Below are 72,089 nucleotides of genomic sequence, written 5' to 3'. Positions count from 1 at the left end.
TTAGCAGGAGTTCGCTTTTGTTCTGCTCTTCATTTTAATAGTTCCATAGAATTTCAGGAGGTGGTCTGTCTCATGTACTTTTGTTTAATAGGATTTAAGGTTTTTGTGGCATTCTTGTGTCTGACTAGGTAATAATCATTGTGTAACACTCTTTTTCTGGTCTCCTCACACTACACAGACCTCATAGATTTATGGAATGAGAGAACAGCATGGGTGGCCTCTGCATTTACAAATTTGCTGCTTTTCCTTTCAGCTGGTCACACCGGCTTGAACACATTTGTGTTAATGTTCTTACCTGAATGATAGCAACACCCCAAGAAGGTGCCCCATGAATCAGCAGAGAGACTACTCCTATACTCTCTAGTCTGTATGCATACTGAAAAAGTAAAATTTGTGCAAAGTCTTTGTGGCAATGTGGATTTTGTTTTTAAAAAAGAACATTTCTTGACCAGCAATCCATCTTTCCACTGCAGGAAATAATTTGGAGATTAATTACAACGGTATGGGTGTTTGCAACATTAACTAATATTTATTAGCTGCTGGTTTTCTTAAAAATAGAGGAATTAAGAAATGAATGTTCTTTTATCGCAAAAATATTACTCTTTACCAGGGCTGTGGAGTCAGTATGCCAAACCTTCGACTCCTCCTCCTCTATTTTTCTACTGTCCGACTCTGACTCCAACTCCAACTGCACCCAAAATTGCTTCCAACTCCATGACTCCAACTCCGACTCCACAGCCCTGGAAAGGGCTGTAAATGTCTTTTTAAATTGGAAGCTCTCATAGGAGCATTTTTATCACTGCCTGAATATGCGCTGATTTTGGCATCACAGCATTTGTCTTCATCTGGGTCCTGTGTCATACACTGACACACAAAATGTTTTCCATCCTGAGTTATGGTGAAATGCTCAAATATAGCTGACTTCATGGGAAGCTTCTTTGACATTGTGAATTTATATTTAAAAAAATTTGTCAATCAAAATTTATTTTGAAGTCGGAGTCGGTACATTTCTACCAACTCTGACTCCGACTCCATCCAAAATTGCTTCCGACTCTGACTGCACAACTCTGACTCCACAGCCCTGTTCTTTACCATAAAAAGATTGACTGACCGTTAACTGATCTTCTGGAGTTAGTTGCAACCCTTCAGAAATGATAAGCTTTTAATAATCCAAGCCAAAATCCCTTTGAATTTTAGCAAAGCCCATAAATAGCCTTGATCTCATTCTGAGCTGGCCCACTCTTCCTTTTCTCTTCCCTGATGCCTACCTTCCAGCAGCAAGGCAGGGGCCATGAAGGGATGGACTGCTCTTCAGGACTGAAAATCCTATCAAAAGGACATCCTCAGTGCAAAGATCCCTGGGAATTGTAGTTTCACAGCACTTACAGGCCTTTAGCAAGGCCTTGAAGCCCCAACAAAATTAACTCACAGGGGCCTCTGCCCTAGAAACTTCTCCTAGATAAGACTGTTGAGCTAATGAAGGCCATAGAGCAGCCTTCCTACCCTGCCCCCATTATCCCTTTGCCCCACCCCTTGGACAGGTGAATCAGAGTGGGGGGTTGTTATGGATAGGAGATGGGGAAACAACTGCAGGAAAGGCTGGGGCCCTGACAGGGAAGCGTTTGTGATAGGCCAGGCCTTTATGGGATTTTGGAGAGCTCTCGGGGGGGAAAACCCACAAGCTTGTCACATGAATTCACTTTAAACCTTGGAAAGATTTAGTTCATTTCAAATTTTATTTTGGGGTATTTGCACATCTCCAATTGGATGGTGCTTGGTGATGGTGTTGTTTTTAGGCTCCTAGAATACAGTTTGGTTTCTCTGGGTCTCACAGATGAGCCACATTCCAATGAACATGGATTATGACAAGAATGTAGACTGGGTCTCTGCTCAGGTGAGATAATGTCTACTTCCACCTAGAACAGCCTTCCCCAACCTGGAACCCTTGAGATGAAACTATAGCCCTCATCATTCCTGACCACTGGCCATATTGGGTGAGGATGGCTGAGGGGAGTTGCAGTTCAAAATATCTGGAGGGCATCAGTAGTTTTAAGTAGGTGTCCCATCAGCGCAAGGATTTCTCTCCTCCACCAGTGTCCTCCCAATATGTTTCAGGGGCTCCCCTAAGCCTCTGAAACAGATTTGGGGAGGGTGCAGGGCACACATGGGGTGAGAAAGTTAAGAATAACTAAGAATAACAAGATTACTTATAGATTTCATTGACAAGCATATCGTTTCATATATGTTTCTCTTATGTTCCTAATTCCTGCTATTTGCCTCAGAACTCCCAATCTAATCTCTCAACAGCCACCTCTTACTCTCCACATCAACCTCCCTGTCCACAACCACCCTGTCCAACACCCACCATCCAACAACCCTCCCACGACTCAACTGTCATCCTCTCATTTATACCTTCAGCCATGCAAACACACAGCCAATCATCATCCAGCATTCTATAGCCCATGTACTCCCCCTTCTCACTACACTTACCATGTTTCCTATAATAAACCTGCACTTACCATATTTACATTATATTCACATACAGGAACATCACAGAGAGCCCTGCCACAGGGAATACTGGTGAAATCAGAGAAGACTGATGGGATGAAACAGTGGTCCCATAATCATTACACATAGAGCAAAGCTAACATGGCCACATAGTTCCAGGGCATATGCAGAAGTGAGATTCTTGGTAACAGGGAGTCCTGGAGGACAGGTATCACAACTGAAAAAGCCCTGCTCCTTATGGTGGCAAGCCTAACCCTTGAGGGCCATTCAAGATGGAGAATGGAGGGAGGTAGTGGGCTCTCCAGCACTGGAGCCATTCAAGAAACAGCTGGACAGCAACCTGTTGGGCATGCTTTAAGCTGAGCAGGGATTGGACTCGATGGCTTTAAAGGCCACTTCCAACTCTACCGTTCTATAATTCCTACAAGGCCCTCAATGACCACCTTGACTTCCCACCCACCTTTCCCTGCCTTCCTGCAACAGATGAAGGGGATGTCAGCCTCTATACAACGTATCATCTCCCCTTTTCTCATGTACAGAGGCTATTCAATACTGACCAAACTTTGTATGCAACATCTTCACTCCACAGTATCCCACCCTTATCTCTGGGTGATCCTGGATACCCCAAACCCACTGTGGATATAGTTATTGCTAGGTTGTATCTGAGGCAATCCTTTCCTTCAAGGGATACCGTTATGGTATAATGCTGCCACTGGTTTCAGAATGCAACACCTTAAATTATTTACCAAGAGACTGGAGATTGCGTGTATTAGTTTCAGTACCATTTGTTATTATACCACCTCTCTGACTGATATTTGCTAGTCAGTAACCAAGCTTAGGCGTGAGTATGGAACAAGAAAAACAAAATGATACTCTATTATTTACATATGAGTATTTTAAGACATTAAATATGGTTTTAAGCTCTGTATATAATATATCAGTACCCTACCCTATCTAACTAAATCTCTATTTCCCTCAGACGAGTCTCCACCCTCTACCCTAATTTCTCATCTAACTATATATCTAAACCCCAGAATAAAACCAACTGACCTTCTCCACGCCCCATTTATTTAAAAGATTCCTCACTCATTCCCTCCACCCAACCTGAGAATCCATTATCCAAACAGAAACATTCATGCCAAACGCTCCCTCACATTGCATTTTATACCTCCCTTCTCTATTTACCTAATAAGTACATATATTAACAAATAAACATCAGCAGAACCTGTGTAACATATCTACATTTTGATTTTTACGTTGTTTTATTTTTATGCTGTAATTTGTTGTAGTATGCTGTAATTTGTATTTCGATATGTATTTTATTTTTGTTGTACGTCGCCTAGAGTGACAGGTTTCACCTGCCAGATAGGCGTCTAATAAATTTTAGATAATAATAATAATAATAATAATACATAGACTTGTGACATCGCAAGGATCACTTTCACCTTGGGTGTCTTTCCCTTAATATTGCACTTGATTAGCCCTTTTCAGAACATTTGTAAGATTCTTCTCAGAGATATTATTTGCATGCTAGCAATAATAATGTTTAGGATAGTTTAAATCTGCGAAGTGTTTTTCCGATCATAACCCTATCGTAATGCTCAAAATACCTCTGTTCATCATTACTCCTGTTTCACAACCTTGGGGAAGCTATAGCTAGTACAGGAAGCAATTATTTTCTGTAATGAATTATCCTATGTACCCCTAGAAGAAGACAAAGAAATTTCTTCACCAGAGTTTGTATTCCTATGACTTTTTGGCTGCATATACTCTACATTTAAAACACATTATTTTCCCTCAAAGAATCATGAGAACTGTAGTTTGTAAAGGGCACTGGCAAATGTAGCTCTGGGAGGGGTAAACTACAGTTCCCAGGATTCTTTGGGGGAAATAATATACTTTAAATGTATGGTGTGCACACAGCCTTTGTTGGAAAGATGTATCAGATGTTTATTTTGCACTCATCATATACTTTCAAAATCTCTTACATCAGCAACTACAGGACCCAGTCACATCAAACATCAATAACCAGCATACATCTCCCTGGTCATTTCAAATCACACCCTCCTCTGAAGTTGATTCTTCCATCAGTTTTAAAAAAGCATGCATTCAAATGTCCATGTTTTTTATACCATTTATTTAAATCATTTATATACAACGTTTCTACTTTGGAAGGCCTTCAAGATATCAATTTACAACAAAACTTAATAAAGCAATAATAAAACACAACAAACAATAGCACCAACATTAAAAGAGTAACAGGAATTGTATCACGGCTTGCCAAAAGCATAAGAAAATAACAATTTTGATGTGGCACCTGAAAGATTTTTAACAATAGGTGCCAGATTGATATTTCAAGAGGGGGGTGTAGTCAGGATTACATCACTGAAAAGCCACTATCTTCATTTGCCACCATCTAGCCTTTGAAGGCAAGGCCAGTCAGAACAGGGTCTTAGCCAATTATTTTAATGAACAGGCAACTTCTTCACCAGAGTTTGGATTCCTGTGCCTTTTTGGCTGCATGCTTACAGTACATTTAAAACATTTTCCCCAAAGGATCATGGGAACTGTAGTTTGTAAAGGGTGCTGGCAATTGTAGCTCTATGAGCGGTAAACTACAGTTCCCAGGATTGTTTGGGGAAAACAATATACTTTAAATGTATGGTGTGCACACCATACACCATACCTGAGTGAGCTTTGTGTGTTTGAGTCCTTGCTAAATATTACACCTTCCCTGGAATTAGTCACGCTGAGACTTTAAGCTTCAAAACAAGAAAAAAACCTACTTTATTCTGGAAGTACATACTTGGTAGGAAAGAGTTCTACATCTAGCTGACTAGCTAAGTTGGAGATGCAAATATTAAGCCTAGTGTTTGCCCTCATGCTGTGAGGAGAGAGAGAGGTAAAGAGAAGGTGTCTTCTCTGTCTCTCAAGAGAATGAAGAAGCTGGAAGTGTGGTCAGCATCCTAAGAATAACAGTTTACACAGGAAGGAAGAGTTAGCAGGAGATCAAAGGACAGGTATAGCCTAGGAATCAGGAGGTGTCCTCTCTATCTACCCTTTTTAACCCCATGCAGACCCAACCCACCAGTTAGAGGTAACCACATATTCCAACACTTCATCTGGGCAAATGTCACTGCTAACCTTAACTACATCATCATTAGGACTATAGTTCAGAATAGGTAGGAACAAAAAGGGAACAAGCACCAAACAAAGATCAGAAAGAAGAGAGACAGGCTCTGGTGCTAAGTGTAGATTTATTGTAATGCTCTATGCTTTTCGGAAATACTTTCCTTCCTCAGGAGCTAAAAACATTCAAACAAATTCAAATTAGTGTCATGGAGACAACACTGTGGTCATAAACATAAGCAAAACATTTTTAAAGACCACATTCAATATGAATCATTTAAAAAACATTTAAATTTCCCCTCAATAATTCACAATGATACATCCCTGATCACTAATGCTAGACTGACTGACATATAAAACCATAATATATAGCTTAAATTAAACAGAACCTTATAATTGCCATTACAAAGCAGCTTAAAAAACTCCCCCCCCCCGAAAAACAAACAAACATTGCCCTGTACTAACCTGTGGAGCATTTTCTTGGCTCTATCAAAGCAATAAAAATTCTTTACCAAAGCCCCACACTGAATATGAATTGAATTCAAAGGCTGCTAGTGTTCATACTATTTAGGTTAGCTCAGCTGTATATCACTGCATTTGTGAATTTTACTGATCCAGCTAGTACTTACAGTGAATAACACGCATATACAGTTGTCACAGACAGTAAACCAATTTTCATATAGAAACCTTGTTTCTTATTTTATTTAAACTCAGAAAAATCCTTTAACTCTAGAGGTCCCAAGCTTTTTAGAGAGATTATCCAAAACAACTCTCTCTTGCTAAGTAATCTATCATTACCCACAAATCTTTCAATGGCCCAGAATGTAATACTATTTGGCTTATGTTGCATCTCAACAAAGTGCCTGACCAACAGTGCACCCATTCTTTGGTGTCTTAGATTACAGATATGACCCCCAATTCTAAGATTTAATGGTCTCAATGTCTTTCCAGTGTAGATCCAATTACAGGGAGAGGAGATCAGATAAATCACTTCTGCAGAGTTACAGGTGAAGAAATCCTGGATTTGAATATGCTTTCCAGTGTTAGGACTGACAAAGAATTTTTTCTTTTGAGTAACCTTGCAATATGTGCAGTGGCCACATGGATGATGTCCTATTGGCTTAGATGTATTACAAATCATTGATTGACTATTGTTATTGTCGCTGCTTGCATGTTCTGTATGGATCAACCAATCCTTGAGAATTTTTGTTCTTTTAAATGCTACCATGGGTCGTATTGTTAGGCCTGGCAAGTGCTGGACCAAATGCCAATTGGAGCGAATATGTGTTTGGAGTCTCTTAGTGATCGGATTGAATGGAAGAATGCCAGCTATGCGGTTCTCCACTGTTCTTTTCTTAGGACATCACAGAGTGTCATGTTTGCAGACATTGGCTCTATTCATAGCTGTTCTCACCAGCTTAACAGGATATCCTCTGTCACAGAAACGTTGTGCTAAAGATTGGGATTCCTGGATGTAATCTAGATTTCTTGAACAATTCTGCTTTATTCTTAAGAATTGGCTGTATGATAAATTATTCTTGAGATGAGCAGGATGGTAACTGTCATACTTGAGGAAAGTGTTTCTATCAGTTGGTTTGTTATAAATGGTGGTTATTAAACTCTTTGTGGATTTTTTAACTACAATATCCAAAATATTGATCTGTTCAATATTAGAAGTTGGCTCAAAACTGAGATTAGAATCTTGAACATTAATCCATTGAAAAAAATCCCTCAACTCATCATTTGTGCCTCTCCAAATGATGAATATATCATCTATATATCGTAGAGATCATATTTCTACCATGTGGATTGTTGGCAAAAATAAACTGTTCGAAATGTTGCATGTATAGATTAGCAACCTCTGGAGCCATAGGGCATCCCATGGCCACCCCTTGGTCTGCCAAAATAACTCTTTATTAAATGAAAAATAATTTCTCCATAAAGCTATATCAGCCAAGGAGGTCAGAAAATGAGTTGGATTCTGTACTTCTCATTTCTGCAAAATATCAAAAATGATTTCCAATGCCTGGTCTTGTGGAATACTAGTATATAAAGATTTAACATCCATGGTAACCAAAATGTCTTAACTGTATCTTAATAGAACCTATTTTTTGCAAGAAATGTGTAGAATCCCGCACATATGATCTCATAGAAGGAATGGTTTTAAAAAATAATCAACGGACTGAGATAATGGTTCTAATATTGAATCATTGCCTGAAACTATAAGATGACCTGGGGGAGGATTAACACCCTTATGAATCTTGACAGCACATAAAATAAAGGGACCCTTGGATTTTTCTTAGACAGAAATTCAGACTCAGATGTCCTGATCCAACCCATAATATGGTGCTCCTCCAGAATATCTTTAATATGTGCACTTATTTCTTTGGGGGGTTCAAATGAAATAGGCGCATACGAAATCTGGTCCTGTAGTTGGCGAAGGACCTCAGCCTCATAGTTCTTACAATTTTGGATGACAATTCAAAAAAAATTCTGCTTCTTTGATGACTATATCAGCATTCTTTGACAGTTTTTGTAACTCATATATTTCTATTTTGGTTATATTGTACCATGGTGTATGTTCAGTTGCTTCTAAAACCTTGAGTTGTTGAAGAATTCGTCATTCATATATCTGGATGGCTGGATCTATTGGTCCAGGTGGCATAAATGTGGAAGAAATTCTAAAGTTTGGTTGTGGATCCTGACATACAGTACCTTGTCTTTGGAAATAATATTTCAATTTCAAGTTTTGAAAAAATTGAAATAAATCAAACCGTGTCTGTACTAGGTCGTGTTTTGGCATGGGAACAAATGATAACCCTTTTTCCAGTACTCTCATTTCTATTTCTGATAAATATTTATCCGATAAATTGACAACTATGGTTTCCTTAGCTGTCTGGGAGAATGGTTTTCCAAGTGTCTTTTTTGGCCCCTTCACCATATGTCTAAATGTTCTGGTCTCCTGGGGGGATCCTGAAAAGAATGATGCTGTACAGAACTTGTTGAAATATCACTGTTTTCTCCCATTGAAGACTCCCAATCTGTATATTCTGAGGATGAATCATATTGTCATGCAAAAGTGACTCTCTTTTTGGACCTCTGTAGCCACAAATATACACAATCATTATTATAGTCTTCTTTATCGCTATTAAATTTCTTGTGTTTGAATTCTTTGAGTTCTTCATGAAACTTTTAAAGATCTTGATCCATAGAGGCCAATTTGTGATCAAAATCTTTGGAACTGTATGATGTTTTAAGAGCATTGACTTCCTCATCTATGCTGGGCTGTATTGGCTCATTCATCTTAAAAGAAGTTTCTATTAATAAAATCATTAAATCCTGCAAGCATTTATTAAGTACAGCACACCATTTTAAAATGAAATCTTAGTTTTCTCAAAACATGCCTGATTCCTCCTGAATTCTGAGACCCCTTTGAATTTGCTGATGCCTGCAATGCTCTATGAGGGTTGAAGCATGAAGTTCATTTTTTTATTTTATTCTTGTGCAGCTTGAATAAATTATTCCATGAGGATTGTTCTGGGAAAGCTGTCTGTTCAAAAATGGAGGGTCCGGAGAGAAGTTTGTCCAGATGCTCTTTAGAAAAACTGAGTGTGTTGTCCCACTCCATTCCCAGGGGAAAGTAGCAGACACAAAAAGGGAACAAGCACCAAATGAAGATCAATAGAAGAAAAGATCAAAGATCACTGATAATCATGCACAGATTCCTTTAAGATTCAACTTGGATGACTGAGTGCTTCTCAGTTTGGAAGCCACCCAAAAATAAGGGAGTGTTTCAACACCCTATAGAGATAAGGGAGTGTTTCAACACATTATAGAGATAAGAACAATTGAGTAATTCATCCCATTATCTGGAGAGAGAACTTCCATGTTCACACTGAATACCAAAAGCAGGACCGACTGTCTTTGCTGCTTTGTGCCAAAGCAACGTGGTGCTCCCAATCGTCACTATGCTACAATCCTGGATTTCTCCATTGTTTTCTATGGCAGCTCCCACTTTTAGGGTGGGGTGGGGTATCTAAAGAAAGTTCAGCAACATGTTTATCTGTTTAGTCTATGGATGGAAACAGTTAACACACAAAATACTAGAGTATTGCTGGATGAGAAAAATGGGAAGGGGGGAATGGGAAAGATATTGGCCTGTTCAGGCCCCTAACATTTTATAGGGGGCATCCTAGAGAGGGATGGTTAGGGTTGGGGAGATATAAGCCAAGTAAGCAGAGCAGTTAATTGAAAAACAGTACAGGATGTTTCTGCAGGCCTGGCACAAGACACACTGCCCAAAGCGAGCCGCCACTGTCTCTTTTCCTTCCTGCCTCCTGTTTTCTCCTCCTCCACACTTACTTTAAAATGTTTTGCTGGACGCAATGTGGTGAGTGAGGAGAACAAATGTCCATCCTTTTCCACTGCTGGAACTGCCATGGCTAAAGCTGACTTCAGGGGATAGCCTTCAAGGTCGCTGCCAACACCAGCCAGTCCACCTTAGCTGCCATCGCAGCCACCCATATGGCCTGCGCTGCAACCAGCATCTAGGGTGCAGTCAGGGTTGGCCCCAGACATGCTGGGGCCCTTGGGCACAAGCCTGCCCTGGGCCCTGGAGCTCCCCTTCCACAATTCATGTCAGGATCACTGCCGTGGATTGCACGGCGAGAGCTTCAGAGCCCCCACCATTCCCTTGCTCAACCTATCTTTCTCGGCTGTGTTGTGCAGTTGTTGAGAAAATATCGATATTTTGTCAAAATATTAGTATTGATATTTGGATGAAATATCAATATTGATACTTGTCATGGCCCCGTCAGAGGACTCCTCAGATGAGGATGACTCGGGAGTAACAGCAGCAGACCCAGGAGCAGCAGCAGACCCAGGAGCAGCAGCAGACCCAGGAGCAGCAGCAGACCCAGGAGCAGCAGCAGACCCAGGAGCAGCAGCAGACCCAGGAGCAGCAGCAGACCCAGGAGCAGCAGCAGACACGGAGGAGCCTCCTGAGAATCCAACTCCTCCTGCCCCTCATCTGCAGAGCACCCCAGGGACAGCAGAGGCCCTGCAGCCAGACACAGACAGTGAACAGGATACTCCCCCCTCACCTGCAGAACGTAGACAGCAGAAGGTCAGGCAGAAGAGAGGCAGGCCTGTCTCCTTAAGGCCCAAACGCTGAGGGCTCACACCTGCTGTCCATCCTGCTCTTTATAAGGCACACCTTGGCTGCAGCTTGTTGCTGACTGCAACGTCAGGTGTGGCTTTGTGTAGACCTAGTTTCCCTGCAGCATGTCTTTGACTGACCTCCTTGGCAATTGATCCCAGACCTCCACTGACCTCGCTTCTGGACTTCTGACTCGGCAAGTACGCTTCGGATAGGCCTGGCAGATTTACAACCTGACTGCTGGCTAAGGACTTTCCTTCCCTGCCAAAGACCCAGGAATTTCCAGCCCCCCCGACACTGCTGATGCAGTGTAGAGCTGACAGTTTGCAGTCAGCCCAAACAAAGCAGGCAACAAAGGAGTGGGGGAAGTGCTGACCATGGAGCAACTCCAGCAGGAAAACTTGCTCCTGCGCTCACAAGTAGACCAGCTGCTGTTGGCCGTCCAAGGCTTGCAAACCCAGCTAGCAGCAGCCCCACCCCCTCTCCCTACAGGGAGAGCCAAGTGCCCTGTGACTCTCCCAGAGAAATTTACTGGGGCTTCCGACCAGCTCTCAGCCTTCTTGGCCCAGGCCCAGCTCTTCATGGAGTTACGCCCAGAGGCCTTCCCAGATGATAAGACCCGGGTGGGATTCTTGATTAACCTCTGCACCGGGGCGGCAGCTAGATGGGCCACGCCCCTGCTCCTCGCGCGGAGCCCCGTGCTCAACGACCTAGCCGCCTTCACCAGAGAACTGAAGGCTATGTTTGAGGACCCAGTCCAATCTGCCACAGCCAACCGCCGGATACGCAGGCTGCGGCAAGGCCGATGCCCCTTGGGGGAATATGTAACAGACTTTCATCTATTGCAACAAACCCTGGGCTGGAACGAAGCCGCTCTCATGGACCAGTTTCAGGAGGGCCTGTCGGATGAGCTCCTGGATGAGCTAGCTAGGGTGGAGCGCCCTGGAACCCTGCAAGCCCTCATACGCCTGTGTTTCCAGATTGACGGGAACCGACCCCGGCCAGTCTACAGAGCATCAGCCCCAGTGGCTGGGCCCTTGGAGCCTGTCGGCAAGGACCCTACACCCCCGGCAGAACCGATGCAGCTGGGAGGGGCTCGGCCACGTCTCTCTGCGGCCGAAAAGCTGCGACGCCGGCAACAGGGCCTCTGCCTGTATTGCGGGGCCCCGGGACATTTTGCAGCCCAGTGTTCTGCGAAACGACCCACAGCCCCTGCCTCGGGAAACGCCCATGCCCCGGCCTTCACAGGCCCCTGAGCCGGGGCACCCTCATGGTTCAAGGGGCCTGCCACCTCAGTTCCTCACCGCCCAAGCATCTGACCGTGTTGATCGCACTGACAGTCCCCGGAAGGGGGACCCTACAAGTACCCGCCATGCTGGACTCAGGATCCAACAGCAATTTTATGGACGTGTCCTTTGCCAAGCTCCACCGGGTTCCTAGTCAACCCATTCACCGCCCCCTCCTGGTGGAGACTATTGATGGCCGGCTTCTCGCCTCGGGCCCTGTAGTACAGGAGACAGTGCTGCTCGACATGGCCCTGGGGGAGCACGAGGAAAGCCTCCAGTTCTACCTGGCTGCCGCACCCCACTTTCTGGTCGTGCTGGGCCTGGCATGGCTCCAGCAGCATGACCCCATCATCCAGTGGTCCACGGGCCGACTGACCCTCGGATCCCCCTATTGCCAAGCCAACTGCTGGAGGCCGAAGGAGCGCATCCTGATGACCCAGGAGGCAAGCTCCGTGCCCGAGGCCTTACCGGAACAGTACCGGGAGTTCGCGGATGTGTTTGGGAAACAAGAGGCAGACCAGTTGCTGCCCCATCGTCCTTACGACTGTCCCATTGCCCTGCTCCCCGGAGCCAAGATTCCCGTGGGCCGGCTTTATTCCCTGTCAGAACCCGAACTGGCAGCCCTCAGAGAGTTCCTCGACAAGAACCTGCGCCGAGGGTTCATTCGCCCTTCCACGTCCCCTGCAGCCGCCCCGTCCTCTTTGTCAAAAAGAAATGTGGGGAACTCCGGCTGTGCAATGACTACCGCGCCCTCAACCAGATTACAGTTCGGAATCGCTACCCTCTGCCCCTGATCCAAGAACTGTTAGAGCGGCTGCGGGGCGCTCGCATTTTCACCAAACTAGACCTGAGAGGGGCCTACAACCTGGTGCGTATGCGGGAGGGCGATGAGTGGAAGACGGCCTTCCACACCCATTATGGGCACTTTGAGTACACCGTGATGCCGTTTGGCTTGTGCAACGCCCCGGCCGTCTTCCAGCACTTCATGAACAACATCTTCCGGGACGTCCTAGACTGCTTCCTGGTGATCTACTTGGATGACATCCTGATCTACTCGCGGAACCCCTCGGAACATAAGGAGCACGTTTGAGCGGTGCTGCAGCGCCTGCAGGAGCACCGCCTTTTCGCCAAGCTCGAAAAATGCGCCTTTGACCTCACGACCGTGGATTTCCTAGGCCATCGGATCTCGCCCTTGGGTATCCAGATGGACCCCGCCAAAATTGACACCATCCTCCACTGGGCAGCTCCGTGAAGCCCCAAAGATGTGCAGCGCTTCTTGGGCTTCGCCAACTATTACCGCCGGTTCATCTCCCACTTCTCCGAACTCACCATGCCCATATCAGACCTGCTTCGAGGCAAAGAGAAGTTTGTTTGGACCGAGGCCGCTCAACAGGCCTTCCGGCGCCTCCAACACGCCTTTACATTTGAACCCATCCTCCAGCAACCCGACCCTACCCGACCTTACATAGTGGAGGCCGATGCATCGGATAAGGCAGTGGCAGCGGTCCTACTTCAGCCGGTGGGGAGCAAGCAGTCCCTGCTCCCCTGTGCGTTCCACTCCCGGAAACTCAATGCTTCGGAACAGAACTACACCATTTGGAAGAAGGAGTTACTGGCCATCAAAGTAGCCTTCGAGACCTGGCGTCATCTCCTGGAAGGGGCACGTCATCCGGTCCAGGTACGAACAGACCACCGAAACCTGGAGCACCTGCAAAGCGCCCGACGGCTGAACCAACGCCAGATCCGGCGGTCCCTGTTTTTCTCCCGGTTCCAGTTCACAGTCACCTACCACCCTGGCCGCCGAAACACCCTAGCAGACGTGCTCTCTCGCAAGCCAGAATACCGAGCCGAGCAGGTCGATCGCCCCTTTCGCCCAATTCTTCGCCCAGAGAACTTCGCCGCTACCCACCAGCCACAACCCCTCCTGGACCGGGTGCAGGAACAGCAGCAAAAGGACCCCTACGCCCTGGCCCAGCAGCGAGAGCTCCAGTCAGGGATGCCCGCCCGGGACAGCCCCTTTTCCTTGCAGCAGGGCCTCTTGTATCACCGGAACCGGTTGTACGTTCCCCCGGGAGCTCTGCGGGGAGAGGTGCTCCACCTCTGCCATGACAGCCAGCCGGCAGGGCATTTTGGAACGTATAAAACCCTCCACCTGGTCCTACGGGATTTCTGGTGGCCCCGGGTCCAAGCGGACGTCAAGGACTATGTAGCGGCCTGTGATACCTGCCAGCGAGCCAAGAGCCACCCCGGCAAGCCCCCGGGGCTCCTGCTCCCACTGCCTACCCCCCCGGGCCCTGGCGCTCGGTCTCCCTGGATTTTATCACAGACTTACCGGCCTCCCGGGGAATGACCACCATCCTCGTAGTCGTAGACCTGTTCACCAAGATGGCCCATTTCCTCCCCTGTGCCGGCCTACCCTCTGCCCCAGAAACTGCGCAACTGTTCTTGACCCAGGTTTTCCGGTTACACGGCCTCCCCGACCACCTGATCTCTGACCGAGGAGCCCAGTTCACCGCTCGGTTCTGGCAGGCCCTGTTTCGGGCCCTGAACGTCCAGATCCACTTGTCCTCCGCCCACCACCCTCAATCAGATGGACAAACAGAACGTACCAACGCCACCGTCGAACAATACCTGCGGTGTTACACCTGCTTCCAACAGGACAATTGGGTGGATCTGTTACCGCTGGCGGAGTTCGCGTATAATAACTCCGTGCATGCCTCCACGCGCCAGACCCCGTTCTTTGCCTCTTACGGCTACCACCCCCGATTCTTCCCCTCAGTGCGACCCCCGTCGCCGGTCCCCGCTGCGGATGTCATGCTGCAGGAGTTGCAAGCCCTGCAGGCAGTCCTGAAGGAGCAGCTGGAGCAGGCCAAGGACGCGTATAAGCGCTTTGCTGACCGCCACCGCCAACCAGGCCCGCCGCTGAAGGTAGGCGACCGGGTATGGCTCTCAACCAAATTCCTGTGTTTGCAACGGCCGTCTCACAAGCTGGAGGCTCGGAATGCAGGTCCCTTCCAGATCACCCAGCAAATTAACCCGGTGGTGTTCCGGCTCCAACTCCCTGCCTCCTTCCGCATTCACCCTGTCTTCCATAGATCACTGCTGACTCCTGCTCTCCCGCCTCACCCCTTGGGTAGTCAACCATGGCCCCCACCACCGATACAAGTCAACGGGGAAGAGGAATTCGAAGTGGCGCAGATCCTGGACTCCCGGAGGCATCGTGGCTGCCTCCAGTACCTCATAGACTGGCAGGGGTACGGCCCTGAGGAACGCTCATGGGAAGATGTGGCGCAGGTGCATGCCCCTCGTCGGGTCCGGCGCTTCCACCAGTGCTACCCGGATAAGCCGGGCCCCGGCAGGTGGCGGAGGGTTGGTCGTGGGGTGGGGGATAGTGTCATGGCCCCGTCAGAGGACTCCTCAGATGAGGACGACTCGGGAGTAACAGCAGCAGACCCAGGAGCAGCAGCAGACACGGAGGAGCCTCCTGAGAATCCAGCTCCTTCTGCCCCTTAGCTGCAGAGCACCCCAGGGACAGCAGAGGCCCTGCAGCCAGACACAGACAGTGAACAGGATACTCCCCCCTCACCTGCAGAACGTAGACAGCAGAAGGTCAGGCAGAAGAGAGGCAGGCCTGTCTCCTTAAGGCCCAAACGCTGAGGGCTCACACCTGCTGTCCATCCTGCTCTTTATAAGGCACACCTTGGCTGCAGCTTGTTGCTGACTGCAATGTCAGGTGTGGCTTTGTGTAGACCTAGTTTCCCTGCAGCATGTCTTTGACTGACCTCCTTGGCAATTGATCCCAGACCTCCACTGACCTCGCTTCTGGACTTCTGACTCGGCAAGTACGCTTCGGATAGGCCTGGCAGATTTACAACCTGACTGCTGGCTAAGGACTTTCCTTCCCTGCCAAAGACCCAGGAATTTCCAGCCCCCCCGACACTGGTGATGCAGTGTAGAGCTGACAATACTGATATTTTCTTCAAAATATTAATATTATCTATATTTTTAGGTGATTTCTTTTTAAAAAATCCACTTAGATTTTTTAGGGGGGGAAATTGGGAACCAGGCATGGAGAGATGTTACTTCAAAATTCTCTCCACAAACATTGAGAATATGAGAAAGAATGATAAAATCCAATGGCAATTCCCATGGCTTGTTACAAGGAGTAAAGGACGTTTCGTTGGGGAGAAAGGGAGAAAAGAAGGGAGGGCTGTAGTAAACTGTGAAAGGGGGAGAACAGAGCAGTTGGAAGTTGCTAGATAAACCACAGGAAACAAAATGGAATTCATGGGAGAGTTAGCGGGTGGACAAAGGGGAAGAGCTGAAAGTGAAGATTCATCCACCCACTAAAACCTATCGAAGTGAACCATCTGCAAAGACGTGTAGGACGGAGTGGAGCCATATTGTTCTAAACTTTTTATATTATCAACGGATTGGGTTAGTTCGGATTTACAGGGAAAAAACTGTGTGATAGCTTGTATTTGCCAGTAACATCATGTGAACCATGCGGATTAAAAAGAGATGTGAGTAGCACCAAGAACTAAATCACCGTGTAGATGAGCTCCATAAGAAGGAAGCCTCTTTTGTTCCTTTTCATTCCCTAGTATGAATAGAAAGTGGTGAGTCTCCAGAGAAGCTGCGCTTTTCAACACTGAACATCTTTCTAGTTCTTTCTCTACCTCTCTCTAGTTCAGCTCTAGCTCTGCCTCACATTCCTAAAGCCCAGGTATTAGTAACTCAAGATGCCTGTGCAAGAAAAGGAGAAACAGTGGCTCGGAGTTCATCATTAGGATTGTCCTTTCCCTAACTTCATGGTTACGCTCATCCTTTCCCATCAAATCCACTTGTGCTTGGTGTGAAGCGATTTCTTCCCAAAGTCCTTACTCTTCTTACACATGGAGATAAGCATCCAGCCAGTGCTCCCCTGACTCCTTCAGTGTGCTGCGAAAAAGAAAAGGGCAGTACATTTTCACAATGGTTGTCTCTTCCATTCATTGTTAACAGGGCCGGCACCAGACTGCAGACGGCCCTTGAGCACCAGATTGCAGTGGGCCCTTGCAGGTGGCCTTAAATAGGCCTGGCTGTCCTTCTCCTGCCATCTTGGATGATGGTAAGCATGAGTGTGCAGTGTGTTGATGTGGCAGTGTGGTGATGTGGGAAGTGGCATGGCCAGCCTGCAGTGCTGGCGGGGTATGTGTGTTGCCTGGGAAGATGGCTCCTGTTTTGCGACCCACACCAGCATCGGGTCGCAGGGCATACACTCCGCAGCTAGCTCGAATCACAGAGTGGGAGCTACACCAACTCAGCCACAGGGGCCTTCGGCCAGTGCTCAGCCTGGCTGCCCACTGGTGCCCAGTCTAACTGTTGCTTGATACTTACTGCAATATGTCTGCAAAGGCCGTGAGCAGGGACTTGCATTGGTACTTAACGCCATGCTTAGCACAGAGAGATTTCACCAGAGGAGCCACCTTCCAATAATTGTGTCGAGGCATTGTTGGGAAAAGACTGTAGAAAGGGAACAAAAATGGTGTCAAGTGGAGACAGCAGTGAGGTGTGGTGGTTAGAGACTTGGACTAGAGCCTGGGATACCAAGGTCCAAATCCCCACTCAGCTATGCACCTCACTTGGGTGAGATAGACCAGTCTCAGTCCTTCAGCGTAACTATGTCACAGGTACACCACCTTGAGCTCCTTGGCAGAAAGGTGGGATATAAATGTAATCAGTCAGTCAGTCAGTCAGTTAATCAATCATTCACAGAGCCTTCAATGAGCCAGAATCATCCCATGACTGTGGAAGGTCCCTGACCCTTTACCACCCAATCTGAGTGTGGCCTGTCATTTCGATGAAGACTTGACCAAGACACATTCATACTGTAAACAATATTCTGTCCCACCTTCTCCCTCCACGTATCTCATACTCACTGATGCTCAATCTGGAAGTTCAGGTGCCCTGTGAACCAGTCATTGAACAGGGACTGATCCACATCACAAGTTGCGGCAAGCTAAGTGAGAAAGAGAAATATGCTGAATTTCAGTCATTTCCTTCCCTGCCATCATGCTGTATTTCCTACAGCATTATTTTTAAGCTTGAATGAATGAACAAATAAATGAATTTATTAGATGAAAGGAAATTATTGCTTCTTGGCAGAAGTAGATGTTAATTTACCTGAGCAGACACCCAGTCCAAATTCTTATCATAATCAATATTCATTGGAATGTGGCTCATCTGCGAGGTCCAGAGAAACCAATTGCTTTCTAGGAACCTAGGTAAACAAAACACAATAATAGTCACCATCCAATCAGAGATGGGCAGATACCCCCTAACACAATATGAAAAGGGTTAATTCTTTTAAGGCAAGTGTTTGGACTTCTCCCATTCCCTTTCTGCTACTCTTCTAGTAGGAATTAAGGGGGTGGGGGAGTAAGAGGAAGGGCTGCTCCATGTTCTATTATTAAGCTCAACAACCTTACCTATGGGACATTTCCAATGCCGAGATCTCTGGGAGTTGTAGTTTTACCAAGGCTATGGGCCTGGAAGCCCTGTGACACTACAATTCCCAGGGATATTTGCACTGCAAATTCCTTTTATTTAGGTTTTCAGTCTCAAGGAAGCGCAGCGGATCCCTTCATGCCTTCTGTCATTGCTGATGAAAGGGGAGGTGTTAGGGAAAGGAAAAGGAAAAGCTGGACATCTCAGAATGGGGTCAAGGTTATTTATGAGCCTTGCCAACATTCAAAGAGATTTTGGCTGAGATCATAACAACAGCTGAGCTGTCAGTCCCTGAGGAAACCGTGGAGCCAGTGAAGTGGGAAGTTTCCTTCTTGGAGGGTTTGGTAACAGTGCCTAAGGCTTCTGTATGTGTAAATAGTTGCTACTTTTCTGTTTTATCTACTCATTTTTAATTGACCTCTTATCTGTGAAAGATTCAACATCCTCCCGTTTCATGCAAAAATCAATTAAGCATAGAGATATTGAATGAAGGCAGTCATTAGCTGACAAATGCATTAAGGCTGTCAGACAGATATAATGAGGTCACAGGACGCCCTGTGAGGCATGTACCTTCCTCAGGTACCTTGAGGAAGGCTTTCCATTGTATCTTGTGCTTCTTGAAAAATGGAAATGGACTGCCTTCAAGTCGATTCCGACTTATGGCGACCCTATGAATAGGGTTTTTGTGGTAAGCAGTATTCAGAGGGGTTTACCATTGCCTTCCTCTGAGGCTGAGAGGCCCAAGGTCACCCAGTAAGCTTCATGGCTGTGTGGGGATTCGAACCCTGATCTCGCAGGTTGTAGTCCAACACTCTAACCACTACGCCACACTGGCTCTTTTGTGCCTCTAAAAATTTGTAATGCCATAAGGCAGAATGTCTGCATTCAATGCACAAAAAGGTTCTGCAGTTCCGCTGGCAATTAAGTGTAGAAATCATATTAATATTTAAAATATACATAGCAGACGTACACCTGATCACTGATTACCTATCAGTTTCCGTCTTCGCTGACTTATCCTGTATGGCTGATTTTGGCAAAGGGTTTCAAAATATGTCGAGGTCCTAATTCCTGATAACAGTTTAGAAGCCACTAGATGAAAAGCAATTTAGACTAATCCATAGGCAAATCTCAGAAAAGGCCCTGAGGAATTTCTTGTTGAACACTGAATATATGGAAGTTAGGGCTATGAACACACTAGTTGCCAGAACAAAGCATTTCTGTTAGCCACACCTGGAGGGGGAACAGGTTGATTTGCCAATCAGTTGCAAAATCTCTTTGAAGCTGAATTTTTAAAAAATGCACTCAAGCTGCTCCCACCAGGTTTTACAGTAAAAAAGGGCAGATTTGACTAGTGTCATGTGCCCCCGTTTTCAGAAGAGACAGGTGGAGATGCACTGGAACCGGCAGAGCAGTGAGTGTGTTTCTACCATATTAGATAGCTTTTAAACACCATCCTCATCCCTTCGTCTTCTGGCTGTCCCCAATTCTTTGTGTGATCCCTCTTCCCTATCACTACCTACATTTCTCTGGTTCCATTGGCAAGCCTTGGTATGTCAGTCCCCGTCAACTCAGGGCTGCATCAGGGTAAAACAGGATAGATAATAGCAGAGGCATGGTTACTCTCTTTTGCTCAGTCTGCAGTTCTGACACCTTTACTATGACTGTTTTATTTTACCCCTCCCTCCCAACCATTCCTCTTTTCTTTGGCCTATGCCCTGGGATTACCTTTGGTTTACCATTCCCTTCTATGCTACCTCTTCATCTCCCCCACCCGCTGCCACCGCTCCTCCATGTGATGTCCATTACATTGCTTAGGTATTGATGTTCTCCCTTCTTATAGGCTGAAGAATCCCCTCTGCCATTCAAAAGCTCATGTTGTCTCTTGACAAGTTACTCCAGGAAACATGCCAACCAAAATTAGGGAATATCCAATGTTGTGTAAGTGGACTTCCCTTTTCCCTATCTGCTGTGTGCCCCCAAAACTGCTGTGGAATGACCCCCAACACTCCAGAACAGACTTGGGGCTGGATATGAGTGAGGTGGCAGCTGGGAGGGGGAATTCATTCCACAAATGGTGTCTGTTCTGCTGGCGAAGGGACATTGTTGGATAACACTCATGTATTTTGGACTGCTGACTCCAGAGGGTTCTGTTAGTAGTAAAGAAGCCCTTTATGTCAGGAAACAATTTTTTTGTTTCTTATTATATATGGATACTTAATTTTTGAGACTTTTAAGAAAAGCACCAGTTGATAAATATTAGTTAATTTGGACACTGCTGTAATTCATCTCCATTTTTCATTCTTGCACTATCTAAATACAGACTAAAAAATGAAGGAACAGTCTCTCTTGTTGTGATTCATGGGGAACCTTCTTGGGCTGTTTCTCTAGACCAGGTGAGATCACCATCAGGATGAAATTGCTCAGGTTGGTGTGATCATCTGAGATGTAAAGAAGCCACTTTGTGCATGCAGAGTGCCCCCCCCAATCTTTAAGCAGCTCTGAAGAGACATTTGCACAACAACTATTACCTGGCCAGCCAGTAGTATGCCATGAAACTCTTAAATCCCATTAAAGGAACATACATGAGACAGACACGGATGTTGTAGATCACAGTAAGAGTGAGTTCCTGCCAAAGAAAACTGTGTTAGGGCAATAAAAAGAATGGGAATCTGCTGCCTTTGTTAGTTTCAAATGAACAAATCTGCTCTCTGGAGCAATTAGGATGACTACAATGGCCACAATGCCATATGACCCAGAACAATGTTTGTATGCATGGAAACTCACAGAAAACTGTATCATGCCAAGAAGAACAGTTTGCATCTGTTGTTTCTAAGTCCTGTTATGAGGTTTCCTCCTCTTATGGCAAAAGATCTAAACATGGAGGTGTGCCCAAGAATTGGTTGTGGGAGGTGGGTAGGAGAATAGGGTAAGCTAGAATTTATACAGGTTTTTTTCCCCCAAAACGCTGTTATGCCAATCCATAAATGTTCACTGCACTTGGTAACAACAGGGATAGTACATAGTAACCCAATGCAAGAGCTTCTCCATTTTGCATTATGTGACATAGGAGTAACAGAATATTACATTTCTGTAATGCAACTCTAGTGACTAGCTGTGGGCTAGATGATACAGGAAAAATCTGCACTTCACCCTTACATGCTTATCCACGGGGAAACATTGCAACTACATATTCACAGATTACTCACCAACCATTTTTTCCTCGTAAGTGCAAAGCGTATTATAATCAGCTGCACAAAAACAACGAAAGTAATCGGTGCTAAGACTGGATGAGAAAGGAAAGCAAACATACAACAAAGATGAGTATTTTCCTTCAGTTGTAATAACCAACGAAATTCAAATCAAGTTACTCAGATATCTCTGAAGTTTCCCCTCATCTCCCAAATAAATCTTGCAAAAGCCTTCATACTGATACGGGATTGAGGTTGGGCAAACCAGGGCCTTATGTTAAGTAGATAACCTGGCACAGAAAGGGCCTTGCATAACGAAATAGTTGGCCTAGTTCAGGTGATTTTTTTGCTATAGGAGTAATAGCTAATCTGAAAGATGATCACAAGGGCGCATGTCTTCCTTCCTCCCCTGGCTGGAGATGATGTCATCAAAGAGTGTGTGAGAAAGAGAACAAAAAAGTTTTTGATCTGGAGCTGGAAAGAACCAGAAAGGTTTGACTTGCTCTGTGGAGTTGGTGATCCCCCTAGAAACCTAATGTCTGTTGGAGTGTTAATGCTGTGGGTCACCCATTTTACACTAAGCCTGCATAATATATAAATAAACCTTGTATCACAGAAATGCCACCAGCCTCCATTGACTTTCATTCTGAGGAAAGCAAACCCAAGGTATGAGCTGAGACTAGGGATTGGGGGAGAAATTTGATTCAGTTCACATTTAAAGCTGAATTTATCACATTTGCGTTTTCCAAAATAACAGGAGAACCGAAACAGCCATCCTTCAAAATTCACACTAATCCGATTTTGCGATGCAGTTCTCCAGCCAAGCAATGTTTATAAAAATGCATATCTTATGGGAAAGTATGCACAAAATGAATATATTAGTGAAAATAAGATACAAAAATTCATTGTGGTAGGAGAAACAGCTTACAAAAATGTGTTAAGAGAAATTCGCACCGGAATGCTGAAGAATTTTCATGAGTTTTTTTTTTTAAATCTACAAATGGCTGCAGAAACCTGGAGAACTGAATTTCAGATGGAAAAATGAGAAACTGAGAGAACTGAAACCGCTAGATTGTTCTATCCCTACCGGGGACCCCTTGAAATATCTCACTTTTCAGAAACGGGGGTCCATGTAACACTACTATAGATAGCATTACATCTGACCATCCATCTGTCCATCCCGTATTTTTTTATCAAGACTGTTGAACCATTGATCCCTCCTGCTATTGTCCTAATCTCCTAAGAGGCATGGCCTTAGAGATGGTGGCAAACAACAGCTAGACTGAAGTTCCTGTGCAAAACAGGCAGAGAGACTTACAGATGAAGTATTTGTGCTGGTGCTGGTAAGGCATGTATTTCTTTTTCTTCTTCCCAAGCTGCAAACAGAAAGCAGAAGCCCAATGGTTAAACTTAGGGCTAATAAGTACTAGCTTCGCTGTCTTTTTCTTAATGGACACATTTTCCTTAAAGAATTCGGTTTTGGGAAGGAGCCTATGACATATGTTAGTAACAGGAATACAGCATCAATCGTTGCATTTGCATATAGGTTAAAACCAAACCTTGGGTTAATGGAAACACACAGACCTCCAGGGAGAAGACTGCAACTTCTTTACTCCTCCCCTGGTCCATTAAGCTCAATGGAGTAGCTAAGCCATGGTTTGGCTGAGTGTGTCATCTGAACTCAGCTTGTGGTCAGGCTCTCTCCTCCATAACTGAGCTGTAGCCAAAAATAAGCTTTGGCTTAGCTACTTTGCCACACTGAGCTGAAAGGACCAGGGAGGACCAAACTGAGTGTGAGCTCTAGTACAGAAATTGGCATGGTCCTAGTAAGCCATTGTTTGGCTTACTGATGTGCAAACCAGGCCATTATCTCAGGCACCAGTAAATATGTTAGTTACGTTATTGTTAGCAGGGTGAAGGCTCACCTTTTCAGTCACGGCTCTTCTCCACTACCAGCCTGACTGTGTTAGAGCAGGCAGACATATGTGTGCTTGTCCAGCTACTCATGATCAGGAAAGGCACAAGTAAGAATTAAGAACCAATCAATAACCAGTCTATCAGCAGCAAGCCTTGCAGTAAATGAAGTAGGAAAGCTATATCGTAAAGAGTAGGGCTGTGCACAGCCCCCTCCCCATCCTGTATCTCACATCTGGGGAGCATCAGGTCAACCTGCCCTGGGTTGATCTCGACCTCCATCTTGCCCTTCCCTGGATCTGGACTCAAATAAATTCCAGGGTGGGACTAATGTTTAATTAAGGTCTTAAAACACTAATTAAACATGTAGCTGGGAGAGGGGCAGGCGAGGCATCACAGTACCCTGCAGAATTGACCCCCCCTGTTCAACATCTGTTGAACTTAGGGATCAAACTGGTGTGGCTGATTCTCTGTGTGGGTGATTCCTAAAGGAAAGCTGCTTGTGGAGCATCACTAGCACCCGGTGGAATTGACCCCTCTGTTGAATAGCTGTTGAACAGTGGGGAGGGAGGTGTCAGGCAGGCGGGAAGCTTCTTCCAGAATATGCAGCTGCCAGTTATTTGTGGGGTTTTCCTGGCCTGCCTGTCTCTCCCCCTTTCTGATGCCACACTCCCTGACTGCCATGGATTGCTCTGGGAGATCCAATCCAAGGTGTAGCGATCCATGGCTGTCTGAATCTGGCTTGGCCAATGGCCGAGTCCCTCTGAGTAGACCCAATTTGGCTTGGGCCTCAGGCCTTAGCTGAATCTGGGGCATAGCCCTAGTAAAGAGAATACCTAGGTTGCTCTCCCTCGCACTTTTGCAGGTTGTTCACTGGGGGTATATGGAGTCCTTTTACATACAGTGTCAGTTATTTATGACATGAGTCTTCATAGACTTCACATGCACTCACCTCTTCAGAGAGGTTCTTCCCCAGGCTGAACAAGAGTGGGTGCATGTTGAGATCTGGGTCCTTGCGGAAGCAGTTGGGTTTGGCATGATGTTGATTATGCATGTGCTTCCACCAACTTGGTGGTCCTCCCTGCATGTATAATAAAAAGACCCCCCCCATAGTCTTCATTATTCATGGCAAAAACTACATCATGTGCTTATTCCTGACATACAAATTGACAAAAATGTCCAAAATGATAACGGTGAGAAACCAGTAGGAAACCCTGTCAGTCTCACAGGACACTCTGCTGCTCACCTGAGAGCCACAATTATTCAACGAAGTATTCAGTGAGAGATTCCAGCATGAAGATGCTGAACAAGAATTTATCAGGATGTTTGATTCTACTGCTTTAGGGCTTTATCAAGACCAACAATTTTGTCTTATATATAGGTGTTAAATTAATATAGGAAGGTAGAGGAGTTTGTGCTGCCACCAAGTACTGCTGTGGAGATCTGTCACTATGATTATATTGAATACATTTGATTGTTGCATGCATATAGATGTCAGAGGTGATACCTCACAGGATTTTGTTGTTATGTGCCTTCAAGTCAATTATGACTTACAGCGACCCTATGAATCAGTGACCTCCAATAGCATCTGTTATAAACCACCCTGTTCAGATCTTGTAAGTTCAGGTCTATGGTTTCCTTTATGGAATCAATCCATCTCTTGTTTGGTCTTCCTCTTTTTCTAATCCCTTCTGTTTTTCCCACCATTATTGTCTTTTCTAGTGAATCATGTCTCGTCATTATGTGTCCAAAGTATGATAACCTCAGTTTCATCATTTTAGCTGCTAATGATAGTTCTGGTTTAATTTGTTCCAACACTCAATTATTTGTCTTTTTTGCAGTCCATGTTATCTGCAAGTCTCTCCTCCAACATCACATTTCAAATGAGCTGATTTTTCTCTTATCCGCTTTTGTCACTGTCCAGCTTTCACATCCATACATGGAGATGGGGAATACCATGGTCTGAATGATCCTGACTTTAGTTCAGTGATACATCTTTGCATCTGAGGTCTTTTTCTAGTTCTCTCATAGCTGCCCTCCCCAGTCCCAGCCTTCTTCTGATTTCTTGACTATTGTCTCAATTTTGGTTGACGACTGTACCAAGGTATTGATAATCCTTGACCAGTTCAATGTCCTTGTTGTCAACTTTAAAGTTACATAAATCTTCTGTTGTCATTACTTAGTCTTCTTGATGTTCAGCTGTAGTCCTGCTTTTGTGTGTTTTTCTTTAACTTTCATCAGCATTCATTTCAAATCATTACTGGTTTCTGCTAGTAGTATGGTATCATCTGCATATCTTAAATTATTGATATTTCTCCCTCCAATTTTCACACCTCCATCTTGGTCCAATTCCGCTTTCCATATGATATGTTCTGCGTATAGATTAAACAAGTAGAATGATAAAATACACCCCTGTCTCACACCCTTTCCGATTGGGAACCAGTCAGTTTCTCCATATTCTGTCCTTACAGTAGCCTCTTGTCCAGAGTATAGGTTGTGCATCAAGACAATCAGATGCTGTGGCATCCCCATTTCTTTTAAAGCATTCCATAGTTTTTCATGATCTACAGAATCAAAGGCTTTGCTGTAAGGTATAAACACATATATACACATATGCCAATTGAAGATAACACTGCATGCACATGCCACATCAGATTGGGTTAATCTTTAAGGTGCCACTATCCTCTTTGTTAGTTTCATTCCTGCATGTATAAATGTGTTTCTGACCAGGAACCTGGAAGGTGTTTTAAGGTGGGAGGGCTGAAGGCAATCTAATATTAAAATGAATATGAAGTTCAAAAAGAATTCCAACTGTACCGAAGACATACCTTGTGAATATTATGGAACAGTTTTCGGGGTATAGTTTGACCCCAATGAGATTTCCATTGCTAAGGTGGAGTTATTTTTCATCTCCAGAAACCATTTTGTTTGGTGGGTGTCAGCACAAGTGCGCTTGACAATACCCAAACGTTCAGAGTCAGAAAACACTTATTTAGAGGAGGCAGAATTTTTCTGAGCAGCAAATGCTTTTTTGTGTTTTTTTGTTTCTAGAAGGGAAATGTAAGTGGTAAAGCTAAAATTCCAGGATGTTGTAAGGCTGACAGTTTGTGACAATGACCTATAAGGACTACCCTGTAGGTCTACATTTGTGCAAATTGCAGAACAAAAAGTGCACCTGGATGGGGAATTGACCCCAAGAATCAAGATGGTGGTTAAATTAAATAAACAGAATAGTCCCACAACCTTTGCAAGTCCTGCTACACCACTACTTAAGTACTGCTGCTGCTATTTAATTTTTAGCAGCAGCAGCAGCAGCACACTATCCATGCCCCGGAGATCATCCTTGCACCAAGAGATTGCAAAGAGGACAGTGCTGTAGGAAAGTCATCCTCAGCATCCCCATTTTATTTGTGCATTTCTATCTATTGTTTAACACAAGGTCGTGCATATAAAGATTCCAAGCCATCTCCCATTGAGGCTCTGACAAGATCCAGACCCGCTTAGTTTCAAAAAGGTTGCTACATTTAACTGGGAAAACAACAACCAGTACCTATCTCAATACTGGACTCTTACCTTAAGTACTCCTGCCACAAAGAGGTGAGATAATCTATTCCACTTGGGCTTCTGAAAGACTGAAACATGCCCAAGATCATGCTGAAGAAATCCATACTGGATCTGGAAGGCAAAAAGCAACATGACAATTTGATATGATATTTTCTACAGATGGGTTAATGAGAACTTGTGGCTCACTCTATGAACTGTTTCAGCAGAATTTGGGAAAAGCAACATTAGCAATCCTACGCACAGCCTTACTGTCTGGTTCCTGAAATGTTTGCAGACAAAGTTGTAAAGAATCACGGGTGCCTTCATCGAAAAAATGTCCAATTCCGATGAAGCTAGTAATATATGGAGGAATGCTATGTCTTTCTGTGTGGCCATGTCCTCCCTATGAGGCACCATAATAAAAAGGTTTGCCTCATGAATACTATTTATAAAAGTTCTAACACAACAGATCAATGAAATGGAAGCTTTTAAACATGACAGTAGCATCGAGGAAGCCACGTTCCATGGATCATCTCACAGGGATGGTGTAAACTTCAAAGGCCCACAACTATGAAGACAGGACCGGTGAAACAGATCATCACCATCACTTCCTATGCTACCCAGGCATCATCTTTATGACAAGGACCCATACAAATGGCTCTACCACATGTCACTGGCTGTTAAATGTTAACAGCAGTGCCGCAGAATGAATTCATAGAAAAGCCACTTGCACAGCACTACCATAACATTAAAGTGTGCCATCCTTGCACCAACAGATTGCAAAGAGGACAGTGCTATAGGAAAGTCTTCTTCAGCATCCCTTTCCAGTGAAGCAGTCTGATATTTCTCTGTTAACATTTGACTTCCTTGCCTATGGTTAGCTGAGGGTCAAATGAAGAAGAGGCTGATAAGGACCCTGATGGGAAGAACCATTTCGCACTCTGTTATATATGGGTTTCAAATAATGTCAAAGAATATGAATCATCTGAAGGAGTTGATGCACTGCCCAGCGTGTGTGCATAGTCTCTAAATGCTGCAACCATAAGGAAGCTGTCAATTTGTGAACATTCTTCATGCCAACATGGAAATGTGAACAATCACTCATATTTATTCACATCCTTTTGTCAGCTCCCATTAACTACATGTCTGATATGCTCTTTGTTCACATTCATTTGAGAAAGCATGGCTGAAGATGATGGCTAAAACAATTAGGGAAGGATGGGTGGCGTGGAAATGGGAAAAGGCTTGTTTTTCTGCTCCTTCTGCTGGAAATGTGTGTAAATTCTGTGTGGTCTGTAGAGTTATCCTAACAAGATTGATTTTCTCATGTGAATTTCCTTCCTGACATGGATCCCCTTGGAACGGATGTAACATTAATTTGTATGCAGAAGTCTCCAGGTTTAATCCCTGGCATTTCCAGATAAGAAAGATCTCATGTAGAAGGGATGTGAAAGTTCCTGTAGACAGACTTAGATAGATAGGCAGCAACATGTGTTGAAAGAGGCTGGGATTCCAGTAACTACACAGAATGCTTAGGGAGAATATGGCAAAGCAGTGAAGCAGTTAACAGGTCTAGAAGAGTCTAGATTGAATCCTGTTGCTTCCAATGATGTAGACACATTACCTGTGCAATGGTGAAAAATGCTACACTGACAAGGAAGGACATCCAGGATTTTCCAAAATACCAGATAAGAAGCCAGGATCCAATATCTGTCAGGAAAGCATGCAGAAACATGAAGGTGAAGAAGGGATAACTGGGCTTCAGTAGTCCCGTCCTCTTCACTGTCTTGTGCAGCTCACGAAAATCATGCACCAGCATTTCCTGTGAGAAGTCACAACAGTTAAGCTCCTTCTTCTCTGGGTACCTGTATATGATTCAAACTGACTCAGGAATTGCTGTCCGTTCTCTTTCCAGGGAGATCCCCATGATAATAAAGAGGCCTAGCCAGCTGGCTGGTTCTGCTTCAACAGGGTGACTTTGAGACATGAGGAACATGATTACCAGGGACATGTGAAAACTTCTCCCCAGCATCTGCAATGGGGCTGTTTTCCCCCTCTATTTTAATTAACTCCCCTCTAACTCTAGAGCAGATATTAACCCTTGGTATGAGGCAGTAGGGTAGCAGTGGAAAACCTCCACCCCACAAGCTGAATTAGGCCTGGCAGGGGTCCTAATGTAGCCCACAATGCCATTTCTCCCAAACCACCTGCCCTATACCTGGCATCATATATGATGCCAGGTGTGGGGCAGATAAAGACATGGCTCCCTATCGAAAGTGTGCATTGCAGGTGCTGCTGATCAGTTGACCTGCAAACCCCAGTGCTTTTACCTATGTAGTTTGATTTCAAAACCGCATGGGCAAAGTAAATGGGGTTTGCTGATGCATCCTGTTACTTTGCAGTTTGATTTCAAACCGCTCAGGTAAAGGAAAACGCTTCACTTGACATCATGGTGACATCAGATGATTGATAGATGGGTGGTTCTGCCTGTCTGCCAAAATGGTCTGCAGTTCTTAGGGGAAGTCTAGATCTGGCCTACCAGGTGGATCCAATTCCCCAGTCCTGCAGTAGAGCATTTCATCTTGGATCACATGAGCAGTTGCTCCCCACTCATGGCTCCTCCTGGCCCACACATCCAGTGATGTGCAGCCAGAGGAAGGCCTACCACAGTAACCATCTCCTGGGCTTCATGGGTGAGTGTGTCAGGCAGCTCCAAGAGAGCTCCTGTCCCTCGAGCCTCATGGCCTTGGGGAGCAAGTCTGAGTAAGCCCCCCTTTACCATCTTAATGATACTTCAGGGTGTTCCCCAAACTCAAGTCATTTTCTTTTCCCCTCACCCATGAATCTATTTAACAACTAGGGTTGCCAGGTCTCCGGTTTTCTGCCGGAGTCTCCAGCAAAAGGGGGCCGTCTCCGGCCTCCGGCCATAGTTCCTTTAAAAAGGCTAATCTCCGGCTTTTGAGCATGCCGCTCAGCCACGCATGCGTGATTGACACACGCATGCGTGAAGGCTGTGGCTGGCCGCCTTCCCGCCCCACCCTTTGTAATTGAGGGAGGGACTGCAGAGAGAGAGGAGGAGGAGTTGAGTTACCGCCGCGGCCCCCCCCTGTGCAGCAGAGCCTGGACGCTCCCGCCGGCCACAGAAGTGAGGGTGGTGAGTGGAGGCCGTAGCCGCGTGGCGCCGATGGGTGGGAGCGGCCGCGATGGGGCTGAGGAGTCTGTGCGTGCGGTCGTTCCGAATCCGGTTGGGGGAAGAAGGCCGCTGGTGGAAGGAGCCGGTTTGAGGCCGGGTCGTTTGTAGGCCGTCGCGCAGAGGGAGAGAGAGGGGGGGAGAGAGATTTGTCTTGAGTCTGCTATATTTAGTGAAGCTTGAGTCTCCTGTATTTAGTGAGCGGCCTGCCAGCCTCAGCCGGTTCCCCTACTCCAGAAAGGAGCAGCGTGGTGCCGATGGGCGGGAGCGGCTGCGATGGGGCTGAGGAGTCTGTGCGTGCGGTCATTCCAAATCCGGTTGGGGGAAGAAGGCCGCGGCGCTGGTGGAAGGAGCCGGTTTGAGGCCGGGTCGTTTGTAGGCCGTTGCGCAAAGGGAGAGAGGGGGAGAGAGAGAGAGATTTGTCTTGAGTCTGCTGTATTTAGTGAAGCTTGAGTCTGCTGTATTTAGTGAAGCGGCCGGCCATCCTTTCCGGAGCAGGGGAACTAGCTGAGGCTGGCAGGCCGCTCACTAAATACAGCAGACTCAAGACAAATCTCTCTCTGCCTCTCTCTCTCTCTCCCTCTGCGCGACAGCCTACAAACGACCCGGCCTCAAACCACCGGCTCCTTCTACCAGCGGCCTTCTTCCCGCAACCGGATTTGGAACGACCGCACACACAGACACCTCAGCCCCATCGCGGCCGCTCCCGCCCATCGACGCCACGCTGCTCCTTTCCGGAGCAGGGGAACCGGCTGAGGCTGGCAGGCCGCTCACTAAATACAGGAGACTCAAGCTTCACTAAGTATAGCAGACTCAAGACAAATCTCTCTCCCCCCCCCTCTCTCCCTCTGCGCGACGGCCTACAAACAACCTGGCCTCAAACCGGCTCCTTCCACCAGCGGCCTTCTTCCCGCAACCGGATTCAGAACGACTGCACGCACAGACTCCTCAGCCCCATCGCGGCTGCTCCCGCCCATCGGCGCCACGCTGCTCATTTCCGGAGCAGGGGAACCGGCTGAGGTTAGCAACCGCTGCCGAGACGGCGCCCATGCGGCATGGCAGCCTCAGAGCCAGTTCCCCTGCTGTGATAAATGAAGGTAAAAACAAATTGGACATTGTACTGATTTTAACTTAATAAAGATTAGCATTTTTTAAAAAATGGATGCTCATTCCCAGGTTCATAAGACATGGGTTTATGAAGTCTCAAATGACTGTTCAAACTGACCTACTGCAACATCTATTCCTGGGTTCAGAATTCTAAGTTTTAAAAAGCTACACTGTAAATTCACAATATTACTACGAAATGACAAGGTGAAGCAAGTGGTGACCAGAGAGGGTGCCTTCTTAGTTGTGACACCCTCTTTATAGATCTTCCTCTCCAGATAAGTTTGCTTGGTAGCCAATATTACATTTTCTTATTTTCCCAGGCCTTTTAATGTATAATGTTGTATTTTTTTAATATGATGATGACTGGTTCTTGTATTTTACTTTGTTTTTGTAATGCACTCATCTCCATTCTTAAAATTTGTTCAACCTTGGCAGGCAGAAATTCCATTTGGTAACAGCAAGCTTTTAAACCTCGCTGGGTTTCACAAAGCAAAAATCAAAATGGAAAGGTACAGTCAAGTAGCTTAACCAAATTTAAGAAATGTAGATATTAGATAATGGCTCCCTGTAAGCCTTTCCCATATTAAAATTCTTCGTAATATTTTAACCAGCAGGTTCCTTGCTGTTTGCTAAAACTGCTCATTAGGCCACAGCTGCTTTGAGAAGCTTTTACATTTAAGGCCCTGTCAACTAGAAGAGTGTTCATCAGTGCACAGATAAGCCTGGCCACAGTAGGAGATGACAGTTTTTTTCATGCCCCTCGAAATCTCTTAATTCCTGTCATTTTTTCTCCCCTCCTACAAAATCTCATTCTTGCAGGGGAAAAGACTTCATGCTGTAACTTGCTTAGCAAGTTCAGTTAATATCCATGACACTAAGAGAGTATTTGGATTAAAGGACTACAGCATACAGACGTTAGCAGAATTTTCCCACAGACTTAGGCTTTTAAATACCCCTTCCATCTCAGTATCTGTCCAAATTGATTAGGCTGTGGATTGAATCGTGGTATAGAATGAATGAATTTTTTTTGTAGTCTGTGGATCTTAATGCAAGATTCGGAGCTTACATTAGAAGATCTAATGATCTTCTGAAATGCAGATTACAAGCGAGAACACCCACCTGCCTGCTAAACAGCTAAAGGGATTATTGGAGACACCAATATGGGGAGCAGTAACATGGGTGCAGCAGTGTGCAGTCCTGGTGTTGTAACTCTGCTGCATTATTTGTTTGTAGTAACTTAATGCTACTGTAAAATTGGCACATTGATGCCTTTTGTGTAGGCATCTGCCACTCAACAATAGCAATGAGCAACCTATTAATATAGTTGTCCCCTCCCAAGGCTGGAACTGATCTGGAATGTAGTGGGGGCACTTTCTAAGGTGGAGGCCTCCTGGACTATAGTGCTTTCATGGGAGTCTCTTATGGGCTAGCAGATTAAAGCATGTATGTAGCAGCAGACATGGTTTGAATTGTGCCTTTTATTTGGGATAGTTGGTGCCATAAAACAGCTCTCTCATCCCTACAAACGTTACTTTTAGATAGTGCAGGCAAGAAGGCGTTATGTGCCTTCAAGTCGATTACGACTTTTGGCGACCCTATGAATCAGCAACCTCCAAGAGCATCTGTCATGAACCAACCTGTTCAGATCTTGTAAGTTCAGGTCTGTGGCTTCCTTTACGGAATCAATCCGTCTCTTGTTTGGTCTTCCTCTTTTTCTACTCCCTTCTGTTTTTCCCAGCATTGTTGTCTTTTCTAGTGAATCACGTCTTCTCATTATGTGCCCAAAGTATGATAACCTCAGTTTCATCATTTTAGCTTCTAGTGATAGTTCTGGTTTAATTTGTTTAACATCGCTGCAACCATATCTACTCAGAAGTAAGTCCTATTGAGTTCTATGGGGCTTAGTTCCTTAATAAGCATGTTGACAGTTGCTGCCTTCAGGGGCATCCATCTGTGCTCCCATCTAACATCTCTGCAACACTAAACTCCTTTCTTCCAATAATGGCCTGGCCTGAGGGCACGTAAAACCTTCTTGCCAGAAGCAAGTAAGCTAGATTAAATGTTCCCTAAAGGTGTTGAACTGTGACCTGGGAGACCAGGGTTTGAATCCCCACACAGCCATGAAGCTCACTGGGTGACCTTGGGCCAGTCACTGCCTCTCAGACTCAGAGGAAGGCAATAGTAAACCACCTCTGTCTGAATACTGCTTACCATGAAGACCCTATCTGGGATCAACTTGAAGGCAGTCCATTTCCATTTTGCATCACCCTAAGCTTGTGAGAAAGAATGACCTTGTCACTTCAGATGGACCTAGGAACACCCTATTTTAGGTAAGATTTCTATTTTAATCTCCGATCAGATATTTTTTTTTTGAATGGTATGCTCCAAGCAACTGCGGTTGATACAATGTATCATGTTTAATGATGTCACCAGGGCCCGCCCCGTGACGTCACTAGGGCCCGCCCCGTGACGTCACCAGGGCCCGCCCCGTGACGTCACCAGGGCCCGCCCCGTGACGTCACCAGGGCCCGCCCCGTGACGTCACCAGGGCCTGCCCCGTGATGTCACTAGGGCCCGCCCCCATTTTCTCAGGTTTTTGGATGGCTCCGACCTGGCAACCCTATTAACAACGGAGTGACTTTTGTTAGTGTCTCACCCACCCAGGGGTACATCTCCAAACCTGGCATTTTGTAGGGTGTGTGGGGACAAAATCCAGGGGCTGTAGGGCAATTTGAGTCTTCAAGGGGGGGGGAAATCCCACTCAGGCCCACGAGGGATCAAGACAGAGAGATCTCTAGCTTTACATAGCCAACCAGATCCCTCCACCCCTTACCACCCCTTACTGGCTGCCTACATCTTTTGTTACATCCTTCATGGTGGCTGGGCATAAAGCCATTCCTCTCCTCTCCTCTACCATGGCTAGGCAGAAGAGCACATTGGCCCTTGGATTATGCCTGACACAACAGTTGCGATTTTGTAAATTGCTTGCAATATTGACATTTTACAGCATTGTGGAGCTTAAGTGCTTAAATACTGAGATTAAATGCTCTTAAGGCCAACAAGGGGAATTCTTCAGCCTTGTTCTTCAGCATCTGCAATGTACCTTGGCTCCATTACGGCATGTTCCAATGGATTTACACACACACTACATCAAGGTAATTCTGGAGCAAACTCACATTTTTTGTCGGTTCACAGCTAGGTTGATCAGAAGCCAGCTCCCCAATTTGCAGCGAGCTCAAGTATTTCTTCACTAGATCCTCATCCTTGTGGAAAGCTGCGAAGGCATCCTAAGAAACACACAAAGAAATGGGATGAGAAAGGGAGATGCCCACAGTGCTGAAGTGGAACAAGAAATCAGGTCACTATGCTTTGGAAAGCAACAGATGAAACATTTGTGATTGGTCCAGGTTTAATTTCAAATGCAATGTGGCTAACCTGCAACCTACTGCCAGATTCAGCTCACCAGCCCATACAGCTTCATCTCAGAACCTCAGCACTATGGTGCTCAGTGCTGAGAGCAGGAGACAGAGTGCTGTGACTGCTCTTTAGAGAGTGAATGCTAGACAGCCGATAGAACTCTTTTATCTCTTGATCTCAGGGTTGCGTTGTGCAGTTCAAGCTGTGACTAGGAGATATAATCCATCTACTTGTTCTTTAGAGATCACTCTCTAAAGCACAGGCAGAGGTTTTTGTTAATTAAACAAAACTCCCAGTCTCAGCGCTGGGGATGGAAGGACCTGTCAATTTTGATTCTCTCAGTTTCTCATTTTTCCAATCTTAAGTTATCCACATTTCTGCAGCTATTTGTGCTTTTTTTTTTTAAAGTCATCCTGAAAATTCTTTAGCATTTTATTGCAAATTTCTCATCACACACACATTTTATGCAGTTTTGACTTTGTTGTTGTTGTTATGTGCCTTCAAGTCAACTACTACATATGGCGACCCTATGAATCAGTGACCTCCAAGAGCATCTGCCGTGAACCACCCTGTTCAGATCTTGTAAGTTCAGGTCTGTGGCTTCCTTTATGGAATCAATTCATCTCTTGTGTGGTCTTCCTCTTTTTCTACTCCCTTCTGTTTTTCCCATCATTATTGTCTTTTCTAGTGAATCATGTCTTCTCATTATGTGTCCAAAGTATTTAATATTCCATTGCAAGTAAAGTAATATATAAAACTTTAACTTTATATAACTTTATATAAGTTTAAAGTTGACAACGAGGACATTGAACTTGTAAAGGATTATCAATACCTTGGCACAGTCATTAACCAAAATGGAGACAATAGTCAAGAAATCAGAAGAAGGCTAGGACTGGGGAGGGCAGCTATGAGAGAACTAGAAAAAGTCCTCAAATGCAAAGATGTGTCACTGAACACTAAAGTCAGGATCATTTAGACCATGGTATTCCCCATCTCTGTGTATGGATGTGAAAGTTGGACAGTGACAAAAGCGGTTAAGACAAAAATGAGTTCATTTGAAATGTAGTGTTGAAGGAGAGCTTTGCGCATACCATGGACTGTGAAAAAGACAAATAATGGAGTGTTAGATTAAACCAGAACTATCACTAGAAGCTAAAATGACAAAACTGAGGTTATCATACTTTGGACACAAAACGAGAAGACATGATTCACTAGAAAATACAATAATGGTGGGAAAACCAGAAGGGAGTAGAAAAAGAGGAAGACCAAACGAGAGATAGATTGATTCTATAAAGGAAGCCACAGACCTGAACTTATAAGATCTGAACAGGATGCTTTATAACAGATGCTATTGGAGGCTGCTGATTCATAGGGTCACTATAAGTCATAATCGACTTGAAGGCACATAACTAACAACAACAACTTATATTTATATCTATAACTTGTCCTGCCTCCCAGAAGGAGCCCAGTAACTGCAGTAATCTAACTTAATTTTGAAGGATGGCTGTGATGCTCAGCGCTGACATCGGGAGATAAAGAGCTCTGCCTACTCTTTAAAGGCAGCATTTCTCCCCACCCCAGCACTCTGGAGGAAGGATCCTTCTTTGGAGAGTAAAAGGCAGTGTTTCATTCCAGCACTGAGGTGGAGAGAACTTTGTAATAGCCATCATCCTGCTTTAGGGGTAGACTCTGTGTCTGTGTGTGTGTGGGAGAGAGGACTGTTACTGTGCACCTACATGTGTGGTCAGTGTGTGCATTGTATGTGTGGTCTGTCAGTATTACGTGTGCTGGATGTATAATGAGCATGTGCACACATAGGCATATTTACATCAACCACACCCTCCACTTGCATGAGGCCCTTGGTGGTGTGGCTGACCATCAATACACCCCTTGAGCCAAAAAATGTTAGCCACCCCTTCATGTTCTAAGGCATGACTCCCGTCTCTGTGGGCTGCCTGAGACAAATGGTGGCAAAATAAGTTTGTGTGTGTGTGTTAGAAATTACAAAGTTTCATGGCTAACTGGTATTTGTGATGAAAAGAAAGAAAGTAGAATGAGAATGGCTAATGGCCAACCCTTTTGTTAGTTTTAATTTTAGTGGGTCAAGCTTTGATCTCTGTCCTCTGTTGGCCACGTGACTCAGACCATAGTTTCTTCTTCACCTGTACAGATTAGGGTGTGTCAGTGTGGGTTCTCCCGTTGCACATCATTCCCACTTCCATAAATACAACAAGGCACAATGTGCCAGTAAACCTTCAGATGTGGTTTAGTAGCACATCAGATGGTGCAGTGATTGCAGTATTGCTCCTTCACTCAAAAGTGGTGCTAGACTGGGTTCTCCCATGATACGTTTTTCCTTTTTAAACAGTATATTTTGTCACAAGGGCCCCTCCAGATGTCCTTTTTATTGTGCATTCATGATTATTTGTGTTCATGATGGTAACGGGGTAGTTACAATCCCACTTTCAATACTGTTTGCACCTGCAAATGTTTGTCAATGTTGCAGAATACCCTGCAACCCCCACCCCACAAAAGCCACCAGTCTGGAGGAACCTATACAGTAGGGCCCCGCTTCCCGGCGCTCCGCTTCCCGGCGCTCCTCTAATGCGGTGGCTTTCCTCCCCTCTTTTAAAGCCACTTTTACGGCATTTTGCGGCATTTTTGTGTCATTTTCGCTCAATGCGCCTCATTAAAGTCAATGGGGTTCTGTTTTATGGCGCTTTCCGCTTTACGGCGAGGGTCCAGAACAGAACCCGCCCTATAAGCGGGGCCCTACTGTATGTCAGTTCATACCAGTGAAACCAGCTCGAGGGCACAGCAGACTGGGAAACTTTTAGGCATGGCCAGAAGTTATGCTGAGGCATGTTTCTGTATGTAGCCATCAGTCTCATTCCCACATTCTCAGAAACCATAGAATATGTAAGCTCAGATTGAGAAGCAACAGAATATGTAATCCCAATACGTATTACAGCAAAGTAAATAAATGCTAATTTGCAATGTCTTAATATTACCCTCAGATCTGCTACCTGAGGCAGGCTGTCTTACTTTTGCAGCCTTTTAATAGTACCCCCTAAATCTCTAACCTTAGGTGGGCTGCGTCACTCAGCCTGGCATTGAATAACTCATTGGTACCTGCTGCAGCTGCCTCTGTGATCTGCAACAATAATAGGCGTGTAAGAACACAATTGATGTCAAAGGGCTTATGCACATGGGAGCATTACTTCGTACTAAAGCAGCTGCTTTTACCTCTGTTTTCTATTTGTATCGTCCATGCCAGCTGCAAACATGGTGTTTTCTATTCACACTGAGGGGAAGGATCAATCACGCAGTTTCCTACTGATCATGCCCTCTAATTTAACATTTCCACTCCCTCTGGTTACCTGGCAACTGAGCATGCTCAGTTTGTTCTACCAGTTAGTTTCATTCAAAACAACAACCCAGAAGTGCAATTATTGGTATTTTCATTGGTACAATACAGCTGAAATACAAATCTTGGTTTGAAGAGTGTTATGCGTTTGCACACAATTTAGGAGGAGAAGAAAAGAAAGGCATCATTTGCAGCAACATAAAAATGCCAGGAGAACGGGAGAGAGCAGCTGGAAGTTGCTCTTCAGCCCACAGGAAATGAAATGAATGAAGGGAGGAAAAGGGAGTGGGTATGGAGAGGGGAACATTTGACTTACACATCTGAAAGCATCAGAGCACAGCGTCTGCGAGCACCAGAGATATAGAGTGAAGATGTTTTATCCTTCTCTTTTCATACTATCAGGAAATTGGGTTAGTATGGATTTACAGGGGGAAAACTGCATGACAGCTTCTGTTTGGAAGTAACATCATGTCAATCATGCAAATTAAAAGGGAATGTGAGTAGCACCAAGTACACAGTAAACCACCATGTAGGTGAACCCTATGACTCTCAATTAATGTTACATTGCTGCTCAACTTAGTGTGTGGGTGTTAGACAGGTGGCATCTGCTTCCTAGCCAGGGATGGGGGGTGGGAGAAGTTGGGTTGGCTAATCCATTCAAAGAGAATATCATTAGGCTGAACGTGTAGGATGGCTCTGCCACAGTTTTCTGGATACAGGTGAGAGTGACTATGCGTAAACTTGAGAGTCTCATACCTCCTGTAAAAATGGCATTAAAAACCTGCAAACAAGGGCCATTACCATGTATTTATTTCTAATGACGCATGCAGGTGTGTACCTGTATGGGTGGAAGTGTTGATTGGTAGTGTGGAAGGTACCCTTGCAGGCATATAGAGAAATACATCTGAGATGTGGTACATGAACATGAATGATGATAGTCAGGCTTTAGACAAAGTCAGATAAGAAGTGGTAGCAACTCCCACACCCAAATATTGGATTAACGTAACCTAGATTTCTCTTTATAACCTGCTCTGAAGTGGTCTGAGATCTTATTTAGATTCAACATCTAATACTGCATGTTTATTCTTTAGTCTTCTGATTGATTGAGCCTAACTGCAGAAGTGTCTTTACAGTACAAAAGACGTAGCTGTTTAAAATGAGGAATGAGTAGGTACATTCTACAAACTCTGGCAAGGACATTACATCTTCAGTTTGCAAGATTATTGCTGATGAAATCATTAGATTGAGAATATGCAGGAAATCCAGTCAGCTGAAACAATACATTTGTCCATTCATCACCCAAACATTCAGCAGAATCAAGAATATACATTATTACTATTAATTTGTTTCTGTACTCCCATTAATATACGTAGCCTTACATTAGCAAAACCAGGATTGTTCTCTGCCCCAAGGACCTTACCATCTAGATTCTGACAAAGGGGGAAGTCAAAACAAGGAGACAAGAGGAAGTAGGATTAGGAATGCAAAATCATTTACAAATATATCTATATGGACATATAAAGAAATAGCCTGCCTGTAAGAGCTACACAGCCAAGTTCTAGGCATTTCACTTGAAAGTAAGACCCACTTAGTCCAGTAGGATTTACCACTGAAGACATGTGCAGAGGTTTGCAAATCTGTACCGTGAGATGATGCTCTAATTACATGGGGCCCAGTGGGGGCAGAGTCTAAGTTGCTGGCTACAGGGGGCATGATTTGACTAAAATTGGGGGCAAGTCACAGGATGGGGCATGTTGGTTTCATTAAGAGTCCCATCCTGTTTCTTCCCCAATAACTGAAGCACTGCAGCATGGTTGACTCGTTTTCTCTTTGAGTGGCTTGGTATTTCTCCATCTCTGTTGTGGTGCATTGGGGATTTCCTCACAAGAGATGGGAATTCTTGGACAAACTACAACAGGTTTTATGTATATTAGGGTGCAATCCTAATCAAAAGGAGTCCCTTTGAACTCAATATAGCTTACTTCTGAGTAGACATGTGTAGCACCTGTGGCACTCCAGATGATGGTGGACTCCAACTCCCATCAGCCCCAGCCAGTCTGGCCAGCGATCAGGTATGATGGAAGTCATCTGGAGGGTCACAGGTGTCTATACCTCTGGTGCATAGTATTGCACTGTGTCAATGTCAAGATCAGCCATTTAATTTGAATAGGTCTGTTAGCTTTGTGGGATCTAGAATGTTCATTTTGTTAGCAATATAACAATAAAATATTGATTCTTTATTTTGACAATTTCATAGCGGTTTCAGAAGAACATATAATGCCCAAAGCAAAATGTGCTCTGTGTGTAAACTTTAAATCACCAAGGTGAATTTATTTTTAAAAATATGCTTGAGATGATAAAACATAAATCATGACATCAACATTTATGCCACTCCTTAAGAGGGTTCAGCTGAAACAAATTCCAAGCCCAACATCCTTTTCTTAGACTACCCTCAGTCTCAGATGGTATTTTTTACAATTTAATTAATGTGTGAAACACCACACATTCAAATATTTCACTTCTTGCAAATATATTCTGAGAAGATAAGGCAATCTGTAGTGAAATACATGGTTGAGGCTGCCATCCTAAGCGTAGTTACCAGGCATTCTCAAACTAAACAATGAGAAGTGTGAAAACTAAAATTCCAAGAAATTTCAGTGAAGTTACTGAAACTTTCTTGGCTTTCCCCCAATATTACTCTGATCTTCTGGCTGAAACCTATAACATCAGATATAGCTTCTCTGAGGCCACATTTATGTGTGACAATTCTGCTTTTGAGTCAACATGATTTGACAAAGTCTTGAATCCTGCACACCATTGGGCTGCTTAAACCATCTGGAGGTCAATGGGATTTAAGGAGGCAAAGATGTACATGTGGAATTGTAACCAATTATTTGCCCTTTTCCATTCATGAAAGGGGATGCAGACTGTCGCTTCAGTCACCCATCCTCAAACAAGCCTTAATTTCCTCCTCCAGCAATCTGATTATTATGGGATGGTGTTTGCTGTCCCTTCAGGCCATTCTTCTAAATCATTCTTGTTGTTGTTGACTCCGGGGGCGGCTGCATGTGGGAATAGGGGATGGTGATCTGGGAGTGAGGAATTTTACATCTATTCCTTTGTCATGGACAGATCACCGCCTACTGAGGTTTAGACTCACACTGTTTTCTCCCCTCTGCAAGGGTGGAGGACCAATTGAGATGGTCCGCCCCCAGAGACTAATGAATCCTGAGGGTTTTCAAAGGGCTCTAGGGAGTTTTCCGACTGATAAAACTGACGATCCTGTCGAAACCCTGGTCAATCTGTGGAACACGGAAATGACTCGGGCAGTTGACGCGATCGCCCCGATGCGCCCTCTCCTATGCAGAGCTCAATTGGCTCCTTGGTTTACCTCGGAGCTAAGAGTGATGAACCGCTGCCTGGCCGCGATAATGGACTGGATGAGAGCCAATAAACTGAAGCTCAATCCTGACAAGACTGAGATGCTGTTGGTTGGGGGGCTCTCTGCCCAGATGGTTGATGTCCGACCTGCCCTAGATGGGGTTACACTCCCCCTAAAGGAGCAGGTCCATAGTATGGGGATTTTATTAGATCCGCTGCTGTCACTTGAGGCTCAGGTAGCCTCGGTGGCACGGAATGCATTCTACCAGCTCCGGCTGGTAGCCCAACTACGACCCTATCTGGACAGGGAGAATCTCGCCTCAGTTATCCATGCTATGGTAACCTCTAGATTGGACTACTGTAATGCACTCTACGTAGGGCTACCTTTGAAGACGGTTCGGAAACTTCAGCTAGTGCAGAATGCTGCGGCCAGAGTTCTTACTGGGACAAAGAAATTTGACCATATAACACCTGTTCTGGCCCAACTGCACTGGCTACCAATATGTTTCCGGGCCAAATTCAAAGTGTTGGTTCTTACCTATAAAGCCTTAAACGGCATCGGACCACAATACCTGGTGGAACGCCTCTCCCGCTATGTGCCTACCCGTTCGCTTCGCTTGACTTCAAAGGCTCTTCTCCGGGTCCCGACTCATAGGGAGGCCCGGAGAACGACAACTAGATCTAGGGCCTTCTCAGTGGTGGCCCCCAAATTATGGAATGCCCTCCCTGACGAGATACGCTTGGCACCTTCTTTGCTATCTGTTCGGCGCCAGGTAAAAACCTACCTCTTTGCCCAGGCATTTTAAATGGCATATTAAGTTTAAACTTTGTAATTGTAATGCTTATTTTAATCTTTTAATCTTGTACTTAATATGTTTTTATAACTGTATAATGAAATTCACACTTGCTCGTATTTTAAATGTGTTTTATCCTGTTGTACACCGCCCTGAGAGCTCAATGCTATAGGGCGGTCTAAAAATGTAATTGAATAAATAAATAAATAAATTAGATGTGGGGAACCTTTGGTCCTTCAGATGTTGCTGAACTACACTTCTCATCAGCCCCGCAAGCATGGCCAATGGCCAGGGATGACGGGAATTGTAATTCAGCAACATCTGGAGGGCCAAGGTTCCCCACACCTGTTCTAAATCAGGTCTCACACCTGTCCCACACTCACAGAAAATTGCCAACTGAACATAATGATCATATGAAGACCCTTGTTTTTTCCATCCCTGAATGGCACAGTGTCAGTGGTTCTCCAGAATGTCAGGCACATATATTTTCCAGGTCTGCTACCTAAGATCCTTGGAGATGGCAGGGATTGAACCTGGACCTTGTGCATGTAAGTTAGGTGTTCTCTCACTGGGTTATGGTTCTTCCTAACAGCTCTGGCCCCCACAATAATCTTACCGTGGCATCTTGTCCTGAATAGTGGCTGATGACGCGGGTTCCTCCAGGGTGCCGCCAATAGAAATGGCTGATATCATAGACCTTCCTGTTGATGACCAGCCATCTCTCTTCCTTGGAGTTCCCCTTGCCTGAGCGAAGTCCTATCTCCTCCCAGGTGAAAAGCTGTGGAGTGTCTTGGCAAGGTTCTGTTTTTCCCAGACTAGTGCCTGATTGTGGAGGCATTCTTATGGACAGCAGAGCACCAACTTTTCCAACTAACTACTCTGCTGTCACTTTATCCAGGTTGGAGCAACTGTGCCTTTCCATTCTGCTTCATGTGCAGAACAGGTTTATATACACTACTTACAGCAACCCACATGATCCTTTACATTCTGTTGCTCCAGGCATTCTCTTTCAAAATAGTTCCTTTTCTCCTGCTCCTCCCCTCTGCTTCATTTTTCCATAACTCTATAAGAGTCACTCTTGCACCTGCTCATACTTTACACCTACTAGACCTCAGAACTGGGTCAATGAGCATGTTATTTATGGGAATTTTTAATGAACCATTGAATACAGCTATGTAGAAAAACTATTTATCTTCCGATGTGATACATTGTGCAACAGTTATACCTGTATTCCAACAAGAACTATGTATTCATTACCATCCCCCATCACCCTCGGTTACTTCCAGAGTGGCATCAGCATCAAGCAACAGCATCAATAGAAGAGGGTTAGAGTGGTTGGCTGTGCTCCTTAAGTGAGTTTCCAAGGCTAAGTATTTTCAGACATGGGAGTGCTCCCACAAGTCTCACTTATGAGTAAATTGTCACCCAGGAAAAAATTACACATGGGCGCACTGTATTTGGACATAGGCTGTATTTGGACATAGGTTTGCCTGTGTTTTAACTCATGAATAGGTCATATTAGAACTATAATCTCAAGAGTTATGGAAAATAGCATAGGGAAGAGGAATATAGGTATGATGAATTTATCTGGTATTGTCTTAAAACCAACCAAAGGTATTTTGACTCATTGTATTCATCCCCTTTACCCAGACTTAATAAGAGACCTCAGTATTTCAGCATAATGCATACTCACATATGGGGCCACACAGAAGACTCCCCTATTTCATTCCAGATTACTCCTGATTAAATTGCATACTCTGCTCATTTTTCATCAACATAGATTGAAGCATGTTCTCAAGACTACTGAACATGTTCGTAAGATCATTTAAATTAGGATCTCTGAGCTACCATTTTATTTATTCCACGATGGTGGTTATAGCATAGTTTATATGAGGGCTTCTTCCATATTCTAATGCTAACCATCAATGTATTTAGTTGAATATTTTATTAAATTTACTTTTGTTTAGTTATTCCTTTGCTTATTCTAGACTGCCCTGGAATCCAGTGTGGAGGGTGGTCTAGAAATAGTTGAAATAAATATGAATAAGGCTTTAAAAGGCATCTTCACATTATGTTTAAAGAAGATTCATCTTCCTACCATGTTTTTAAATTGCTTTTTAAAAAATGTGTTTTTAAATTTGTATATTTGTTTTTAATTGTTGTAAACCGCCCAGAGAGCTTCAGCTATGGGGCAGTATACAAATGCAATAAATAAATAAATGTGCCTTCTTCAGCCTTACAAACTTTCTACTGTTTCAACAGATGCAATGAACTTTTACAGGGTAGCTTCAGGGTGTTTCTCTTCCCAGTTCCGGGAATGGTTAGAAAATAAAAACCAACAGGTACCACGATGCCATTACATAAATCTGTTGTATGGGTGTGGAACATTGTGTACGTGTCAGGTTGCACCATCTGAAAAACCATATCACAGAAGTGAAAATGATACTGAATCACTTTTCTGGGGAAAGCTAAAGTATTTGGTACCACGTGATAGGAAGATGAAGATACATGTTCAGATGCATACCCTACTGGGAGCATTGTAAGTCTGGAAGATGAAAGCAAATAAATGTAATTGTAAATGTTGATATAAATGAATATGGATAAAGCTTAAATGCCTTGTTTTTGGTTTTTTTAAAAAAGTGCATGAATTTGCCTATATTACAGTCCTATGATTAATGTGTTTACTTTTATTTTGTAGGGTTTTTTCTGTTTTCTGTATCTCACAAAATTAATAATTTTATATCTCCTGAGAAATATATATATATATATAATACGTAAGACTTGTGGGTTTTTGTAAAATGTATAAATTTGTAAAATGTATATATATTCACTAATAGGCAAAAAAACCATTACGGTTTAAGTACATACCTATAGCCAACAGATATTTCTATCAAACTTTAAAAAGCAGGAAAATTGGGCAGCTATAGTGAATACACCCAGGAAGCAGGAGACCTGACCTCTTCTCTGAGATATTGTACTGCTCTACAAATTTGTAAAAATGCAAATACAATTTGGGTTGGTCTTTCATAGTCCAATCCACTTCCTGTGTAGCTTGGAAGAATTTGGGAACATGTGCCTCTGAGCATATGGTGAGTGGTGGCAACATCTGCCATCTCCAAAGGTGGAGAATTACATTTTTTATGTTTATTGTTGTTTTTCTTACTTTGCTTCTTTCCAACTTGCTACTGTTTCTACAGAGAATCTAACCTAGAAAATTATATTTCTCCCATTATTCATCCTAGAAATCTGTGTCAAATTTATTTTCATTCATTTCAAAGCCTTTGTATTGGTCAATGTCATATGATGGTGCAGATAGCCTTTTGTGTTTCAAACTGGAAGTTATATTCTATTTCTGTTTTGGGTGCATTAACAGTTGAATCTGAAATGGGTTTTGGATTTTTTTCTCTTGTTTTACACTTTGAACTTTCGAATCTCTGAGTGTTTTGTGTATTATGAAAATGTAAAGGGTTGTTAAGCAAGTGTTTCTGAGTTCAGGACTATAGGTTTTGTAAGGCTTTGTTTTGAAATGAGCTTATGTGAAGCAGCTAAATGGCATGTGGGGTATTTTCAATTTAACATTACGTAATGGAAAAATCCATGCTGGCTATAGTATACAGCCACTCTTGTGGCTGTATAATCCTCTGTGTGTGTGTGTGTGTGTGTGCGAGTACCACACACACACACAAAAGAACAAGTTCTATGAGAAATGGCTCAGTCATATATAGTTTGTGATTATGAATATAATTGGACTCCACCTTCAACCCATGCCTCTCTTTGGAAATACATGTTGAGATAACTTGCATCTCCCTATATTGTACTACTATATTATAAATCCAGGGAAGGTATGATGTAAGCCTGATTATTATATTGAAGCAAATACTTAGGAAGATGTAAACTTTCTTTTTCAATAATATAGGGCTTTTTGAAATTGAATATTTTATGTTTATGCTCTGCTAGATCTCTTTAGTATTTTTGTATATGTGTTTGTGTTATCCTCATTTATTATTCCTTTTTTATACTTATTTGTGCATATATATTTTTGTTATATGAACTGAAAATTCTCAATTAAAAAAAGAAAAAGGAAGATGGAAATATATAATATAGATGGTTTTCTTTGGCAAACATCTAAGAATTTTGAGGAAAGTCAAAAGAAGTTCAATAAAATAAGCAAAAAATTCAGGTGTCAACATCTCATTGTAGAAGTCATACACAGAAATATATACTCCGAGTTCTGGATAATCCACTGCTTATGACTGACCAATGTAAGAATTCTTCCACACTTGATCCAGATGTGACACTAACTGAGGGTAGGTATCATCATTGCAATAGGCTTGGTGCTAGATATGATCTCTTGAAAGGATCTCTGGGAAAGTATAGCGGCTCTCCTGATTGCTTTGACACTTTGTTTGCTGATGGAAGGACAAACAATGGTTAAGTTCTTTCTGAAACCTCAAGTTCTGTTTGATTGGAGAGAATTGATAGCCTGTACTCTATTCTAGGATACGCAGGCTCAACAGAAAGATAGCAAGTCTTTCAGACAGACCATGTTCTATGGTGTATTTTTTATACCTATGACAGCTTCAACCCAAAGGTCACTAACCACTCCACCCATACATATTTATTCCCTCCCAATGACTACACCGAAGCTTTGTGCCCAAGGTCATATTCTAATTTTGAATAAACCATTATTTCTCCTTTATCTGTCCTCTAGATCTCCCACCTTGAAAGCAAGCAAAGCTTTGCTTCGCTCCTTGGCCTCATTTGCAAGGTGGCTATTTTTGACCACTGCTGTCATACTGACAGTGTTACTACCTCCTCTTGGGAACTCATATACAACCAAAAGCCATGAGAGCATCACCTACACTAAAGTTCTCCTGTGCAAACCCCAATGAAGTTGGGTTCTTCAAAATGACAGTGTGACAAACTGATATTCTACTGCCAGAGACTTTGGCCCACTCTGGGGACCGGGTGGCCACCAGAAGGCACCTTCAAGTTCCAGGCAATAGTTAAAGTCTTAAAGGTGCTGACAGAACAAAAGCAGCATGATTCCATCCAGTATGCACTAATGTGGAGAGAACTGGACCGGGATCCGCCCACTCCAATGGTGTTGCAAGTTATGGCACAGCGAGGCCCTATCTCTAAGCCCGTCCTGCCTGAGGCTGAAGAAGAGATATTACCTAGCGCCCCGCCACCATATAACCAGCCTAGGGATGAGGAAAGGCCTATCAGCCCACCGCCAGGCGATCAGGAGAGACCCACCAGTCCGCCATCCAACATACTAATTAGCCCGCCAGCAGTGCCAACCCTGCTATACCCCCGCTTAACTCAAGAAACCATATCTCCTCAAGGAACCAACCCTTTCTTAAACCAGGTAACCCCATCCCCCTTGAGCCCAGCTGGGATAACTACGTCTCCTTTTGAAATCCACCCAGATTGTCCTCAGTGTCAAATGGGAAGCGGTAAAAGCCTTTTTCACCAGTATGTTCACGATATCCACACTACTCTGGCGCAAACTCCTGAGGAGAAACGCCTGAAGAGAGAGAGATTGCGAGTTTTAGATCAGGCTGTCGAAACAGCTATAGGAAAAAGGGAAGACCTCAGAGAGCATAGGAGTGACAACAGTTATCTCCAAGCCCCCATGCCACAGGTCCTTGATGGGACGGGGGGCACGGCGTACGTCTATGTCCCATTCACGACCTCTGACCTGTTCAATTGGAAGAACCAAACACCCCCCTTAAGAGAAGACCCTGGGAAAGCTTATGATTTGTGGCAGTCAATATTTGTCAGTCACCATCCCAGTTGGGCAGACATTCAAACACCGATGAACATTTTGCTAACCCCTGAGGAGAAGAGCTTAGTCATGGGACAGGCCCGCAGACGGGCCGAGGCAGACAGGGCGCCTGCTGGAGCACTCGCAGCGCCCATCACCCTCACCCTGCCAGAAAGAGACCTAGGTTGGGATGCTGCACCTGGGGGCAGTACCGAGCTTGAGAATTACCGGCGCCTCATTCTTTATGGTTTGCAAAATGCCATACCCAAGCCCACTAATATGAGCAAATTATATGAGGTCAGACAAGGCAAAGATGAAGACCCCTCTTCTTTCCTTGTGCGGCTACAAGACACTATGAGCAAGTACACCCCCCTTGACCCAGCCGCTGCCGATAACCAGAGACTGCTAGTGACGCTCTTTATAGGACAAAGCGCCCAAGACATTAGAAAGAAGTTGCAGAAAGCTGAGGGAGCCATGGGAATGAACATGAGTCAGTTGATGGACATCGCCTATAAAGTATTTGTGAATCAAGATGAGAGAGAGAAGGAGGATCAGCGTATGTTTAAACGGCAGTGCGCAGTAATGGCTGCAGCCATGCAGAGAGATGGCGACAGAGGAAAGGGAGAAGAGGGTAGAGGGAGGCACCCCAGGAAAAGATTGGAGAAGCATCAGTGTGCTAAGTGCCTTAAAAAGGGACATTGGGCGAAGGACTGTAAGGGCGAAGAAACTAAGAAACCATTAGCCCCTCTCCTCTCGGCCTTTGCCGAGGAGGATTCTGAATGAAGGTGGTCGGGCTTACAGGGTAGCGATCCGGGAGAACCACTTATCCCCATCGTAGTGGAAAACCAGAAGTTAAAAGCCCTTGTTGATACCGGAGCTACCTATTCCATGCTACCAGGGGCGGCACCCCACCACATGAGCCCCGATTATAGAACCATTCTAGGAGTGACAGGGAACAAGCAAAAACTGCTCCTGACAAAACCAATAGGGATGCAGGCAGGCAAGCAAGTCTTTAAGCATTGGTTCCTCGTTTCAGAACAATGTCCCCTGCCCATTCTGGGAAGAGATGTCTTGGCGAAACTCCAAGCCACCATCTGTTTTAAAAAGCATTGCCTTGTCATTACTATCCCTAAAGCAATGGAGGCCGCATATCAGATGGCGATCCTGCAAAAGGAAAATGCCTCGCCCCTGTTTACTGATGTGAGGGATAATAAGGACATAGACCCCATGAAACCCAGCCCGAGCCAAATTCGCCGAACCCGTGAAGGTGAGATTAAAACCAGGAACAACACCCACTCCTGTCAAACAGTTCCAATTAAGAAAAGATGTGTGGGAAGGCCTCACAGTGCTCCTAGAACAGTTCATCCGGGACAAATGGATACGCCCAACCACGTCTCCCCACAACACCCCAATATTTGGAATTAAGAAACCAGGCCAGCCAGGCAAATATAGATTCCTTCAAGACTTGCGGGTCATTAACAAGCAAGTACAAGAGGACGTTCCTGTAGTTCCTAATCCACATACCCTCCTTTCTGGAGTCCCAGCCTATGCGACAGTATTCACAGTGATAGACTTAAAAGATGCCTTTTTCAGCATCCCCATCCACCCTGAGAGCCAAGATTTGTTTGCCTTTACATGGGAGAACCCCCATACTGGCCAAGCCTCTCAAATGACCTGGCAAGTGCTGCCCCAAGGATATGTCGGATCCCCATCAGAATTTACTAAGGCCCTGCGAAAAGACCTAGAAGAGTGGCACCAACAACCAAAGGAGACTGTTCTTTTGGTTTATGTAGATGATCTTTTGATCTGTAGCCCAGACAGACCTTCCTGTGAACGAGACTCTGTCTCTTTGCTGAATCACCTAGCTGAGAAAGGGTACCAAGCCAGCCACCAAAAGGTACAGTGGTGCCAGAACGAAGTTACATACTTAGGATATAAAGTATCCCACCATGGCCGAATGTTATCTCCTGAGCGGAAGGAAGCAATTTGTAAACTAGACCCCCCTAGGAATGTGAAAGAGTTACGCACAATATTGCGACTGTTCGGCTTCTGTAGGCCATGGATTCCTGAATATGCCAAAATAGTATTGCCTCTTTATAAGGCCTTAGAGGCTGAACAATTAAAAGAACCCTGGCGATGGACCAAAGAACAGCAAAGTGCCTTCCAAACACTTAAGACGTTGTTAACCCAGGCGCCTGCACTGGCATTACCAGACGGCAATAAACCATATCGCCTTTACATCTCAGAAAATAAAGGTGTGGCAGCTGGGGTGCTAACACAAAAATGGGGGCCAAAACAGAGACCAGTGGGATACTATTCCTCAAAATTAGATGCAGTGGCCCAGGGATGGCCTGCCTGCTTAAGAATCTTAGCAGCAGCCTCCATCTTGCTCAAGAAGGCTGACAAGATCATGGTGGGAAGTCCAGTTGAAGTCCTAGGCCCACATGACTTGAGGAAAATTATGGGGGCTGATGCAGCTAGAGTTCTAAGTCCCAGCCGACTAACTATGTTTGAACAGCAACTTCTTGGGAGACCAGGAATTACCCTTAGTACCTGCAACACATTAAACCCTGCAACCCTGATGCCCCAACCAGGGGAACTACTACACAATTGTGAGCACGCCTTAGAAATAGCCACAAAGCCCCGAGATGACCTCTCCGACCTGCCACTCCCAGATGCCCATGAAGTCATTACTGATGGCAGTAGCCGAGTAATAGAGGACCGCAGAAGAACAGGGTTTGCCATCATAGAAAATAGCCAGGTGTTGCTCAGTGGAAGATTGCTGGACGGGTATTCCGCGCAGCAAGCTGAATTAACTGCTCTTGAAAAAGCACTCTCCCTATTTGAAGGACAGAAGGTTAACATATATACAGACTCCAAATATGCTTTCAATACCATTCACGCTTTTGCAATGATATGGAAAGAAAGAGGCTTCATAAATAGTGTGGGAAAGACAATAGAGAACTTGGACATTGTCAAAAGACTTTTGAAAGCAGTCACCCTCCCCAAGCAATTAGCTGTGATGCACATTTTAGCACATGGCAGGGAAAAGGTGAAGAGATTGAGGGAAGGGAACGACTTGGCTGATAAAGCAGCTAAGGGAGCAGCGCTCTCTGAAAAGGACCCCATAGTTGGTCTCCAATTGACCCCCCTGAATGTCCTACAGCCTCGCTACTCACCAGCTGAAGCAGAAGATGCTGTGGCGAAAGGGGTATCTCAGACACAAGAAGGGTGGTGGAGGCTGCCAACAGGGCAGGTCATAGTACCATGACCCCTCTTAAGGCAGGTTGTGCAAGCAGCACATCAGAACACTCATCTGGGAGGAAGCGCCCTGGGAGATCTGCTAATTAGACAAGTGGTGGCACCAGGCCTTTATGTCGAAACTGCTCGTGCTGTTGCACAATGCCCCTCCTGTGCAGCTATTAATCAAAAAGAACCTACAGTGCCAGTGCCAATGGGAGGCCGCCCTTGGGCCTATTATCCTTTCCAAAGACTCCAAATAGACTTTTCTGAACTCCCCAGGAAAAATGGATACAAATACCTCTTGGTAATAGTGGACCAGTTGTCTGGCTGGATAGAAGCCTACCCCACAAGGCAGGCCACCGCGGCGGTAGTGGCGAAAGTACTTTTAAAGGAAATTTCCCCCCGGTATTCTCTCCCTGAAACAATAGACTCTGACAGGGGACCTCATTTTATTTCTAAAGTAGTCCAACAGCTTCAGCACCCCCTTGGATTCCAGTGGCGCCTTCATACTGCTTGGAGACCCCAATCCGTGGGGCAGGTTGAAAGAGCTAACAGGTCTTTGAAAGCGACCCTAACCAAGCTCTGCCAAGAGACAGGGCAGAATTGGGTAACTGCACTACCCATGGCACTGACTATCTTTCGTTGCACTCCCCGAGGGCAAACTAAGTTGACCCCTTTTGAAGTCCTGTTTGGGAGACCGCCAGTACTGGCAGCTCTCAAGACACAGCCTTATGAAATAAATCAAATTGTGGGAGATACCGTGATAAAAGAATACGTTATTGCCCTGCAGTCTGTTCTTTCCAAACTTTACAGATACACCCAGGAATTCCAGAGACTACCATTGGACGCAGCAGTCCATCCCTTTAGGCCGGGAGATTGGGTCCGAATCAAGACGTGGAAGAAGGAGCCGCTTCAGCCTGAGTGGAGCCAGCCGGTCCAGGTGCTGTTAACTATGGATGCTGCAGTAAAGATCGCTGGCAAGGCCAAGTGGATCCATCACACCCGAGTGAAAAGAGGTTCAGCGCCTATCGACGTGCAGGAGCCAGAGAAGGGAATAGCCAAGGATTCCCCTACAGCTGAAGGGCGGAGGAAGGGCCCTGAAGAAAACTGGCTCTCAGAGGTCGTGCCGGGCCTCAGCCTGAAGCTGCGTCTCTGCAGAACACCTCAGACCTAGTTATTGATTCCATAGCCCAGAATATAGTTAATCCATATTATATATGCATAGCAATAGTAATAGCATGTATTGTTTTTATTATGTTGCTTTATCTTGCCTTTTATTTCCGACATGGACACATCCCCTGACTGGAATAAGGTCCCCTTCGCAGGGCAATACGTTTCTCAAGCTGGTGCAGGATATGGTGGCCCAGTTTTGGCTCACTAATTACTGGGTGTGTGCCTCTTTGCAGATACATCATGGCCAAATTCCATTGTATCCCCTCCCACTGACCATACTTGAATTGGCAGTGGATCATCCACAGCATAACCAAATATGGCCACGAAGGGACCAAGTAGAAGTTAAGAAAAGAAAGGGAATGTGGTGTTGGGAAAACAATGATGGAACAGGGCCCCAGTTGGGATACTCCTCTTGTTTTTACACACATAAAAGAGGCCCATGGCAAAAATGGCCAGTGGGAATTCCTTGCCTTAATTTGCAGTATAATGCTACCCACATAAACAGTACTCAATGTGATTGCACTCCAGAAAATATGCAGTTAAGTTTCCAAAGGAACCCTCCTTGTCACTGCGGCCACATAGGGTTAGATGATTACTGGCAGTGGTATGGTCTAGTTCTATGTCATGCCAACGGTTGGACTACCAATGTCCCGGACCAAACCACTATGCTCAGGTGGTACAGGGGAGAACAGCCCCAAGCTTGGTCTGAAATTTTTATAGCTTCAGACTCATGGTATGCCAGTGTCCCCAAACATCGATCAGTGGATTCCTGTGCATCTGTGTCCCCTGGGGTAACAAGATGTAATGCTAGTGGTCCTATTTATACTGAGCCATTGTTTATGAGCTGGTACTATGCCCCCCAGCATGGGTTCCATTCCCATTTAAATGGAACCATGCAGGCCCATCAGTCACAGATTTGGCCTCTGGGCAAATGTGCGCTCAAACATCACTGGTTTGTTTGTGGAGCTGCTGCATACACTTGTTTGCCCCCCGGTTGGAGAGGCAGTTGTTATGTGGCCTATTTGATACCCAATGTCCGTGTGAGGCCAAAAGGGTGGCACGTCTTTAGGCCTCTATATACCAACACTAGGTATAGGAGAGGTGAATTACATGCTGGAAACTATGAGTGGGGAAGTACAATTTGGACCCCCCCAAGATTTGATTGATTATTATGAACCACTGACATGGAGTTCAATAGGGATTGTTGGGGCCAGGTCCATGACCAACGGCTTATTGAGACTACAAGCTGTAGTAGAGGTAGTCACTAATGCCACAGGAGATGCAATACGTACCTTGGCACAGGAGACTGAGCAAATACGTAAGAGGCTTGTCGTGCATCAACAAGGCCTTGACTTGTTGTTAGCCAGCTCACGTGGACTATGTGCCGCCTTGAATACCAGTACTGATTGCTGTGTGGAAATTGGGGACAAGTCACAGGTAATCAATCAGTTAGTTGATCATGCCGAAATGACAGCATATGTAGGTGATCAACACTGGAAAGGTTTGAATTGGGACTGGCTTACCAACTGGCTGCCCAATTGGGCATGGCTGAAGCATCTGTTTGTTATTGGTTGCATCATGCTGCTTGTGCTAATGTGCCTTCCGTGCATTATATCCTGTGTATCTGGCATGCTTGTAATGCTCATGAAAAGAAGGGGCAAGATGGTAATGTACCAGCAGCTAGCCTTACAAGAAATGAGGGGAGAATATTCTGAAATGGTACCGGTCCATGAGGAACCCAGGGACCAAACCATCTATGTATCTCAAAATCTATTATCTGCAGATCCAAACATATACGCCACTATTGATGATTAAGAAGATACTTTCTTGAATTAAGAAAGTATCTAAGGGGGAATTTGTGACAATGACATTAATATGTGCAAAATGAAATAGAATGAAATCAAGCTTTGCAGAATGAAACGTAAGTTTAATGAGTAACTAAGACAAAAATGATTGCATGCTTTCTCAGCATTCTGAAATACTCTCCCACATGGCTAATCAAGGGACAAGGTCAAGGATAGGGGAACCTGAGATAGAGAACAGGGAACCAAGCCATGGGAAGCAGATGCTAGAGGAAGTAAGTAAAGATAGGAGAGTTCCGGATGATGTATTTTGATTAGCAATGCACTTTGATATTATAATGCCTTGATGATTATGTATGTGACGTAAAAATGCCTATAAAATGTAATGATTGTCTGCTTCACGAGAGAGCCCACTTCCATGGTGATCTCTCCCTTTGCAAAGGAATAAAAGGCTACTGTTTGAAACATAACAGGTCTCGTCTTCAATTCCTTACCGGCAAGGGGTATTGAAGGCCATAATAGGCAGACCAGCATTTAAGGTCTGGCCCTTTTGTAACAACAGGGGTGCTAAATTCTTCTTCCTTACAATGTTCTCATAACCTGCCCTGCTCACATCCCTACTCTTATTCCTAAATATATATTTAGTGTTGACAATTTGCTATATAACATACTGCAGGAGTGGGATCTTCATGTCTGAGGTGGGTATGGCCAAAGTGGATGCGACTACCCCACCCTCTTGCACATACACAGAGTACACACCCACATTCAAGACTACAGAGCTCTTTCACACACATACATACAGGACACACACACATACACACCATACAAGCACAAAGACCCCGTCAGCTGATCCATGCAGATTAGTCGAGGAAAGGGCATTGCCTCCTTCCACGCTCTCCAGAAGATCAATCTGATGAGTGTGTGTGCGTGGAGATCGTTCCCATTGTAGCAACAGATTTGGCAGAGAGGGTCAATCCTCTTTGTCTATCCTAGCATCATGATGGGGGATGAAAAGTGTACAATTCCTGCTTACTTCTGCATGCTTTTTTTCCTTAGTGGCAACACCACTTCCAGAACATTAGGGTCACATTCACACCATACATTTATTCCACTTTAAATAGTCATGGCTTCCCCAAAGAATCCTGGGAAGTGTAGTTTGTGAAGGGTACTGAGAGTTGTTAGGAGACTCCTATTCCCAGAGAGGTACAGTTTTCAGAGTGGTTTAATAGTTAGTCCCTCTTCCAGAGAACTTTGGAAATTGTAGCTCTGTTGAGGGGAATAGGGGTCTCCTAACAACTCTCAGTACCCTTCACAAAGTACACTTCCCAGGATTATTTATTATTTATTTATTTATTTTATTACATTTGTATACCACCTCATAGCCGAAGCTCTCTGGGCGGTTTACAATTAAAACATTAAAAACAAATAATAGCAATCCAATGTCCACTCAACCACAATATAACAATCCAAACAAAGAATTCATTTTGATAACATGCATGTTATAATTTAAAATACATTATAAAATAAGTTTCCCTTTAGGGGAAAGCCATGATGGTTTAAAGTTGAATAATAATGGAATAAATATATTATATGAATTTGGTCTAGGTCAGTGGCTCATGGTCACTAAGTAAGGCTTGGTGGGCTGAATCAGGCCTGCAGACTGGCAGTTCCCCACCCCTGCACTAGATTAAGCCCTGTTGGATGCAGTGATGGATTCTCACTAGTGATGCTGTCAAAGTTCCTAATTCCTTGAGTTTGAACACAGCCTCAGCAACTTGTTATCCTTACCTTAAATACCAGCAAACACTGATTCCGTATTACAAATAGAAATTCCTGATGTTTGCTTATTTGTCCCATATCTGAAATGGAAATCAATCCAGTGAATTCTACTGGATCTGACTTTTACTCAGATCTCTTGGCAAAGCAAAGTGTCCATCTGCATTCTTTCTGTCTCAGAGGAGAGGGGAGAGAAGTGACCAGAAGGGATGGCATTATGAATGTCAGAGAATTACAACAAAAACAGAAACAGGAGTGGAAATTGCCAATCTTTGCTTCATCCCATGTCAGAACAGAAATCAATCCAAATGATACGTAACTGATTATGTTCCCTCACCCATTTGCATTGTATTTCCTTAGCACTGAAATGAATGGCGTGAACTACTACTACTACTACTACATAGTAGTTAGTCACTTGTTACCTGAAGGTCTCCAAGGGATTTGCAACATTGTTAAAAACACAAATAAATATATCATACAATAAAAACAAAACAATACAATAGCAGCAGCAACCCTCATACAGCCACAGGAAGCTTTGGAAGCACATTAATAACAAACAATATAATCTTATTCCATAAAAAAAACTGGGAGGAAAGGTCTTACCTGGCACCAAAAGGATGTCAATGAAGGCACCAGGGAGACCTCACTAGGGAATGTATTCCACAGTTGGTGAGCCAGAACTGAGAAGGCACTCTCCCTTGTCACCAACTTCCAAACCTCCCCCTGGGGGGAGATCTGGGGGCCTCAGAAGAAAATTTAAGCATTCCAGTAGGGTTATATCAGGAGAGCTGTTCCAGAAGATATTGGGGTCCTGAGCCTTAAAGATCTTTATAGGGCAAAACCAGCACTTTGAATTGGGCTCAAAAGCATACAGGCAGCCAGTGTAATTGGAACAGAATTGATGTTATATGATCTGTTTGCCTTGAACCTGTCTGCACTAATTGAAACTTCCAACTGTTTTCAAAGGCAGCCCCAAATAAAGCATAATTTATATAATTAACTATGTAAATTACATGTTATATCATTTCACCACAATGGACAGTGAGATAATTAACATAGTTTGAGCAGAAGATGAACTGCAGCAGAATGCAAACAGTGCTACATGTGACAAATGCAGGGCAGAATGGAAAGTGATGTTTTCTTATATCCCTAATTACAAATCCTCTTTACCTCCTCAGTTCTCCAAAAAGGTACCTCTCCTATACCTTTCTCTTCCAGTTACCTTTTTGTACATGCATAGAGTTAGAAGAAATCTTACTTAAACAATGTGCTGAGACCAAGATGATTACAAAGACATTCAGAAAAGGGGAGGGGAGGATTGGACATGGCCAATCAGAATTTGAGGGTTTGAAATATTGGAATTCTAGTAGGGGGGGAAATCCCCTAAAAAAGGAAAAGGAAAAAACTGCAAGCAGGCCTATATTTCATACAATAAAAGCAAAACAATAAAACCAACCAACCAATGAAATACCTGCCTGCATATTCTGCAGACCTGTGGGAGGGGCAACACAAGGAGAGTAGTAAGAAGGGCAAACTCTTTTCATTTGGACACTTCCTGTCATGCTCTGCCCACTGCTGGGAAACCGAACAATAAGAAAAAAAAAGTTTATGATGGTGTTTTATTGTACAGCCAACAAACAGTGGAAAAACAATAGTCTTATGTGCAACAAGGCTTGCATCCGGAAGCACCCTAAACCTCCAAATGTTATTAGCCTGCGGAACATTTTACTCATAAGAGAGAACAGGCTGGTAAAAAATGTTTGCAGGCAACAAGTAGTGTGGGCTGGTGAAGAAGAAAAAAAAGCAGAGCTCTTTCTTTGTCCTTCACCAGTCTGCTGCATTTCCTCACCGGTAAGTCTTGCAGGAAGTGAAGCCTCTTCCTCTGCTGCCAGGAAGCAAGTTGAACAGCTGAGGAGGGGAAAATGAAACCGCTCTGTTTCTCTTTCACCAGCTGATCACTCGCCTGGAGGGAATTCCATGCAGGGAAATAAATTCCTGGTCTCCAGTGGCAATCAGGCAAGTAATTAAATAGAAGACTTATTGTGTTTACATTTAAATTGAGAAAATTACAATCAGAGGATCTTGAAAAAATTTATCCTGGAAAGGCTAGGAACATGGAAGAAACAAAATGCAGCCGAACCATTGTGTACAGTATTATTGTTCATAAATCCCTGTAGGTTATAAATGGAATTCTGATGTGACTTCTTGTAGCAGTCTTTTTTCAAGCTACTGTGCCATAATATAATGTAATTTGTAAATGTCATCATCTTGGCAATATCTCAAGTTTTATAACATGCACTAAGACACATGTACCGCTTTTGAAGGGTGTTCCTTGTTCTTACGATTTTTATAATAATATTGTTCTCGGTATTTTAAGGATACAAGTTCAGACTTGAATATATTATGTCCTAATTATCGTATATTAAATTGGTCATGAACTTGTTGTTAAATGACTGGGGCATAGGAAACAAAAAGGTACAAAGGTAAAATGTAAAAACCTGTCCTCATTTCCTCTTGATGAGAACCCGTCAGATAAATTTACATTAAATTCCTGATGTGAGGGAGTGTATGTGTGTACTAGGGATGGAAAGAGCTATCAATTTCTGTTTACTTTCTCATTTTTTCCAATATTAAATTAAGTTCACATTTCTGCAGCAATTTGAGGGTTTTTTAAAAAAAGAAAAACCCTCATGAAAATTCTCCAGCATTATAGTGTGAATTTCTCCTAATAAAACACATTTTGGTAAGCAGCTTTGACTAATGTACACATTTTTTGCAAGCAATTTCTCATCATATAATACATTTTTGAATGTTATTTTCATTTTTTGCACACTTTCCCCTAACATATGCATTTTTGTAAACATTGTTTGGCATAGTATATACATTTTTGTGCATATTAATTGGCTGGAGAACTGCATTGCAAAATTCAAATAAGTGTGAATTTGGAAGGATGGCTGTATTTCATTTCTCATATTGTTTTGAAAAGTGCTAATTTGATAGATTCGGCTTGAAATGCGAACTGAATCAAATTTCTCACCCATCTCTAGTGTATACACACATATATGTAACCTCACTTTCCCTCTCAGCAACCCCTGTTTGTGGAGGGAACTATGGGACCTGGGTTCAAAGAGCTGTGGACAGATGAGGGGGCAGAAGCCTCCCCTGATATTACTGTTTCCATGAATTTTGACAACAGAGTGACATACCATATCTTATTAAACCATTCTGAATGCATGGGTATTTTTGGTGTATACTCTTTCGTAGTGGGATAGTATTTTTGCTGCAAGTTTCCACTTCAAGAGACATGTTCTAGATCAGGGGTTCTTAACCTGGGATCCATGGACCCCCAAGGGGTCCGTGGATATATTTCAGGGGGTCCGTGAACTTGGATGGAAAAAAAATTACATCTTTATTTTCACTAACCTCTAACTGAAGTTTAGCATTTCCTTCAATTATGAATGTAGGCAACAAACCACAGTAGTATTAGCAGTACCTGTGACTTTGTCACCAATAGAAATCACAAATATTTTCATAACACATTACAGTTGTTGCAGATATCTCAAAATATCATTTACGCTGACCACTACTTTGAAATTACGGTAGTTATTAGACCCGCTGCTAGATCGCACGGGATCGCAATCTTCCTGTCTACAGACGCTCGTGCGATGTAGCTGGCCAACTATTGGGCAACTCTGTGCCTAGTAGTCATTCAGCCACCAAACGGTGAAGTCACGTGTTCTCACATTGGTGACCCAGACATCTACGTTGCTTTCCAGTATTCCCTATCTAGAATTGTTTGATGATCAATACGTGGAAGGAGGTGAGTCGTTTTCATTGTTTGTTAAAGTTTTGCAAAACTGAACAGTTCAATGGAAAATTCATATCTCTCCGTAAGGCGGTGTGGCCTTTTGTAACACGGATAGGTGCACGGGCTACAAGTGTAGACCAGGCAAGTTCAAACATGGAGTTTTTTTCGTGTGAAGAAAGAGCAATTTGAAAAAGTTGGGACACTTTCAAAATTTGGATTTGCCATTTCACAAAAACCTTTTCTTGATGAATCCTATAAAGTTGCTTAACAGATTGCAAAACAAAAGAAGCCCCACACTATTGGAGAGACTTTAGTAAAGCCATGTACACTGGAAAAGGTCGAGCTGGTTTGTGGACTGGAACAGAGGAAAACACTGGAAGCTGTTCCCTTGTCAAATGGTGTGATACATTCTAGAATAGTTTATACTTCTTTTAACATTTTGAAGCAGGTCATCGAGGAATTGGCAGTCTTGCCATTCCCCTTCAGTATGCAACTGGATGAAACTATAGACATCTCTCAATGTTGCCAGCTCCTTGTTTTTGTTCACTATGTGCATGCTGATGCCATCAAAGAAGAATTCTTACTTTGTGAGTCCCTTTTGGAAACTACAAAGGCCATTGACGTTTGGAAATGGTAAAAAGTTTTTTTTTTGCCAAACAAATCTTTGACTGGAAAGAAAAGCTTCATACTCTTTGCACAGATGGAGCTCCTGCGATGCTTGGTAATACATCTGGTTTTGCTACTGTAGTGACAATGGACGCTTCTCACATCATCATCACTCATTGCTTTTTACACAGACATGCACTGGCAACAAAGACTCTTCCAACAACCCTGAAAGAAGTTTTGTCAACAGCCATAAAAGTCATCAACTTTATCAGAACCAGGTCTCTGAATCATCACATTTTAAAAAGATTTTGTCAAGAATTGAGAGCAGAATATGAAGTGCTTCTCTACCACACAGAAGTTTGCTGGCGTTCAAGAGGACAAGTCTTGAAGTGCTTGTTCGAACTAAGGGCAGAAGTTTCACTTTTTCTGAAAGAAAACACTTGGAACACTTTGAAAGAAAGGATTTTATCCATGGGTTGGCTTACCTGGCAGATATTTTTAACCATATGAATACGATCAATCTTTCAGTTCAAGGTCCTGAAGTCACCATTATGGGTGCTACTGAAAAATTACAAGCTTTCTTGGCTAAGCTGCTGATACGGAAGAAGAGAGTAGAGACCGACATCCTTGCAAACTTTCAAATGCTGAGGGAAGTGCTTTACCAAGATGGAGTTGAGATACAAAATTCTCTGTCAATTTCTTTGAAAAAACTGCGAACACCTGGAAACACTTCAGAACTCATTCAAAATTTATTTCTATCGAGATGGCATTAAAGTTGAATCATGGATCCACAATCCTTTTCTTTCTGATATAAACAGTATTGAAGATGTTGACCTAGCCAAAGTTGAACTCATTGATCTTAGGACAAGAAAGTTACTACAATTGAACTCAAAAAGCCTTGGAGAATTCTGGTGTTCTTTGAGAGAAGCCTATCCTTGCCTTGTAAAGTGAGCTATGGAAGCTTTAATTCCATTTGCAACAATATTGTTCTGCCCCAATTAAGCATTATGTTGTTTAATATACTGCTTTCAGGTTAGTAGGTAGAATTCTCTTCAGGAAATCTGTTAGCAACTGATTAGGTCTGATTGTCTGTGATCATGCCTCGATTGGCTGCCCCTGAGAAAGGCCTTTAGTTATATGTTTTGTGGTGGTTCTTTCTAGAAGGCAGACAACCTCCCTCAGGTCTGGTTCTCCTCAGCTCGGAGGGCCTGGCTGTGCATTATCTTTTCACCACGCACCCGTTCCATCTACTTTGTTCAACTGAATCCTCTAATCAACTTTGTGCAGTTAAGTGTTTATTGGTTGCTGTTCAAGATTGTTCATCAATAAAAAATAGATTTAAGTCACGTAACGTGTGGATTGGACGTGAGTTTATCTGCCTAGATAGACACACCTCAACATGTGTTGAGGCCAGAACAGTGAAAAGATAGCTATAGCAGGCCCAACATCTCTGACCCACTCCCTGTGCTACGTCCTTAAGGCTAGGCCTCAGACATACAGCCAGGGTCAAAACCAGAGTGCAGATTCTGCTCCTTCAATATCATGGCAGACCCAGGCTCACAGATGGAGCTACTGAGACCATAGCTCAAACCCATCAAGTGTCTGAAAGCCAAAGACCCACAAGAACATGTGTATTAACCCAGAAGGCCCAGGAAACATGAAGCTGAGAAAGATCAGTACCTGGAAAGGGCAGAAAGGGCCTGGGACAAAGTGGAACAAGCCACATATGAAGTAACAAATGCTACAGAGGAAGCTGAAATTCAATAGACTATGGCCCAGTTAAAGTCCACATATACACACTATCAACTATCATCTGGAAAATATCTTTCTCTTCTAACAAAACGCAACTCAGATTCAAGCCTGGAAGAATGAGCTATTCAGGAGACCATCAAACAAGATCGTGACAACATTGTAAAAGGGGCCATCTTGGAGGCAGAGAGCAAAATCAACTACCTGCAAGAAATAGGTTCACAACGCTCCTGCTCTTCTGGGCGCTCAACCAAGTCAAAGAGATCTGTGCGTTCAAACCTATCTTCGGTCAGCTTAGCAGCTGCCAAGGCATGAGCTGAAGCAGAAGCTGCATGGGCACATGTCCATTATGGCAAAAAAGAAGCAACCTTGAAACCTTCCTTGAGTTGGAAGCCTTACATCTTGAAAAAGAAGCAGCAGCAGCTGAGGCTCAAGCTAGGGTTCTTGAAGCAGCTGTAGGAAAGGAAGGCGGGGAGAGCCAGCTTGATGAAATAGAGGCAGAGGCCTGCACATAGCGTACTGCAGACTACATAATGAACCACAGTACAAGGTACACAGTTGATGAGAACAAACTCAACACATGCTTCACTACGAATACAAATTGTTTCTACGGTGATCCAGACGCAGACACCCATACGGAGGCACCACAACTGGTTTGTAATTCACGCATGTGCAAACAGGAAGATATGCTGCCTTGGGCTAAACTCAAACTGTCCGGAGGAACTGGGTTCAACACACAGTTACCAAAGTACCATCACTAGAAGCATCAGGCAGGCACACCTTGCCCCATTCCTATATGTCCGATCAGCTGAACTCTGCTCCTTTGTCTAATCCACGTACTGCCATGCCACACCACAGTCAGCAAACACCCCATGGTACTCAGAGGGAAACCTCCAGCATGATAGATCTCATCAAATACCTGATTCACCATGAGCATGTCAATGCAGGCCTCACCAAGTTTGATGACCATCCTGAAAACTATAGAGTCTGGAGGTCTACATTCCAGAATGCTACCAGGGACCTAGATATCACTGCAGGTGAAGAGCTCGACCTGCTAGCTAAATGGTTAGGTTATGAATCCTCAGTCTATGCAAAGAAGCTTAGGTCAGCACATGCAAGCAACCCCACAGCCACTCTGAAGGCAGTGTGGGACTGATTGGAGGAGTGCTATGGCAGACCTGAGATGATTGAGAATGCAGTACTGGAAAAGGTGGAGAATTTCCCTAAGATCTCAAACAAAGACAGCCTCAAATTACGAGAACTGGGAGACTTATTGCTGGAACTTGAGTCAGCAAAAGCTGACCCATATCTAACTGGACTTGGATATCTTGGATATGAGTTAACCCCATTGTGGAGAAATTACCACATAGCTTGCAAGAGAAATGGATCTCACTAGGCTCAAAATATAAAGAAGAAAGTCAATGTGCCTTTCCTCCTTTTTCAGTTTTCTCAAGGATCATCCGCAATTCGGCTAAGGTCGGGAATGACCCAAGCTTCACCTTTGGGATCACTGGTGCAGCTAATACAACTCACTTCAGAAATGAGAAGCCAGTTACAAGATATGGCAACTATAGAATACCTATCTCAATTCACAAAACAGATGTGCTTCCTACCACATCCAAGCCGAAGAAGATAGAAGATCCTGACAAACAGTGCCCTCTACACAAGAGGCCTCATCTGCTAAAGAAATGTCGTGGCTTTAGAGACAAGCCTCTAGAAGAGCGCAAAAATATGCTAAAGGTCCTTGGGATCTGTTTCAGATGCTGCTCATCCACAGAACACCCTTCTAGAGACTGTAAGGTAGTCATTGAGTGTGAGGAGTGTGGCAGTAACAAACACATCACTGTTCTCCATCCAGACTCTGCTAAACCCAAACCTCCCACTGCCACCATAAACCATGGTGGAGAATGAGCATCACAACAAGAGATCACATCCCAATGCACTCAGGTTTGTGGGAAAGACCTAGGAGGAAGGTCTTGTTCAAAAATATGCCTAGTTAAAGTGTTCCCCAAAGGACAGCCTGCAAGAGCAGTGAAAATGTATGCCATTATAGATGATCAAAGCAACAGGTCACTAGCTACATCAGAATTCTTTGACTTGTTTGGTTTGCATGGGGACAACTCCTCATACACACTCAAAACGTGCAGGAGTATTAAAGACAGCAGGAAGAAGAGCAAACGGTTACATGATAGAGGCTGTGGATAGCAGTATTAAGCTACCCCTTCCTATGCTGATAGAATGCAACAGGAGTGAAATCCCTACATCAGATGCTGCACTTCACCACCCTCACCTGAGATCTATAGCCAGCCACATTCCACCACTGGCCCAAGATGCCCAAATCCTACTGCTGTTTGGCAGAGACATGTTGAGAGTACACAAGGTACGACAACAGTACAATGGTTCACACAATGCCCCTTATGCACAGACACTTGACCTTGGATGGGTCATTGTGGGCCAGGTCTGCATAGACCGCATGTGTAAACCAGACACTGTGAGTATCTTCAAAACAGATGTGTTGGAGAATGGACGAGCTTCATATTTCAAACCATGCCCTGAACACTTCTTAGTCAAAGAAAATCTCTGCTCATGGGAGTACCTAATGTGATATATAGGACTTTTCTATACTATGTTTAAACTGCATCACATTAATGAAATAAACAATTACCTTCTAGAAGCTTGGAGAGTGTTTGCTGAGAGAAACAGCCTCTCCGGGGAAAAATATTTTTTAAAAAGGCTAGAAACAGTCCCCTTGGCCTCATACTTTTTAAATCATGCTAGGAAAAATGTACATGCTTGCAAATAATTGCTGAGGACTTCTCTATACTAAGTTTAAACTATGTATCACATTAATGAAATAAACAATTACCTTCTAGAAGGTTAGAGAGTGTTTGCTGAGAGAAACAGCCTCTGCAGGGGGAAAAGATTTTTAAAAAGGGCTAGAAAGCCACATGACCTCAAAATTTTTAAATCATGCTAGGAAAACAGTAGAGGGTACTCACCATTGCCAGGTAAAAGAGAAAGATCCTGAGCTGCGTAGGCTCTTTTATATCACCACATCTATTGTATGCAGACCAAGGCTCTGTGATTGGTTTACACTAACATATTCGCCACCCCTGGAGAACTGATATATATATATATATTTACTTATAGAGCACGACCAGTATTGGCCACGTCCAATACCATGTGCTCTCATCTAGAATCAGATGACCATACCATGTGGTCACAGCCATTTTCCCCCCGGTCCATGTGGTCACAGCCATTTTTTTCTCCTGGTCCATGTGGTCACAGCCATTTTCCCCTGGACCATACACTGTGTGGTTGGCTAACTTCTAGGGTGTAATGCAAACCCACAAAATAACCATGGATAACTGCATCCTGAAGAACACTGCTGAACTGGGTATCTTTGATCTGTGCTTGGTTCCAAAATATTACAGGTATGTTGCAAAGGGGCACTTTTTTGTTGTTTTGTTGCTTTAGCTCTCAAGTAACCCTATATTTTAGTTTTTTCAAAGACGGTCTACTTTGGTCACAAGATTTAATACTTCATCAACATTTTCTTGTGTTAGAACAAAACAATTCAGACTGTAAGCTGTTAAGATAACAACATGAAGCATACTTTTAAAACAGATTTTTCCACATATAATTCTCAACATTCTAGAAAGGACAGGCTTTGTCCAGTTCAGACATTCATGTGAATTTTGACCTAGGGCTTGAATTATGCTACCCTCACAAGCTTCATACATATTTTACATTAAACAGTGCTTCAAAATGGCATACACAGCTGCTTTGACAATGCATTTCATTGCTGCCTTCCGTTTTCTTGGTAAAATATTGTCTGTTTCATGGGTTTGAATGCCTAGAATGCTTCTAAAGATGATATGCTTGGGATGATTTCTTGTCCGATCTGCAGAGTCCTAAAAAAAGAAAAAAAAATAGAAAAAATCAAGCACAGACTTCTGTTTGTTTTTATAACACACCATGCAAATAATCACTCTACAAACCTGCATTTGAATGTTTCCTATTGATGCCGTCTTTCACAGGGCTGTTGGACATGGCAGGGAGCTAGCTTCAGCAGAGTTTTCAGTTACTGAAGATCCCTAGAAAAGTAAGGACATGTTTTCACATTTCCCTCCCTCCTATATTTTGCAGCTGTCCATGCATGTAGTTTACACATAAAATCTTACCAGCATTACAGCGTTATCTGTTGCAATGGCCTCCAACATGCTGTTCCACATTTGGCTGTTCTCTTCCTCTTTTAGCAGTTTAGTTGGTGAAAAACATTCATCTTCATTAGAACTTGTGCTAATAAAGCGCTTTCGAGGGTTAGGTCTCCCTACGGGTGGCGGTGTAGTTAATTCAGTAGGACTCAAAGGGGTGCTGTCTGGTTCCATGTTCAATCCTCAGTGTGTGTCTGGGCTTGCAAAATGCACTTCTGTACCAGGTCTCTCCATCCCCTCTCCTGATTGGTTAGGGCTTCAAAACCTCTCCCTATTGGGTGACGTAGCTGTAGAGGAGTTACTTATCCCTATTGGGCTGTTCTGGAGGGGGTGATGGAAATGGACCCCTTTGGGACCCTACTTTCACCTTTGGGTTTTAAACCTCTTCAGATTGGTCCCCTGGAGACCACGTGCTCATGGAGGGGTCACATGCCCCTATAGGGACCAATCCAGAACCCTGTTTTGAGTAAAAATATGCCCATTGGTCCAGAGGGGCCATGTGCTCCTGGGGGGGTCACATGGCTACCGTTTCCAGGGTGGGACCTGAGGGCTGGGGCTTCTAGTATAGTATAAGTTTATTCCAGGGCCAAAGGCCTACAGATATCAAAACAACAACAACAACAACAAATAACAGTAAAATCAGTATAACTTTTGTACAAAGTTGCAAAACTAGGCAGAAAGTAATAAATAAAATACAATCTGAATAAAATTTAATAACCAACTTAAAATAGAAAAGGTTAAAATTTAGTTATAAATTAGCTCCATTATTAGCAGTATCCAATGAGAGCGTGCTTTTAAAATTGGCCCTTAAATTTCGGGCGGCTAAAGTAAACAGCGAGACATTATAAGTGATCTCGGGTTCAAGATCAGACATTAAAATAATTATGTTTCCCTGGATTGAGATTAGCCTATCGTAATGCTGCACAGACCTAAGAAATCTAGCTCGGGGATTATTATAGATGGGACAGGAAAATAGTATGTGAGGAAGATCTTCTGGCTCCGGTGCACCACAGATACAAAACTTTTGGACATTAGGAGTATCAGAGAGCCAGCCTTCTCTAGCTGCATTAGGCAGCGAGAAAAAACGTAGAGCTGTAAAGGCATGTCTTAAGGCTAACGGGAGGGGTGATAAAAGGTAAAGTGAGCAGTCAAAATCTGACTTGAATCTCCAAAACCATGGGGCAACCTTTGAGTTCATAAGTGATAGTCTATCTACACTGTGAGAGTGATGAAAAATGACTTCTTGAAGGTGAGTAGAATTTGAGATCGAGTTAAATTCTCGTGGAAAAATATGATAGATACGTAGTAAATCCTCTAGGTTACTAAGCCACAATTTAGAGGCCAAAGGATGTGCAAAACATGCACTTAAAAGTTTTCCATCCGGAAGAGAATCAAACGATCTCAAAAACTTCAAAAGAGCATAGTGAATGCAGGCAGATAGTGGGGGAAAACCAGTTTCCGAACGCAACATTGCTGCTGAAGTGCCCTTTGGTAGTAACAGAATACGTCTAAGGAAGTCATTTTGGGAAGATTCTAAGATCTTTATAATATTCCTATCCCATCCCCAAACCGTTACGCCATAAAGTAATTGAGGGATCACTTTAGCTTTATAAATTTTCAAAATTGGTAAGATCAAGTTGCCTCCTGATGTACAATAGAATTTTAGTATAGCTCCTATTGTTTTTGCCACCATAGCTTTAATATGGTGTATATGGGGTTTCCAGGATAAAGTGTCTGAAAATAAAATTCCTAAGTATTTATATGTTTGTGACTGTATAAGCTGAGTGTCTGCCATCTGCCAACGGTGGCTCTTAAATCTCTTTCCAAAAACTAGAATATTTGTTTTATCATAGTTTACTTTTAGGTTTTCATTGGTACAGTAAATTTGTAAACTACTTAGTAGCCTCCGAAGACCAAGAGGTGTTAAGGAAAGAAGAACCATATCGTCAGCGTAAAGTACAGAAATTTTCCTACACCCAACGGACGGTGGAAAAAATTGCGGGCCCGATAATGCAGAGATAACATTATTCAAAAATAAATTAAAGAGAAGGGGGGCCAACAGGCAACCCTGTTTAACTCCCTTCTCCACCAATATTGGGTCAGATAAAGCTCCTGTTTTGCTGTCTCTCACCAGGGCAAAGGTGTTGGTATAGAGTGCTCTAATGAGAAAGAGCAGGCGCGGGTCGATGTTTAAGTCATGCAACTTGGACCACAGTAGATTCCTATCTATCGAATCAAAGGCTGCGGCGAGGTCCACAAAAGCCGCATACAGATGTTTTGTTGGACCTGCAATACTCTGTTTTGCTAGAAAATGAAGGGTCAGGCAGTGATCTATAGGTGAAGACCCTTTACGAAAACCTATTTGTTCTGGGTGAATTAACTGGTGGAAATCTACCCAGTCAATCAGCTTATTGAGCAGATATTTGCTATATAATTTAGCAGCTACATTCAATAAGCTAATGGGTCTATAGTTAGAAGGGACCAAGGGATCGCCTTTCTTATAAATAGGGACGATTATGCTATTTTTCCATCCTTCTGGGATCAAGCCAGAGTCATTAATTCTAGTAAATAGGCGGGCCAGGAGGGGAGCCCACCACTCCGGGAGATGTCTAAAAATCTCAGGAGGGAGAAAATCTTCTCCAGGGGCTTTCCCATTTTTTAAGGAGTCTATTAAAGCTTTTATTTCGTTAGTTGTTCCGGGGGGCCAAGAAGTCATAATGCCATTATTTAACATATTAGGGTAGGTATTAGTGACTGTATTTGCATAGTAAAGATTAGTAAAGTGAGAATGCCATATTGCCAGCGGAATCTGCTGGGGCTTCTGGGGGATAGGATATCTGGTGAGGTCATCAGGGGAACTGGAAATGGAGGGGTGGGACTTCTGGGATGGGAATTCCACTGACATCATCCATCAAACTCAAAAGGGGTGGGGCTTAGCTGTTTGACATGAGGTGGTCTTGTATTACTACTCCCAATTAAGCATTATATTGTTTAACATACTGCTTTCAGGTTAGTAGGTAGAATTCTCTTCAGGAAATCTGTTAGCAACTGATTAGGTCTGATTGTCTGTGATCATGCCTTGACTGGCTTCCCCTGAGAAAGGCCTTTAGTTATATGCTTTGTGGTGGTTCTTTCCAGAAGGCAGACAACCTCCCTCAGGCCTGGTTCTCCTCAGCTCGGAGGGCTTGGCTGTGCATTATCTTTTCACCACGCACCCATTCCATCTACTTTGTTCAGCTGAATCCTCTAATCAACTTTGTGCAGTTAAGTGTTTATTGGTTGCTGTTCAAGATTGTTCATCAATAAAAAATAGAAGATTTAAGTCACGTAACGTGTGGATTGGATCTGCCTGGATAGACACACGAGGCCAGAACAAATATATCTTTGCAAATTGGGATTTTCAACACTTGTAACAATCAAAACAAAAAATTGAAATCTACTGGATGTCCAACATGACATGCATGTTGCCTTGTCAAAGACCACCCCACAGTTTAGTGTTCTTATTCAAGCTAAGCAACAACAGCTTTCACACTATGTCTTTAAAAAATAAACTTTAACTTGCCTATATTTTAAATGTATTGTATTGTTATTTAATGCATTAATGAAGAAGCGCATATATTACTATATCTGTATCACAATTTTTAAAATATTTTGATAACTGTATTTCAGTATAATTGGTTTCCTTTGTAATCCTATGTATTTTATTTTACGTATTTAAAAACATTATTCTGAGAAGGGGTCCATAGGCTTCACCAAAGTGGTTCATGGCACAAAAAAGGTTAAGAACCCCTGACTTAAGGGTAGACTTTTCCATGAAAAAAGGCACTACACCATTATACCAGGCTAATGTGCAACACACAGTTGGATTTCCCTTGTTTTTTTCCAGATATATAGTTCCGATTTTCATATATATATATATTATATAATTTGTTGTTAACTATTAGGCTTGGAACAAAACTTAAAGTGAGCATTCCACAGAAATATATTGCAAGTTACAAACATGGGTGGAGTTTATTTTTCACATTTCAGGTAGATGAACAATAGTGAACATAACCCCACCCAAATGCATGGACACATTTGCAGCTATCATTATGCAAACTCAAGAACTTCAAACCGTGCCCCATGTCCCAATTGCATAATTAGGAATTTTATTGGTCCAGCACCTATATTACCTCCGCAACTATCTATATATACATATGCCAGTTCCAGAATTTCCAAAAGAGTCTCCCAATATATGCCATTGCAATGTGATGAAGAAACAGGACACCAGATAGGTGGAGTTCAGCTCCCTTCAGTGGCTCCCACATTGTTATGGACACACTAAACAAGTTCCAACTGGGGAGCCAGTTGAGAGGAAGCAAAACTTGCATCTCACTCCAGGTACTGTGTTCGTAACAGCAAGGGAAAGTTCACCCCCCTAAGTCTTTTAGTCCGCACATTTTCTTTCTGTCGTATACTGTAAGTCCTAATGTCCTAATGTAATGTCCTAAATTTATTCTGATGGGGAAAGTAAAGCATTGCGCATCAGGACACTGGAGGGCCACTGTGGTGCAGCTGTTAGAACTTAATGCATGAAAAAGAAATACTTTTTTTTAGAAGTTTCACACGTGTATCACACCAAATATAATCTTTTAGAAGTGGCATTCTCTCCTGTGCGTAACAGATGAAGAAACACCTTGCCATTTTCTAAGATGATGTCAACCACCTTCAGTTTTTGTAAGTACTTGTATTAGGGTTGCCAGGTCAGATACCACAGGGGAGGGCCCTAGTGATGTCACAGGGGCAGGCCCTAGTGATGTCAGGGGGTGGGACCTAGTGATATCATTAAGCATGATACATTAAACATGAACCACAGTTGGAGCATACCACTGAAAAAAATCTGATTGGAAATTGGAAATCCTAGCTAAATGAGGGTGTTTCCAGGTCCAGCTGAAGTGACAGGATCATTCCTTCTCACCTGCTTAGGGAGCCTGGGTAGAGAACATTTTGTCTACTCTACTTGCTGCTGACAAGAAGGGTTAAGCGCCCTCAGGCCAGGCCAATCACCAGAAGGCCATTGTAGGAAGAAGGGAGCCTAGTGTTGTGGAGAAATTAGATGGGAGCACTCAGGAGTAAAGATGGATGCCCTTGAATGCTGCAATGCTACGCACACTTACTAAGGGCCTATGCCCCATAGAACTCAACAGGTCTTACTTCTGAAATAGATATAGTTAGGATATTTGCTGTTGGTAAGATTAGACTAGGGATCCTCTGCAAAGATATTGATATCAAAGCAGGGTTTGCAACTATCTGCCTGGAATGCTCTGCCTGCCTTTTAACGTGGCTGCTCCAAACTTCTTTACAGACTTGACCCTTCACTGCAAAGAGAGGTTTGAGAAATGAGTAAGGGTTAAGAAGATTCTCTGCCCTTTCCTGCTTACCCTGTGGGCTGCTGTAAACTCACTTTGAAAGCCAACCCAGTTCCAATGAGTAAT

The 72,089-nt window shown here is 43.8% G+C and overlaps 1 protein-coding gene across 1 annotated transcript; it reads right to left on the bottom strand.

Annotated features, from left to right (window-relative positions):
- Window positions 1–16,464: 16,464 nt before the first annotated feature.
- LOC133378261 (acyl-CoA (8-3)-desaturase-like) lies at window positions 16,465–43,371 on the bottom strand. Its single transcript, XM_061613064.1, has 12 exons — window positions 43,088–43,371; window positions 34,689–34,799; window positions 28,840–29,037; window positions 27,246–27,347; window positions 24,625–24,753; window positions 23,077–23,134; window positions 21,777–21,853; window positions 21,099–21,196; window positions 18,247–18,343; window positions 18,003–18,082; window positions 17,461–17,586; window positions 16,465–17,022 (listed from the first exon to the last, which is right to left on the bottom strand). Exons 1-12 carry the CDS (start codon window positions 43,307–43,309, stop codon window positions 16,971–16,973), a joined length of 1,350 nt encoding a protein of 449 aa, XP_061469048.1. The 5' UTR covers window positions 43,310–43,371; the 3' UTR covers window positions 16,465–16,970.
- Window positions 43,372–72,089: the final 28,718 nt, after the last annotated feature.

The sequence above is a fragment of the Rhineura floridana genome, chromosome 2 (genome assembly GCF_030035675.1).
Source record: "Rhineura floridana isolate rRhiFlo1 chromosome 2, rRhiFlo1.hap2, whole genome shotgun sequence".
NCBI lineage: Eukaryota > Metazoa > Chordata > Lepidosauria > Squamata > Rhineuridae > Rhineura > Rhineura floridana.
This window is presented reverse-complemented; position numbering and strand designations above follow the sequence as displayed.

Coding starts and splice junctions, on each gene's coding strand:
- LOC133378261 (XM_061613064.1), bottom strand. CDS start 43,309: ATGCCTCCACAATCAGGCACTAGTCTGGGAAAAACAGAACCTTGCCAA. Junction 23,135..24,624: donor GGAAGAACCTCTCTGAAGAG/GTGAGTGCATGT, acceptor TTCTGTTTGCAG/CTTGGGAAGAAGAAAAAGAA. Junction 18,083..18,246: donor TGGACTGGGTGTCTGCTCAG/GTAAATTAACAT, acceptor TTTCTCACTTAG/CTTGCCGCAACTTGTGATGT.